At 37.7% G+C, this 72,089-nt stretch overlaps 1 protein-coding gene across 1 annotated transcript; it reads right to left on the reverse strand.

The window, feature by feature from the left end:
• Positions 1-13,595: 13,595 nt before the first annotated feature.
• On the reverse strand, positions 13,596-33,940 carry LOC124096334 (zinc finger MYND domain-containing protein 19-like). Its single transcript, XM_046450152.2, has 2 exons — positions 33,564-33,940; positions 13,596-13,649 (listed from the first exon to the last, which is right to left on the reverse strand). Exons 1-2 carry the CDS (start codon positions 33,927-33,929, stop codon positions 13,596-13,598), a joined length of 420 nt encoding a protein of 139 aa, XP_046306108.1. The 5' UTR covers positions 33,930-33,940.
• Between the last annotated feature and the right edge of the window lie 38,149 nt (positions 33,941-72,089).

The following is a 72,089-nucleotide window of genomic DNA, read 5'->3' on the forward strand; positions in this document are numbered from 1 at the left end:
TGCAGTTGGAGGATTTGGAAATTGGTATTACTTTGAGGGAGTAAACAAGGTCCAAGATTCAGACATAAATATCTACATGGAATTTTTCCACCTCTCTTTGCATGAGAGTCTGAGTTCTAATGGGAACGAGACCTGGGAGGATGGGCAAGATCTCCCTAAAAAGCAGTTGTCCTAAAAAATCTAAAGACTTCAGATAAGAAGGGCAGAGCCGGCCAGCATTAAGGTCCTTGGAAGAATTCTGATATTCATGGCTCTTCAGAACAAGGCAATAGACAGACAGTTTGACTCCTCTATATCCATAAAACTGGAAAAATGCAAGGATTTATAGGTGATGAGAACAGAAACAAGAGAGCCTGTTCAGATGCCTTGAGAAGAGAGTGACAGAATACCTGCTAGTATAGCTAGTGGAGCACACTGGACAGCTGCATAGAGATGTAGGCACTACTGGGCTTCACCAGCACCATCAGTGTTATCAACAGCATCATGTGCACTTGAGCTTCAGTGAGTTTCACAAAAGAAAATAACCCAACTATAGGGACAAGACAGAAGAATATAGAGACTCTCCAGAATATACTCCTGGGAAAATGTACCTGTTGAAATAGGTATCTAGCAATTGGTTAAAAAAATGAATTAACAAATGAAATTCAATCATAGCACAAATAATATTTTCTGAACCCACAAAACCTGATTTTTTTATGTTATGAAAGTCTTAGCAGATGACTTGAACAAATTGACTCATGGCATTTTCAGATAATAATGATGAGCCAGCATTTATTGTCTCATTTATATAAAATAAGAAAGAAAGAGAGCGGGGAGGGAGGGAGGTAGAGGAAAAGAGAAAGGAAGCAAGTACAAAGGAAAATACCCTCATCAAAGTTTTAATGATTGTTACCCAGTGATAACCTGAAAAGGAGATTTATGCTTCCCTTAAAATTTTGTGTACCATAGAATTTTATCACACTTACAATCCAAAAGTCTACATGATAAAAAATTTTAATTTTAATGAACAAAACTTCCAACAATATTAGCATTGCAACTGCTATAATAGCCTGCACAATGGAAGACATGAAATAATACATAGTAAGATGGCTTTGCTGCTGGTGACTATCCAAGAGGACTGAGCTGTAACATCAATCTTTTTACCAGAAGGATTGGATCTTATACCATGCACTGATAAGCAGTTGAGCATAGAGGCTGAGGGAGCAATACCTAAGGCGGTGATAGATGGGATTGTCCTGCACCACTTGTCTCCACTACAGAATACTGAGCAGGAACATGTTTCCTCTGATTCACATAAGTATTGTGAACGTATTTTTCCATCATAGTAAGAAGAAAGCACTGTGGTCTCGTTTCTAAATATGTTGAGTATTAAAAATAAATTATTGCATAAATTATTAAAGGAACTAAATAATATTTCATAGCCAATCAGAAGTTAGCAGTGTCCTCATTATGTACTGTTCAAGCAGAGAATTCTTTACAGCAACTCAGGAATAAGGAATCTAAACAATAGTAGTACTTAATGAGGCACTTTATAAGCAACAGAAACCAATTGAAAAAGTGAATTGCCAGTAATTACTGTGACTAATGCTAATTAAAAATGTGTCTAAATGGAGACATGAGAAGGGCACACAATTTGAATCAGATTATGCAAAAAGCTAAAGTCAGGCAATTTAAGCTTGCCTCAGGTCAGTTGTTGGGGAAAAGCCCACTGGTCCAAAAGTTGTATCTGCCTTAAATCAATCACCAGAGATTCCTTGACATAGAAAGCACCCAGCAAACTACAATACCCACAGATGGAGAAAGAGGTGTCATCCAGAGTATTTATCACCAGTTACCTCTGCAAAGTACCTTAGAGGAGAAATGTCCTTGAAAGGTTTGATACAATCAAGACATGTTTATCGAGCTAACACTATTGGAATAATGAAGACAGTACTGAGGAATACAGTATTTAAAATTTTAACCCAAATGTTGAAAACTCTTAAGTCTATTCCAGCACAGAAGAGTGGAGCATGGACAATCACATAGGTGACTTTTTCAACCATTTATTTTTAACCTAGGATGACTTTCTATGTTCTTCTTATAGAAGATCTCCAGATAGCTGTAGGGAACACCTTATTTGCCTCCTGCCTTCACACAGTGATGGTCATTAATCATGGGCTGGCTAAAAAGCACTTTCATTCATCTGAACACAATGATTAGATCACTGTGGCCCAGTAAGATCATCTCTAACACCTGACATGTGGATAATTGAAAAGCAGAGCATCACCCTTGATCTGGAGCCAAGAGCTATAAGTACCATCTAAATCTTGAGTTTCTGGAACTATCATTCCCTCCACAGGGCATGGAGTGGCAGAGAGTGCATGTGTGAAGTCCACACTGAAGAAAACAAGAGTCAATATATGACAGAGGGGAGAAAGAGTAAAAGAGTAGAGAGAAGAGCCGGGGAGAATGAGACAAGGGGGGGGGGGAGAGAAGGGGGTAGAGTGTCAAACAACATCCAGAGAGCTGAAAAGCAAAAACAGCTCTTTTTTGAAAATTAATCTAGTTTGAGATTCATTTATTTTGAAACAAAAACAATATATCATGAGGTAAAAAATATGAGCACCAAATTACACAGCAAAGTCTGAATAGCAACAGGAAACACACACACAACCACATCAGAAAAGAGAAAATTCATTTCCATTTTCCCACATTGCTCTGGTTTTGCCTATTTATTAACAGAAGGAACTTGAAGCCGCGTCTACAGTATAAGAGGACAGAACTACACTGCATTCTATTTATAGTGGCCATATCTTATTGTTTGTGCAATTATAGTTGATGAAACGGTATAGAGGGCTGAAGAAAACTCTGCAGCCTTTGTCATGAGAGAATAACATTAGATTAAATTTTCAATTTCTTTAGCCAATGATACAGAAACATATCTAATCCAGAGTGGCAACTCAGGAACGGAACATATTCAGGATTTTTAATCATGTATGGCCCTAGACCTCCCCAGGCACCCAGTTGCCAGTCCCATTGTCATTACAACGAGGATCTGGCCAAATGTAAGAAACTCCATCCTTACTATCTCGCTACCATCTTATCCTCTGGGCTTCATTTTCAGAAAGATTAACATAGAATGTCTAGTCGATTTGTTTCAGAGACTTATAGCAGGCTTTCATTGTTCTGAAAACTCAGCCTCATCAAGCTATGCCTTCCTCTGAACATAGAAATTAGAGTCATTCTCCAAATGTCACTGATTAATGTCTCAGCCCTCAGATCTCCACGGTTCTGGAAAGCGCATTTACTCGCAGCCCATGCTGTGGCTCTGATTTAATACCCTTTTAATACAGAGTTTGGTCTGAAGGTGAAGATCACAAATCGATTTCCACAAAATTTTAACTCTAAAATGCAGTTTCCATCATGCTAAATCAATCTTTTATTCTATGGCTTAAAAGTCGCAAATTAAGGGAGAAATTGGTACAGACCGTTTTGAAGATGAAGATCTTAAATGGCCACACCTGATATAATAGTTTCAATTAAGTTTTTGGTTCCCAAAGAAACCAGACATATTTTAAATTCTCCATAAAAAAATGTGGTCTTTTATGCAATTCCTGTCACAGTGTGACATATACCACCACTTCACAGAGTTGTGTATTTATACATTTGATATGGAAGCAGAGGAGATATGATTAATTCAGTTAGCTTGGAAAAATGGGTCAACACAATCATTATAACCATCATTATAGAATATCATTTTAGAACATCATTATAGAACATCATTATAGAACATCATTTTTACCATCATTGTAATACTTACTGGATGTTTTTAATCTAACGCAGAGACTATTACAGTGTTCACTTTCTAGATTTTAAAATGAACTGAGTTCTAAGCAATTTATTTTAGATTCTACCTCTGTCTGCTACCAACACCTAGAAACATTGGATAAGAACATAGGATTTGTCAGTCTGCCTAGATGCATCAGTTTACATTTAAAAAAAAATGACTATTTGGTATTCACAATGACAGAGAAATAGGACAGGAAAAACAGAGAGTTAAAGTAAAACTTCTGTAGGCATCAGGACCATAAAGGAAGGAGTGGCGAGAAGATTTTGTTTTTCTGGCCCCTGCATGATTTGGGGAAAAATAACGTTAAGCATGTGGTTTACAAATTCTCTGGGAGAATGCTTATTGTTCTAGTTTGTTTCTGCCATAACAATGGAAACCAACTTGATAGATTAAAACAACCCAAATTTATTCTCATAGAGTTCTACAGTGAGAGGTCCAAAATGAGTCTAGGAAACTAAAACCAAGACTAAGACCAGGACTGTGTACCTCTCAGATTCTCCAAGCAGAGATGAACTCCTAGCCTCTTCCTACTGCTAGACACTGCCCATGACCACTTTCTCTATATTAAAAGTGGTCATTAAAGGTTAGCCAAGGGTCTGGGAATGTAGCTCCCCATCTCTCTCTCACCTGGAAACCCCTGTTTCACTCGGTTTCTATGAGTTTGACTAGAAAGTTATATAAGTGCTATCATACAGTATTTGTCATTCTGTGATTGACCTATTTCACTTAGCATAATATTTACCCGCTTCAACTATGTTGTTGCATATGTCAAGATTTCCTTCCTTTTTTTTTTTTTTATGATGTTGGGGATTGGACCTTCTGCATGTGAGGCAAGCACTCTACCATCTGAGCTATATCCCAACCCAATTTCCTCCCTTTTTAAGGCTGAATAATATTCTTTCATATGCAAACACTACATTTTTTTATGAGCTTTGGGAAAGAGAAAATAAAAGAGTTTTCGACAGTTTTAGAGTTTCTAGAGATAAAATTAAAGTCTCTGGCACAACTATTTTCCTCTGAGGACAACTGTCAAATTCTGAAGGAAAGTAAACAGAGGAATTCATGGGAGAAAGTCCCCAAGGATAAACACAATTCTACCTGTTGGAAACACTGGAGGTTTGGATGGAGGGTTGAATAGAGGCAGATTGCTTGTTACCAAAGCTCCAATCCAGAGTTAACTCAGGCATTGATTGCATTAATTTGTTTCCATTCGATCTGTCTAGCAGAAGGAAGAACCCTTTTTTGCAGAACTTATCATCTAGAGTCACCACAATTTTTATACACAATGTCCTGCACACAGAAAAAAAAAAAAAAACTGAGTTGTAACAAGGCTCAGAATCATATAAGTGGAAGAAAAAAGTGCAAGCAGACCTAGAGGTAACTAATATATTGGCATTAGCAAACAAGATTTTTAAATAAGTAGGTTGATAGTCTTTTATTTTAAAAGGACACAAATAGAGAAATGGAAAAAAATAAGAATTTTAAAGAGAAGCTTGAAATTTATAAAATATAATGGAATGAAAATTACTTTACAGAAAGATAATAACACAATGATATGTTCATAGCTGATTATACAAAGCAGAGATAGGAGTAAAATGTAAAACCAGTTGAGATAAAATATTCAAACTGAAGTAGTGAAGGAAAAAATACAAAATAAGGAAAACAGAATAAAAGATATACAGGTCAAAGTGAAAAATTACACACACACACACACACACACACGGGAAATACCAGGAGAGAGAAAATATAACAAAAATATTTAAAAGAAAATGGTTACAATGGTCATATTTCAACAACAACAAAGCAACTCTGTGAATTCCAAGTAAAATAAAGAACCACCACACTTAGTCACCTCCTAGTATATTGTTGAAAACTAAAGATGTGCAGTAAGATCTTAAAAGCAATCAGATTAAAAATGACATATTATCTTTATAAGTAACTGTAAGATTTATAGGTGAATACTCAACAGAAACAATTTGAGCCAGACAATAATAAAATAGCACTTTAAAATTCTGGAAGAAAATATCTTTTAATCAATCAAGAGGGGCTGGGGATGTGGCTCAGCAGTAGAGTGCTCGCCTAGCACATGCAAGATGCTGTGTTTGATCCTCAGCACCACATAAAAATAAATAAAAATAAAGGCATTGTGTCCAATTGCAACTAAAAATATATTTTTTAAAAAAAATCAATCAAGAATTCTGTGTTGAACAAAATATCCTTCAACTACTCATCTTCACAAACTGAAGATGTGCAGTTGAAGGATATGTTGTTCAAAAACAGAAACAATTTGTCTTGAGAAGAATTGCTGTAGTACAAATACTACAGAGAGTTCTGCAGGGAGACAGAAAATGTCCAGAGGCAAATAGAATATAAGAAAGTATAGAGATCAATGGAAAGAATGAAAGTGTGAATAAGCATAATAAATACTGCTTATACATAATGTCTTGAGCGGTTTAAAATAAATTAAAATATAGACTTAAAATGCATAAGATAATTCTAAATGCTTATTCATCTACTGAGTAGTAGGAAGAATTGTCTCAAAGCAATAATGACATATTCACCTTTAATAAATGAGAATAAAGACAAAATTAAATCCAAAGAAAGAAAAAATAGAACTCAGAGCAGAACTCATTGAAATAGAAATCAGAAAAATGATAGAGATATGTCAATGAAGCCAAATGCTACTTCATTGTAAAGATCAAGAAAGTTGGTAAACCTCTAGACAGACTAATAAAGAAAAAGACAAAACATAAATATATCAGCATTGAGTAAGTGATATCACTATAGAAAAGAAAGGGTCATAAAGTAACATTATGAGTTAAGAGAATAAATTAGACAATTTACATAAAATGGATATATTTCTTAAAAGACATGAACAAAAACCATAACTGTTTTTAAGAAGATCATTTTTTCCTTCTCTGGTACCAATATCCCAACAGGGAATGTGGGTGATTATCTTCAAAGTCATTGATGATCTAGGAAGTATAGGATAGGACCAGGATAGATTAAAACCACATGAAGTTCAAGTTCACCAGAGTTTCTTTATTAAGTGTTCTCCTGGTACAAACTTTTGGTTAGCTTTCAGAGTTCAAAAAAGCTATGTTTCTGATCATTTTTGCCCCTGTTTTCCCCCCCCCCAAGTGTTTTTTTTTTCTTTTGAGGGATCTACTATTTCCATTGATAAAAATTTAATTTGTTACCAATCTAGAATTATCAGTGATGAGGAAGAAGACAAAAATGCCCATCATTATCTTTCTTTTCAATATTGTACTGGAGATCTTCACCAAGGAGATAGAATAAAAATAAACAAATAAAAGCATAAAGTTTAAAAAGGAAGAAATTGAACTATTTGCTGGATTCTCCCAGAGAATATACTGAGTCTAAAATAACTAAAAGCATGCACTGGAGAAAGGATAGCATCTTCAACAAATGGTGCTGGGAGGAACTGGAAATCCATATGCAACAAAATGAAATTGAATCCCTACCTCTCACCATGCACAAAAGTTAACTCAAAATGGATCAAGGATCTAGGAATTAAACCAGAGACTCTGCCTCTAATAGAAGAAAAAGTAGGCCCTAATCTCCATCACATGGGGTTAGGTCCCATTTTCCTTAATAAGACACCTATAGCACAAGAATTAAAACCAAGAATCAACAAATGGGATGAATTCAAATTAAGTTTTTTATCAGCAAGAGAAATAATATGTGAGGTGAATAGGGAGCCTATATCCTGGGAACAAATTTTTTACCCCTCACACATCAGATAGAACTCTAATCTCTAGGGTATACAAAGAACTCAAAAAGCTATACACCAAAAAAACAAATAACCCAATCAACAAATGGGCCAAGGATCTGAACAGACACTTTTCAGAAGAGGATATACAAGCAATCAACAAATATACAAAAAAAAAATGCTCATCATCTCTAGCAAACAGAGAAATGCAAATAAAAACTGCTCTAAGATATCATCTCACTCCAGTAAGAATGGCAGCCATGATGAAGACGAACAACAACAAGTGCTGGTGAGTATGTGGGTAAAAAATGGTACACTCATACACTGCTGGTGGGACTGCAAATTGGTGCAGCCAATTTGGAAAGCAGTATAGAGATTTCTTGGAAAGGTGGGAATGGAACCACCATTTGACCCAGCTATTCCTCTTCTTGGACTATACCCAAAGGATCTAAAAGCAGTATACTACAGAGACACAGCCACATCAGTGTTTATAGCAGCACAATTCACAATAGCTAGTCTGTGGAACCAACCTAGATGCCCTTCAATGGATGAATGGATAAAAAAAAAATGAGGTATATATACACAATGAAATATTACTCAGCACTAAAAAATAATAAGATCACGGCATTTGCAGGGAAATGGATGCCATTCGAGCAGATTATGCTAAGTGAAGTTAGCCAATCCCAAAAAACCAAATCCCAAATGTCTTCTCTGATATAAGGGGGGTGACTCAAAATGGGGAAGAGAGGAAGAGCATGGGAAGAAGATTACATAAGGAAGAGGGGTGGGCTGAAAGGCAGAAAGGGAATTGCATGGATGGTGGAAAGAGACCCTCATTGTTATACAAAATACATGTATGAAGATGTGAGAAAACAAAAAGAATAGCGTTACTCTAGATTAGGTAGAGAGAAGTGGTGGGAGGGGAGGGGAGGGGTTGGGGAGATAGGAAGGATAGTAGAATGAAACAGACATTATTATTACTGTGGGTATATACGTGACTGCATGACCAATGTGATTCTGCAACCTGTATACTCAGAAAAATGAGAAATTATATCCCATCTGATTCAAATGTATGATATGTCAAGATCATTGTACTGTCATGTGTAACTTAGTAAAACGAATAAAAAATAAATTTAAAAAAATGACTAAATGAGTTCAGTAAATCTTCAATGATACCCACTTACAAATCCATTTGCAATTGTATTTACTAGAACATATAAAAAAGTAATTTTTAAAAATTAAATTATTTACAAATAATTTGATGTACTTGATCTTCAATGATACATAATTTGTTGAAATATATAACATAAGTAACATATGAGGACCATTACCATATTTATGTATTATAGGACTAGGTATTAAAAATATGACAGTTCTGACCAATTTAATCTATAAATTTATTTCAGTTACAAAGAAATTTTCAATAGAGTTTTTATGGGCCCTGAAGTTTACTCCAAAAGACAAAGAATAAATAGAATAATTTTTAAGAGCAATATGGGAACATGTTTTTAAAAGCTACAGTAATTAATTTAAAAATCAGTGTGGCAGAACAAGAAGCTCCAAACTAGAAAATGCATACATGAAATTTTGATAACAAATCTAGCATTTCATCTAAGAATAATTAACAACCTGTGTTAGAAGAATTAGAATTAAATTAGGTCACTTCCTCACATAATACACAGTAATCAAATCCAGACGGATGAAAGATATAGATGTGTAAAGTAAACTTAAAAAATTTATAAACGCATAGGGGAATGATTTTATGTTCTTGAGTTAGAGAAGAACTTCTAAGTCAAGATTTTTTTAAAAAGTAGATCTATATATGCGTGTATATAGGTGTATACACAAAATTGAAAAATCTATGTGGCCTATCATATTTTCCAAAGACAGCAACAGTAAGTATTTCTTATACCCATATGCTCTTCTTACAGTATAACCTTGACACTCCTCCCATTAAGAGGCAAGGTCTAGGTTCCCTGTCTTTGAAAATGGGTCAGCCTTTGTGCCTTTGACCAAAGAATACAGCAGAATTGATACTTTAAAATTCCAAAGCTGGGTCATTCACAACAATACAGCTTACAACCTTGCTTGCTGGTCTAGCCACTCTGGAGACTTGACCTGCCAAGTAAGCAGTCCAGCTTCCTCCATGATGTCACGCTGCGATGAAACACAAACCAGCCCCTACAGAGACATTATGGAGGCACATTCTGAGAGTAAATGAAAAGAAAAGGAATGCCTGGTTGACTTCCTCTGTTCCAGTCCCTGTCATGCCACTGCAACCACATAAGACACTTAGAGCCACAGCACTCAGCGGAGCTTCTCCCAAATTCCTAATCCATAGAAGCTATGGAAGATGGTGAAATAATTGTGCTATTGTTTTAAGCCACTGTTATGGGTGCTCCTTACAGGACATCAGAGACCAGAAATATCTGACTCTAAAAAATTGAAAAACTTCCCTTCATCAAAAATACCACAAAGAGGGGTATTAGCTCAGTGGTAGAGTGCTTGCATGGCATTGTGAGGCCCTGGGTTCAATCCCCAATACAACAAAGAAAAAAAAAAGACCACAAAGAATGGAAATTGCAAGATGTTGCTTGCAACCATACAACCAACAACCCTAGATGCAGTGCATGCAGACAACTTCTCAATCAAAAAACAAGCAAATAAGCAAGTAGAGAAACAGGCAAAAAAATATGAGCAGCCCATTCAAGTGACTAATGCAACAAGAATGACAAACACTATATGAAAAAAAAAAATCTGCCTAATTTTATAGCAAATAGGAAAATATAAATCAAATACAGCAAGTTGGAAAATAAAATTGATATCATTTCAGTACATTATATTACAAAAATCTTTAACTCCAACAGTAACAAACATTGGCAGAATGTAGAGACTGGGGAACTTTCCTGCACGACTGGCAGAAAATCAGTTTAAAGCACTAAAGTTGAAAGACATATATTCTATGACTCAGAAATCTGACTCCTACGTATAAATCCTAGAGAATTTCAACCACCTGTACTGCAGGAGATGTGTATAAAAAAAATATTCATAGCAAAATGCTTTGCAACAACAAAAAACTCCTAACAATCCTGATGTACAACACACACACAAAAAAATCACATTCATATATATGCTTATATACATACACACGAAGTTAAAGTAAATGTATGAGAAAAGAACGCCGAATTCAAAATAATGTTTACCTCTGAGTAGCAGAGAGGCAAGGTGATCATGGAAGGAGAATCTGAGTTGTCTTATTTTTAAGTTGAGTAGTAGATGTGTTAATGTTTGTTTTTTAGCTTTTTGTGTGTGCCTTAAAATTACATAGTAAGTTTGATAGCTTGAAAGACATAAGCCCGACACAGAGAGAAAATGGTTAACACTAAAGATGAAGCTCCAGTGCACTAGCACAGCTGCCTGGAGACTTTGGGTTATCCACAGAAATCCAGACTTAGGCCACAAAGAAGTACTCAGGGCGGTGGGACACCAGAAGTCAGTGGACACAGAGGAGGAAGTGGTGGCTACCAGGATTCTTGCTGGGGACCCTCCAAGGTTGCAGCAAAGTCCATTCTGGGTGCAAAATTCAGACCTTACCTGGCTCCAATCGTCTCTAAGTAAAAGTCTCACCCAGAAGATTCTAGAAAGGTTACCATGGCTCTATGTGATTCCTACACAGAGGATTTGAAAAGGTCAACAACTACAGAAATACTTTTCAGATGATCTCTCATTTTTTTTTTGTTTCAGTGAAAGGTAAAAGAAAAAACAAAAACAGGCCTAGACATCTGGAAACAGTTGACACTTGTGACTAGGCCTCAATGATGTTTGAAGCTGGCCTGTAACTCACAGCTGACAATGTCATTCTCCTATTGGACATAATCTCACAGAACACCAGTATTGGACATGCACACTCAGAATACACAGTAAACTGGGAGAAAACAAGACCTCTTCATAAGTATGTCTAAGCCCAGATAAAACAAAATTACTGTGCAACCCACCAAATACCAAATGTGCCCCTCCCCTAGATAATCTGAGTGGTTGCTGCTGCTTTAACAATTATTGCCCTATTCCTGCTGGAGTCTACCTGCCTATATATAAGATTGAGATGCCCACTCATAAAACTCCTCTGATGCTTGATCAATATAAAGCAAACCTTCACTTTCTTAGACCCTTGTACCACTGTCACCATCAAGGAGTGCTGGGTTCATTATCTCCATTCAGCAAAAAATCGAAGAACAGGACACAGAGATAACAAGCAAGCAGCAGTTTTATTGCAAAAGGAATAAAGATAGGCTTCTCTAAAAAGAAGGCATCCCAGAGCTGAGAATCCAGTGGGAGAGTTTTGGCTTGTTCTTTTTATGGCTTCTAGAGTCTCCACCTTTCCTTATCTCCTCCCCTGTCCGTGCTCTCCTCACTATTATTGATTGGTGTGCATCTGTCCACACATCTCTTTTAGTTTTCCTATTAGAACCCCTGATTAGGAGCACAAGTATAGAGGTGTCTATCTGATTGAGTCCCTTTCTTGTGTCCACCAACACTTACGTCAAGCAGGAAGTTGACCTCATCAGAAAACCCTCTCCATGCTCCTTTGTTCTGACCCTGCCTCCAACCTCCTCACTTGCCCCCTTTCCTGGCTGCATAAGCCCTTCCATATCTCCTTCACATTTATCCAACCAAAACCCAAATCTCATGCTACAGTTGTTCTTACACCCACTTACTGAGAAGTCTCTCTTTCCTTTTAATGTGTGTTCTCCCTCACTGGGATGAGTAAATTACCCCAATTTTTCAACTATGGGTGACTTCCTAGCAGTGTTTGGCTCGATGGTATTGACATTTGCTATGCCTGTCTACAAGAGAAGCCAATTACTACTGACCTGTTAGAGTGAAATTGCAGTTCTCACATCCTTCGAATAGTTATATGACTGCCACTTTGCAGTATGGAAAAGTTTATAAGGACTCGAAATACTGAACACCATTTCACATCATTAGTGTAAGTAATAAACTCCAATTTCACTCAATTTTCTTCCCTTTGATCAAGACCTCAAACATATAATTGCTTCTATTTTCTTTTTCGTCTGAGCTGAATATAAAAATGAATGTGTTAGTGGAGTAGATAGAATTATGTAACTTGTACAAAGGCACATAGCTAGGAAATGTGCCTGACATTCATATCCAACACCACTGAGATGCAGAACCCATACTTTGTCCCTATGCCATCTTAAAGATGACAGAAAGAGATTGTGATGCAGAAAAAGAAAAGAAGGACAGTGCCACCAGAAAACAGCACATGTAGCAACCTGGAAGAGACTCCATCTCTGGGTTCATGACATAGCATGTGGTTGCGATCCAAAAGTATTCGTGGTGGAGGGAGATGCTGAGTGACAATACATCCTAGAGAAATGGTTTGGGAAGATTGGCAGGGTCATGTGTTCGCTAATAACTCTGGACCATAATTTTTAGCCAGCAGAAATTTTAAGCCATAGGTGGAGGCAAGGGTATGAGACAATCAGGGTCATATTTAAAAATGTTAATGAACAGACTGTGAAGTTCAAGGTCAAATAACATGCTGGGTGAGAGATTTCTTGCTGATGGAGACTCTGCAGAATCCTGAGATGATATAGCAAGTTCTCTTTTATAACAAAGTCACTCCCTCAATAAGAGTGGGATGATTGTTATCACCTCCCAACATCTTACCTCTTTATACCTCACAGTGGGGATTAAATTTCAACCTGAGTTTTGGTGGAAGTTGTAAAACTACAGCAAGAGGGGGGCAAACTTGTTAGCCTATAGAAAGCTCATTTTATGAAACCTGTCTTAAAATTACCACCAGATGTAGGAAATTTTTCTCTATCTGCCTCTTCACATATAGATGAAACAGCTTTGTTATTATCTTAATACCTGTGGGTTTTAAACAACCACAGTAAGCTTTTCATAGCTCTGAGAGTATTAATGCAGCTCAACTAAATTATGACTTCTAATTAGGGTTTAATTAAAAATAGAAAACAGCTTGGTTAGAACATGGCTTCCTATGGCTTCTTACAAAGCTTCATCTGCATCTTTGCTAAAGCCTTTCTTGAAGCTCCCTGTAAGCTGTTTAAAAAGACAGAGATTTAAAAAATATTCTTTAAAACCTATGGGTTCTGGAAATACTAGAGAGAAACATTGTAAGAGAATCCTTGAACTTGTATTCATACATTCCTCCCCAAGCCTTTATTAAAGACTACACTCAAAAGAGCAAGGCGACGGGTAATAGGTTTAGTCTACCATGTCAACACTGATCAGTCGGTAAAGACTGAGCAGAATGGGATTTTGAGAAGGCACATCTGGGTTCAGCAGGAAAGTGTCTAGGGAAAGGTTTTGCTAGATTAGCTACAAGAGGGAAGGAGAGTGGCAGACACATCCCAGGTAGTAACTGAACACCGTGAGGCAGTCTCTCCCATCAAAAACCACAATCAAAACAGGAATCACAACATAGCCTTATGAACACTTGGCTTATGTATGTGTCCCAATATTTTAAAATAATCATTCTTCCTGGTATGTGATTCATATTCTAGGGGGTAACATCCAAGTTGCCTTTAGGAGAATTGGATATTCCTATAGGAAGAAAAGCAAGAGAAAGAGTAACTGTGGAGGTTTTATTTTTAACTTCCAAAATAGGTTTCTAAAGCTATTAACAGAAGCAATAGTTCTGAAAGTGAAAAGGGATAGGCTTTGTTGAAAGAAGAAAAGGCTCTGGTGACTCAAAGAAAATTCTGAAAGAGGTAGGGTTTAACAATAGATTGAAAAGACAGTAAGAGATATAGACTGCCCTACGTGGAATTGACATTGGATGGGAAAGATGAGGTGAGATGGGGTTAGCTTGGAGGAAATTGATAGAAAAATAAAGATAGTGGCTTCATGGATAGGAACAAATTTGCTACCCTGTTGGTTTGGAAAGAAAAGTATTAAGTAATATAGGCATAAAATATTCTCATCAAGAAACTTATACTTAGTTTTGTTATTTTTGTACACTGAAAAATATATTGTATGCTGTGTTAATCAAACTAGGACTTACTAAGTATGTTTTAGAAGAACATGACAGAGTCCCCATGATTTGTGAGGACCTAGAAAAGTTAAGGCTGAAGGGTAGCTCAGCATTCAGTCGGAAAAGCCACCTGAGCATCCACATCCACTGGAATTTGGCCATGTGGAGGTCTACAATATCCTTCTAGCTTGCCCCCCTTACATGACACATTTTCCCCGCCCTAATGTTATACAGAGCTTTAGGAAGACAGGTATCTGGATAAAGGAAGGAGAATGAAGTCCTAGGAGAAGAGGATTAGCTGGTCACCATAAAGCAGCCTTGAGCCTCAGTGCTGAGATCATCTTGAACTCCTAGTTGCCTGTCATTACTTCCTCAGGCATGGTCACAACCAAGGTAAGTAAGTGTGTGATTATGATTCATGTTACATACCCTGACTGCTGTTGGCCTTACTGCCTGGAAAGAAATTCCAGAGCTGAGGTCATAAATTATAATTACCACCTATAATCACCATGAATTTGTTTTTTTAAAAAGGAACATTTAAACACACAACAAAATGAAAAAAATTAAAGGTGTCATTTAAATTAACATAACTTTATGAAAAGTTACTATGTATAATATTCTCATTGTCTGCCCTTTGCCTCTCATTAGTAAGAAGGTTGTCTTACATTTTATGCATAAATATTATGGGGAATGCTTTCAGAAGATAACAGCTATAATAAAGGGAGTAAAGCAAGACTGGACCAAAGGTGAAGCTGACCAGCAATAATATTACAGCCGAAACTCATTTGGTCCTTTAGGCAGCTGTGGATCTATCTGCATTCACCCCCCAGAGATATCCCAAATTGAGGCATGAGGTTGATTAACCTCAGGTAAAATGGTTCCCTGAACTGCAGGCAATGTCAGTGAAAGGTATAACTAGGAACCACTGGACACCAACATTTCTAGCACTAGGAATTATGTCAGCTTTGGTAAGAGGAGCTAGAAAGGACCTTAATATACATTATAAGCTTTAGTTCTGTGAAGTTGCCTTTAGGAGAATTGGATATTCCTATAGCTCCATCAATAGAAGCTACTCTCTAGGCAATTCTTCTCCTCTTTGCAAAGACCCAAGGCTAGGTAGGTCTCATCATTCCCCTCCAGTCGACCAGCTCTCAGACTGGAATTCTGGATATGAACTATCTGAGGATCTAGGTTTCACTCAATGTGATAGATGACTATGCTGGGGAGGACCGTATTGGTCTGAATAGCTAGCAGACCTTGAGACCATAAAGGTGTATTAGAGGAATGGGTGGGTTTCTTTTCTTTTTCCTGAGATAAGTGTAAGTCACCTCTGATATTGTAAGGCCAGCCTTGACAATTGTCACATATAATGCAGGCATTATTTGCTGACAAGTATCACCATGAATTTCAGATGCAGGAATATTGGAATCCAGCAGTGGTGGTATGTGCTAATGGGCACATCTGTTCTGTCTGGCACCCTTTCCATTGTCAAAATCAATCTGTCCTTTCCCAGTGTTTGATAGTGCAGCCTCTTTCCTCAATCCGATTACAAAGTCTAAAGGTGTAATCTGGAAGAAAGTTTATTTACATTTTACATAAAATATATAAATACATATGAATTTATTCCTTCACAGTTTTTTTTCTTGCCAGGGTCATGGTGCACATCTGTAATCCCAATGGCTTGGGAGACTGAGGCAGAAGGATCTCAAGTTCAGGGCCAGCCTCAGCAAATTAGCAAGGTTCTAAGCAACTTACCAAAAACCTGTCAAAAATAAAAAGTTCTGGGGATGTGGCTCAATGGTTATACACCCCTGGGTTTAATCCCTGGTACAAAAAAAAAATAGTTTTTTTCTTCATCCATTTTTTCTTAACTTTTAAGGACCTACGATGTCTTTTGCTGAGGAAGTTAATTTGAAATTTAGAAATTATTTTCATTTCACTATTTCTCCTTTGGTTTAGTTAAAGTAAAATCAATACTCTTTTTTTTTTGGGGGGGGGGTACTGGGGATTGAATCCAGGGGCACTTTCTATGGAGCTACCTTCCCCAGTCTTTTTTAATTTTTTTTTTTAACACAGGATTTTACTAAGTTCCTGAAGGTCTCACTAAATTGCCCATGCTGGCCTAGAACTTATGATTCTCCTGCCTCAGCTTCCCAGTCACTGGGTTTACAGGTATGTGTCACCACACCAAGCAATGAAATTGGACTTTTAAAAAATTAGTGAATATAAACTAATGCTGTTTTTCTTGAGTTACTTCCTGTTTTTGATCTAGTCATCTCTCTTGCTCTCTGAACACATATAGAGAGAGATCTTGAGTAATGTTCACCAATTGTTAACAATAGATAGATAATTCTGTGTTGGAATTTAATGTAATTTTTTTGCTTCTCTTATTGTATTTTTCTCTACTGCTTGCATTTTTAAATAATAAACATACATCATCTTGAACAAACAGTGGGAGATAAATGGATAATATTAAAACTCCCGAAGACAATAGAGGAGCAAGAACACAGAGCTCCTTCAAGCCTTACTTCAGTACAAGAAGTTCATCTCCTTATTTTCATTTAATCACTTCAGCCTCACGATATGATGGGGAAAACCACAGAGAGGCAGTCCAGCCTTTGCTGCAAGAAAAAAAGCTGAAAATTGGAATAGTTGTAAGCATGATACTATGAGCTAGGGCTTCTACTTCCATTTCTTGATTTAAATTCTTTATTTACATATTTCCTCAAAACAAGCCTCTTGAAATGAATCTACCCTATGGATAGGAAAATGATGTAATCCAGATGAGCCACCTGCAGGGGTCACACACGAGGCTACAGATTAACACGCTAGTGCAAAGAAGGAGTAAATTCTAATTTAATTAATAGGTCGAAGATTACATCCTTTCTTCGTGTTTCTTCCTCTACATTTGGACTTCTGTTTTTTTTAATTACAAGAAGAAAATAATTATTTTAGAAATCATGGGAAAAAAAGAAAAATGCATATCAAGGAGGAATAAATATCTTCTTCATCTTCCCAGAGGGATTTACCATCAACATTTTATTTTAATTCCAGAGCTTCTTTTTAAGCATTCTGGTTGGCACTTAAGATCAAATTACATAATAAATATGAAACTTCTTTCCCTGTGTGGTACATTTAAGTTTCTTATGAACATAACTCATTATATATATGTAAACACATAAGAGATTGGAAAACACAAATTTAAAAAATAATAAAATTGATCATCCTGCTACCTAGATAGAAACATCCTTGATATACATATTTCCAAACTTTTTTACAAGGATCATAGTATATAAAATCTCTGAACAGTTCTTATTTCATACGAGATCATAAATATCTTATGTATTTCTAAATTTCTGACATTAAAGAACTGAAGTGAAAAACATTTTAAGGAATATCTTTACTCATATTGAACACCTACAGTCCATTATTTCCTTAGGAGAAGTGTCTAGATATGAACTGCTAAGTAATACTGTAATAGCATCTTAAAGGCTATTTATCTATTTCTAAGTCATTTGGAAAGGTGGCACAAATGGATAGTTTTACAAAAAGTAAAAAATATCCATTTTTTTTAGTCTTTACCAATTCTAAATTATTACTATTTTTAGCTTTTTACTCAAATAAGAAGATAAATAATTGCTTGTTGTCTTGATTTGTATGCCTTTGGTTACTATCAAAGTTAAATAATTTTTCATAGAATCACTGATAATATTTTTCTTCTTCTAGCTTTTACTTATCTCTTAGCAAGATTACCCCTTTATATTAATTTGGTATTATTTTTAAAATATCACTACTCGTTTTGCATCCATTTTTCAAAAGTTTAGAAGTATTCATTTTCTTATACAATTTAATTTGCTGGCATTTCAGTGAAGCTATATGATAATTGATGACATAAAGAACTTCTTATCTTTGTTTTCATGAAAAGTGATCTAGCAAAAAAAAAAAAGTGATCTAGCCTTCCAACCTTAAATTCAGCATGCCTGTTAGTTTGGGATTCTTTGTATTATGTAAATTTTCCAATTCTAATCTTAAATTTCATATATATATATATTTGTAGCTGGACACAATACCTTCATTTTATTTATTTATTTTTTACTTGGTTCTGAGGATTGAACCCAGTGCCTTGCACATGCTAGGTGAGGGCTCTACTGCTGAGCCACAATCCCAGACCCTTAAATTTCATTTTTAATTTTCAAGTCATATGTATCTACAGAGTACAATGTGATGTTTTAATATCTATTTTCAATGTATAATAATTAAATTCAGATAATTAATAGATCAATCACCTAACATGCTTATTTTTTTATGATGAAAATATTTAAAATCTACTCTTTTAGCAATTCTAAAATATGCAATGAATTATTACTTATTGTAGTTACCATTCTGTGAAATACATCACTAAGTCTTTTTGCTCCTATAATTCTGCACCCTTTGATGAATATCCACTTCCTCCATCCACCTCATTCTTCAGTCTCTGGTAAGCATTATGCTACTCTCTACTTCTGTGAGTTCAACCTTTTCATATTCCACATGAAATAAGTAAGACCCTGCAGTATTTGTCTTTCTATACCTGGTTTCTTCTACCTAGCAAAATGTTCTCTGGGTTCATTCATATTGTTGCAAATGCTAAGACTCCTCCCACATTTTTTGTTTGCTTGTTTACGGGGATTCTTGTTCCACTGTGTATACATGCCATGTTTTCTTTATCCATTCATCTGATGATAAGCACCTCAGCTGCTTCCATCTTAGCCATTGTGAATAGTGCTGCAATGAACATGGGCATGAAGTTATCTATTCAACGTACTGATTTCCAATCTTTCAGGTAAGCACTCAGAGGTAGGATTGCTGAATCACAGGGTAATTATATTTTTTTAGTTTTGTGAGGAACCTCTGTGCTCTCTTCCACAATGACTATACTAATTTACATTCCCCTCAACAGAGCTCAAGGAACACTTGTTATGTTTTGTCTTTTGGGTAATAGGCATTCTAAAGATTATGAGGTGAACTCATTATGGTTTTATTTTGCATTTCCTGGTAGTCAGTGATAATGACCATATTTTTTCTTTTCATATATCCAGTGGTCATTTGCACATCTTCTTTCAAGAAGTGTCTATTTGGGCCCTTTACTCATTTTTTGTTCGGGTTATTTGTTTTCTTGCTATTGAGTTGTTTGGTCAGTGGGTGCTTGCTCCACTTGGCTAGAGGTCTGCACTATAAAAATTATCCTCTTTCATCTTGAATTCCATCAGAGTTGCATAACCTCCTGTTTGAATCCCAAGGTCCTTCACCATGGAATTTTGTGGAGGGATACAGAATTCTTGTTATGGGGGAATGCAAGCAGGTGACCTCCTATTCCACCATCTTGCTGACCTCCAACAAACTTTTTTTAAAAAAATAGATGTGTTTCAAATTTAATCAAATGCCATTTTAATATCTATCAAGACATTTATTTTTTCCTATATTTATTGATAACAAAATTAAATGTTTTTTTCTAATAGTCAATCTCTGCATTCTTGAAATATATCTACCTTGGCACTGACTATTTGAATCAATTCCATCCATCTATTCTCAATTCTAAAAATACCAATTATGCACATATTGGGCCTTCTTTATCTCTATGTCTGTTATTTTCAGTTGATTAACATGATTTTCCCAAACCACCACCCTTTCTTTGCCAGAGTTTCACTGTTTCTTCAACTTTTTGTTGCTTTCATTGTATAATGTTTTGTTTCACTTCTGTTTCTTTTCTGAGCTTTTCCAACTTGCATTACAGATTCTTCTATTCTCATATAATCTTTTCCCTGAGCTTTTCTTATTTAGAAATATCAAATTGCCCATAATTTCTTTGAAAATATGGAGAGCTTTTGAACTGAACCCTTCCTATGCTTCTTGGGTAATGTATTTAACAATGTGTACTGTTCATCTCCTTTTGTTTAATATTGTTATTCACCTGTGATTGATTCATATGTCAGATTCCAAATGAAGAACTGTAGTAAATCTTTGATTTTATGTTGTCTCGGTCTCCATTTTGAATTTAGATTTAACTTTCTCATGTCAAAAGCAAAGCTTAGTTATCTTTGACACAGAGTCAAGTTCTGTCTCCTCCAAGTTCCCCAATTTGGCCTTATACAACCAGGTTCTGGGAAACCACCTTCCTTGGAACACTACTTGACTCATGCCACTGACCCTACATCCCTCATTGATGATACAAATATGCAACAGTGGCCACTTTCAGTTTCAGTCTGGTCCTATGGAATTCATGCCTTCTTGCTCTACCTACTGATTAAAACTTCCTTGAAAAGCCTGGTTGGATAATGTTCTGGACTTCACATAAGACCTCAGGCCCTGGCTTCCCACGTACCTCTCCCACAATTCCTACCCAGTGGCTGAGAACACTGCTATATCTAGACTTTCTGTCTCATCAGCCCCATTCTCTTCTCATGGATCCGGGAGCAATGATCTACTTCTGATATTTCATGTGCTTTTTCTGTAGTGCCTCCCTGCTTCATCTGACCAATATACCCAGACCTGACATCCTCCCAATCAAGGCTTTTCCAGAAAGAGGTTATCTTGGCAGGAATAAACTAGACACACATGGGACAACAGCAGGCTTGCCAACATATCTGTCAACACAACCACATATCCTGTGAGACACATGGTCATGCATTGGCCCTTATTCTGATCTTTATCAGAATAAAGCCTTCCATGGAAGGCATGTTGTAAACATCCGTGCCAAAATTCCCTGGATCCTCATCAAGGCAGCACTGGGGTTTATTGCCACTTTCCAGAGGGACCTCAAAACCAAATTAAAGATAAATAAAAAAGAACTATTATGTGGAGGAAATGAGTCTGAGTTGGTGTAAAGGCTAATCTGAATTGGCAATTTGATTTGATTAAGAGATGCCTAAGATCAAGAGGCTTTGGTTGTGTCAATGAGGGTGTTTCTATGAATGATTGGCATGTGGGACAGCACACTGAAGCAGAGACCCACTTTAAAGTGTGGGCAGCACCATCCAAGAGATTAGAGGCTTAAATGGAATAAAAGTTGGAAGAACAAGGAAGCAGCAGCAGATGTGAGCTCAATTCTTCTTAAACAGGTTCTTGATTGCTGCTTCAATTACCTTAGGACTTTAGAATCCAGCTCCTTCACTCTTCCAAAGTGGACTCTGCCAGTGACTCTCCAGGGATTTTACAGAATCCTTCAGTCCTGGATTGGGGTAGAATCATTGATGCCTCTTGTTCTGAGGCTTCAGCATCTTGGACTACACAGACACTGGTTCCTCCAGCTCTCCACCCTGCAGACAGCCATTGTGGGACTACCCAGCTTCAAGCGGTGTATGCCAATCAAATAAATGCTTTTTTAAATAATCATACATACATTCTTCCACACCACAGTCCCCCTTACTGGATAACACCCTGGATGGTCATCTTATCTCATCTCCATGAGAAAAGAAGGGGAAAACATCTTCCTATTTCTCTCAATTATTCAAAAACTGAAAATGTGAGGGAAAACTGTGTGCAGCCCTATTAGCAAACCTGAAATTAATCTTAGTAATATTAAAGATTTTACAAAAATTCCAAAGTAGGATTTAGAGAGTAGCTCCTAACCAGTAGTACAGATTGTAGATTTCCACACTGTGTCCAATTAAACTATATTTAGACATATCTGAAGATGAAACTCCCTTGACAAGGTCATTCAAAATGGAAGAAGGTGGGTGAGTTTTAATGGATTAAGCTATTTCCAATTTTTAATTAGGCATGCCATATGTAGTAAAAGGAAAAATCTTAATAAAAGGATCTCAATTTTCAACATCATCTCTAAAACATATGATGTTGAATACAAATGAGCTGAGCAACAGATCTTTAATTTAGTGAATGTTACATGTGTATTTGAAATCTCAATAACAGAAGTAATTATTTTTAAAATAGGACATATTTTCTTTAACAGCTTGTTAACCATGTCTAAAAATAATTCTCAAAGTAAGGGACCAGTGAGAATATAAATTGAAATAAAAATTTGACCTTCCACAGGGAAGGCTTTCAAGGACAATATATGTTTATTGTCCTTCATATATATATGAAGTGGGTAAAAAGCATTGAAAGCTATTTCTACATTTGCTCATATCAATTAGAAAATGTTTTAGTATTCCCTGGTACAAAAGTTTATCAGAAGAGTGCCAGAAAATTGCTGTTCTGAAATCATTAATATTTTATTTCCTCAATTAACAATAGATACTAATTAGTGACCACAGAATAGTCAAAGGACGTAAAGAGGTTTTTCAGTCTAGTTATTAGCTAAAATTATTTTCATGTACTTATGAAAGTTTACCTTCCCATAAATGGGAGGTGGATAGTATATAGCTGGAGCTAAAAGGGCTGAGTTCAAATCCTTCCCACCCCATCTTCATGAATTTACTTGAGTCTCTGTTCTTTCATGTGGACAAACAAGAAAACAGGATCAGGAACATAGTAGATGCTCACATTTGGGAGTATCTTTATCTCTGATTAAGTTGTGCCATCACTGAAACTTGCTACATCACCAAGTAAAACTGATACAAAAAGACTCATTATGATCCAGAATTTTCCACCTATACCCCCTGCAGTCACTTCCCCTAAAAAAAAGACCCTAACTTTCACTCCCATGGAGATGTGTTCTGGCCATCATGGTCATGATATTTAATATCATGTCATGAGATAGATGTGACCCAGCAACCAAAAGAAAATTTTCGTACAAATGAGATGGGAATGGATAGGGATAGGATGTCAATTTATTCTATTCCATTTTATGACTTGGGCTGATGAGACCCTCCTAGGAAAGGAGCCCAGAGGTTAGACCAGTCCAGGCTGTGAGATTCATTATAATACTAGGATGGGGAGTTCCTCAACTTTTGGCAAATGCTTCTTCCGAAACAAATCTAACCTTTATATAACCACAGTTGCCTATCTTGTCTATTATGAAATGAACTGGCACAGGATAAGAAAGCTAATACTTGCCTTGTTCACCCCTTCCCGTGCCAGACACAGACTTCCACTTGCTGTAATAGATCTCCAGTCTCCAAGAACTTCAGTTGATTCAACATGAAGTTATTGAGCACTTGCTATACTATAATAACAGGTCCTATATACTGAGTACTCACTGTGAACTAGGCAAGAACTAAGTGCTTTCATAAACATATTGGGTTGCTCACGATTCCCAACCACCTTGTGTCATAAGCATGTTTTCCATTTCACATCAAAGGAACTAGACAAGAGTTCTTAAGCAACTTGACTAAGATTCAAATTGAAGCATGGCCTGACTCCAGAATGATAACCACTATTCTAAGTCTAAGAAGAAAAAAGAGTAAAATATATTCTTTGACCCAAAGGAGCTTAGAGTTCAGCCAGGGAGACACATAGAAAACTTAACACAATTAGTTGACAAGTGCTTCACAGAAGGTCCACGCAAATTGCTCCTTTTCCAAAAATAAGTTTCCCTTAGCACATTGGTTAATGACACTTGATAATGCAGAAGCTCATCCATGCTGTGCATCATGCATGGATATTGTCAACACATCTACAGGAATGATGCATGAGAATCTATTTGAGCCTTGACAGCACTTAGGACCTCAGGGCTTTTGTATTGAAAGTTACAAAGGAATGCTTCCTCAAGCCCAAAGAAACAATGGGCCAAGAGAGCATGGCAGGATATAAGCAAGCATTCACAGAACTTGCCTCAGTCCACAAGGATCAACAACCAGAAACAATCTTCATAGCAGGATAAAAATCTATATTGCAGCTCATTTGGCAAGGTTAACAAAGCCTGCTGAAGGGCCCAAGACCTAAACTTCCTAGGTGAAGCGATTCTGCAAGGATCACGTTGTAGAGTCCTTGACAAGCTGTCTCACTCTGCTGGATTTGATGGGTCAGTAGCAATAAAGGTTTACTCTGAGATCTGATGATTATGGCCACAGGATAAAAGAACAGCCCATAGTGCTCTGTCCTAATTTGGCATGCAGTCTGAGTCACTGAAATGAATTCCCATTTCTTCCACCCCCACCTCTCAACTGAAAAAGAAGGATTACTCATCTACAGAACAATAAATAAAGCCAGCTGATATCCACAGGAAGAGAAAGGGCAAGAGCAAGAAATTAAGAAGCTGAGCATGAACAGACATGGACTTGAGATTGGAGAGTCTCTTTTAAAGCTCTGATCCCCTATCACTACCCCTAGGAAACCATATATTTAGTCTTCTGACTCAAGTTAGAATCCTTCCCTCAATTCTTGGTTCTGTGAGAGCATTCTTTACCTCTAGTATAGCATTTCTTTCACTGTATCTTGTACTATAGTATCTTTTGTTGCTGGTTAAGACCTCCATAAATGGGTGAGATGTATCTTAGTAGGCCCAGTGGCCCACGTGGAGGAGGCAGCAATGTGTAAGAAAGGCATGGTGTCAGAGTGGCACACAGCTGGGGGCTACGTCTGGAAGCTACACTTCTCAAGAGTGAAAGGATCTCATAGCCCAAGAAGAAGGCAGCATGAGGTTGAGTGTGTGTGTGTGTGTGTAACCTCAGGTTTAGCTCTTGAGTCAGGTGACCCAGGGTCACGGCCGCCAGACATAAGTAAGCAGGTGAGAGTAAATTAATCTCAGTAGCACCCCATGCCTGTTTACACACAAATGCTCCCTGGTCATTTTAACTAACAATACATTTTGAATTCAGCACTTCTTACCCACCAAGTCCATCATGCCTAACCTGGTCTTTTGTGGTAACCTCCTAAGTGGTCTATCTGCCTCCCTCCCCACAGTGGCATCAATTTGGATTCCAGAGAGGTCTTTGTAAACACAGTGTATATCACATCTGGGCTGAAAACCCTCCTGTGGTCTCCCATCATATTTAATATAAAATCTAAAGTGCTCAGCCTAGTCTAAAATGTGTTATATCGGTATGTTAACTTGTTCCGAAGATCACATCTATCTCATTTGCTTCCAATCCTCCCTTCACTCACCCCAGCCAACCAGAATGGTCTTCCTACCATTCCTTGAGCACATCTCATATTTTTTTTTACCTTGGGGCCTTTGTAGTACTTGCTTGCTCCAACATAGTCACTCCAGATATCCATAAGACTCACTGCTCATATTATTCAAACGTAGGCTTAACTGTTACCTCTTATGAGGTCTCCCTAATGCTCACCTTCTAAAACCCATAATCCTATCACTCTATCACCCTCACATCCTGCTTTGTTTACCCTCAGAGGGATTATCCCTGTCTATGCAGTGTTTCTTTGATAATTCCTTATTTCCTAGACTAGTAAAAGTGCCATGAGAAGAGGGACATTGTCTTTTGTTCATTGCTGTATTGTCAGTGCTCAGTATAAAGCTTGGTACTAGTAGGTATGCGATAGATTTCTGTTAAATGATTTGTTAACATAATAGCATGTTGAATGGCCATAATATAAAGGCTCTAGGACCTGATGATCTCCAGGGCACCTTGAAGTCAAAAGGATCTCTGACTTTCTCATGGTTCCTGACAAAAATAAAAGTCAGATTTCAAACTCTGATGCTTTGTCCTGTGAAAACACAGGGAAACAATGGACGTCCCAGGCAGGATTTCTAAATCCCCTCTACTCTGGACATCTCTTCCATCCCTGTAAGCTAGGTCTGGGGAAAGAACAGCAAATGCATGGTCAGTGAGGCCACTTTGCCTTACAAGCCTGTAAGAGACACGACAGGCTCACGTGGCCTGTCTCCAGGGAGCCCGGACACGACCTGGACAAAGTGTTCCTGGAAACACTGGCAATAAATTTGAGTTTGAAACATAAGAAAAAAAATCAATTTCCTGTCCCTGCAGAGCGTAGAGAAAGGAGAACAAGGATCTGCAGATGAGACACTCACTCTTATCAGGTCTGTATCAATCCTAACCTAAAGCCTACCCCACGGCTTTGACCCTTCCTGGGTTCCTTGCTATTTGGAAATAGTGTATTCCAGTGGCAACAACTGGCTATTTAGATAGAAAAGTCTGTTTCTTTAGGATCCTCTTTGAGAGTATTAATGAAAATGTTCTGTTTTGTGTCCTATAAGAAAGCACAAATAATAATTCCCTTACAATAGAGAGATGCTGCACAATTCAGAATGACTGTTCACAAAGCAAAGCAGTTATCTCATTTTATAGATGAAAAGACTTGGGTTCAGGGATGTTAAGTGATTTGTTATATATCAAACAGATAAATGGCCCAGCTGGGCCTAAAAACCATCTTCTGAATTTCAATTCAGGATATTTTCCATTTCATCAATAAGACTACCTGAGCAACTAAGATGGCTTCAATTCAGAACAATTAATATCTTCCGAGGTGGTTTGTCTCACTAAAGATTGAAATCAAGACAAATTGAGCATTGTATCACATTCTGAACAACAACAAGAAGAATATGTGGATACAGATTTCAGACATTAGCAAATATGAGTTTGTTTGGTTGTGGTTGTTGCTGCAACAACCAATTTACAGCATCCCATGAGTAAGGAAAAGACGCAGAGAAAAGCAGGAAATACTGCAGTAAAAACGGGAAAAAGAGGGCTGGGGTTGTGGCTCAGCAGTAGGGTGCTTGCCTCAATTATGTGAGGCACTGGGTTCGATCCTCACCACCACATAAAAATAAATAATCAAATGAAGAGGAAAAAGGGAACTAAAAAAGAAAGAGAATGAACAACAAAAAGGATATATATTTTTTTAATTGGAGATCTAATTCTTTGCATGACAGAAATCATGCCTTGGAAGTTGGGAGCTCCTATAAACAGAGAACAAATTGCAAGTTCTTAGGAATGGAGACCTGGTGGCAGGATGCCTGGGTTTTATCAATGTATCTACTAATTATCAAAGGTTATGGTTATTTAACCTCCCTAAGGGCTCAGCTTCTCTCTCTACAAAGAAATGGTTACTAAAGAAAAGATAGTAACCATACTATCTCATATGGCTTTATGATACATATGAATTATATATGTGTAAAAATATATATATACATAATATTAGAAGTCCTGAGCACACCACCAAATGTATTTCAAACACCTTGAGCTATAATTATCACTACTATTATTATTTGTACTAGATAGAATTTTTATAATGAGGGCTCTTTCCCTTTTATGTCCCATGTTTGTCTAACCTTGTACAAATCTCTTAACTTCATGTAAAGAGCTCCAGTAAACAAAGACAATAATAGCATCCCTACCTATTTCACAAAGTCCTTAAAAGGATCAAGTGGGATAAAACAGAAGAGAGTGTTTGACACACAGTAAATCACCATTCTTTGATCATGACTTTTCTCACATTCTGACTAGGTATATTAAAATGCAAATTGAGCAACCTAAGATTTCAAGGAGCACCATGCTGAAGTCAACTTTAGTCCTTAGCTGGATGAAATGTGCATATATTTACATAAGAGTAGGAAGTGTGCCTGTTATGGTTTGTATGTGAGGTATCCCCCAAAAGCTCCTGTTGATGCAGGAGGATTCAGAGGTAAAATGATTAGCTTATGCAGACTGTAATCTAATCAGTCCATTCTAGGTTGAAAGGCCTGACTAGGTGGTATGCAGACAGGACATGGCTGAAAGAGGTGGGTCACTGGGGATATCAAGGGTGTATCTTTCCTAAAGCCCCTTCCCTCTTCCTCTCTCCTCCGGTTTCCTGACCCCATCATGAGCTGAGCACTTTTCCTCCACTGAGCCCTGCCCTCAAGGCCTCACCTTGGACCCAGAGCAATGGAGTCAACCATCTAGGAATGGAGACCACTGAAACCAAGAGTCCCAAATAAACTTTCTCTTCTCTAGGTTCTTCTTTTCAGGTTTGGTCACAGCAACCCAAAAGCTGACTAAGAGTCTTTAATGTTCATCATTGATTATATCTTTATTTCTTCACTTACAAATGTTGAAACCTGAGTTACCGTGTGCTGCAGTCTGGCTGGGCACAATCAGGAGCCACTTGTCAAAAGAAACTAACTTTATTTTTAGAACAACACATGCCAAACAAAACAGCCTCTCAGGAAAAACCCTCAGAGCCTTAACTGCCACCACCGGCTTTCCACAAGCCTCTCTCTCCCACACAAGCTTCTCCCCACCTCCCACAATCCTCCTGCTCTTGAGGCCAATTGGCTGGGTCACGTGGGCGGAGCCAAAAAAGTCCCCCAATGAGCAGCTCCGTGGTCTGAAAGGGCAGGGAAACAGCCCAATGAGCATCACCGCAGAGGAGCCAATCAGCTAGATGTTGCTGGGGCCGCTGTGAGCCAATCATCAGCCGGCAGCTGGAAGTTTGCTGGCAGCTGGAAGTTTGCTGGGGCCCCTTCCGCTGTGGCTCTCAACATCTCCCCCTCTCTGTTTAAACAACAAGCATGTGGCTTAGGGACCGTGCCTGCCTTAGGTTGTCCAATAGTACATATGGTCCTTAGGTTGGTACCATTGCAATTGGATCTTACCCGTCACTGACTACCGGTCCAGTATACAGCCACACCTGTGGAGAGGTCTTTGTACCAGCGGGGGGGTGAGGTTCTTTGCCTCACCTCTGTTGGCCCCCAAATTTTAGCTGGACGATCATGACAAGCAGAAGGGAGGAAGATACACCAAGCCAATTGACGGCTCCTTTTGGAAAAATTGTACCACCAATGACATCATCAGCAAAAATACCCCAACACTACCACAAGTCGCTGCACCAACAGATAGTTCACAATGCATACAGGTGAGCTCACAATGTGTCCAGGCAAGTTCTGCAAGCAGTTCAGTGATGGCTATTGTAGAAGCTGTAGATTGGTTTTATCTTTGACTTCACCAGCACTGGGATGAAGATAGGAATTCTGGCAATAATGGCTAAAGAAAAAATTATGTAACATTCCAGAAGGCACTAAAAGAAAACAATTTTCTTAACAATTTACATTGTCTTCACCGGCACTGGGATGAAGATAGGAATTCTGGCAATAATGGCTAAAGAAAAAATTATGTAACGTTACAGAAGGCACTAAAAGAAAACAATTTTCTTAACAATTTACATTATCTTTAAGAGAATTATTAAATATAATGAAAAGGAAAGGTGAAAGTAAACAAACAGATCTGTTAACCTTCTTTTTTGTTTACATATTAAAACAATCCTCAACAGTTGTTTACCCAATTTAAATTAAACCATATAAATCGCGTGAGAAAAAAAAAATATTTGGATCCATTTTATCATGAGCGCTCATCATATATGATATATGGACATACATACATTCAAACATATAACACAAAACACAAGTGTGCACACATAATAGAATACATACAACACATAACATTATAGTAAAGGCCTTATAACTTTTTACAGGTGAAATCTCCATTGCAATGTTTAAAAACTCTATAGTCAAAAAATAGAACTGATCAGCAAAACATTAACCTAGGTCTGTATGAGCTCAAAAAACAAAATAGAACTTCATGATATGGCAAAGGGCAATAATAAAATAGATATTGAAAAAAGCATCCTGGTTCTGTTGCAGATGTAAGAATAGCCAAACTGGAGTTTTGGATATCAGTTGTTATGGATTTGAGCCAAATCATCTTCTTTTTGGTCTGTAGAAATCGCTTTAGTTAATCTTTCTGGAATCCAAATCGGCTGCTGTTCTCCCTGTGGAAACACATAAACAGACCCCCGACTCCAGACAATCACTGGGTCAGGACCTTGGTTAATCTCTCTGGAATCCAAATCGGCTGCTGTTCTCCCTGTGGAAACACACAAACAGACCCTCGACTCCAGACAATTACTGGGTCAGGACCTTTCCATTGTCCTGTTAGAATATCCTTCCAAAGTACCTTGGGCTTATGCACATTTTTTGGACACATATGCCTTTCCGCAGCACTAAGTCCTGATGAATCCAAATTTAAAAAGTTTAGAGTAAAAAGGGTTATTTTAAGTTTATCTTTGGGGAATATATACCCCTTCCCAATTCCATCTTTTTGCTTTAATAAGTACATTTTAATAGTTTGATGAGCTCTTTCAACTATGCCTTGTCCCTGTGGATTGTATGGGATTCCTGTTATATGAGTAATGCCAAATGTTGAGCAAAATTGTTTAAAAGAGGTAGAAGTATAACCAGGGGCATTATCTGTTTTTAACTGTTTTGGAACAACCACAGTGGCAAAATTTTGTAAGCAATGAGCTATAACATCTTTAGTTTTTTCTCCGGCATGAAGGGAGCCCATCAAAAATCCAGAAGAAGTATCAACTGTACCATGCAAATATTTTAATTTTCCAAATTCTGGCAAGTGTGTGCTGTCCATCTGCCAAATATGGTTAGGTATCAATCCTCTAGAATTGACTCCAAGATTAACTTGTGGTAAAAAGGTCACACAATTTTGACATTGTTTTATTATTTGTCTAGCTTGTTCCTTAGTTATTTTAAAACGCTTTTGTAATGTATTAGCATTGACATGGAACTTTTTATGAAAATTTATAGCTTCTTCTAGTGTAGAGAAAATATGTATGTCATGTGTAGTTTTATCTGCTAAATCATTGCCCAAACTAAGGGCTCCAGGCAATCCTGTATGTGCCCTGATATGTCCTATAAAGAATGGATCTTTTCTGTCCCATATTAGACTTTGTATAGTGGAAAGCAAAGAGAAAACAGTAGAAGAAGGGGAAATCCTACCAGCATCTTCAAGAGATACTATAGCATTAACTACATACTGACTATCAGAAAATAAATTAAATACAGAATCTTTAAACATCACAAAAGCTTGTAAAACTGCATTAAGCTCTACCTTTTGAGCTGATTGTTTGGGTACTAAAAATGTAAAAGTTTGATCAGTGGTAACTACTGCAGCTGTACCATTATTTGACCCATCAGTGAATATATTTGGAGCATTCATGATAGGTGTTTTTCTTGTCATTTTTGGAAAAATTACAGGATGCAATGACCAAAAAGACAATAAAGGATTAGATGGTAAGTGGTTATCAAATGAAACATTAGATTTGCACATGATTATTGCCCAAGTATTTAACTCATTAGCTAACTCATCAATTTGATTCATAGTATATGGAGTAATAATTTTATTGGGAGAAATTCCAAACACTCCCTTTGCTGCTTTTATTCCTTTGAGTATTAATTGTCCTACAGCCTCAGGATACCTAGTAAGAATAGTGTTAGGAGAATAAGATAAATGTATCCATAATAATGGACCTTCTTGCCAAAATACTCCTGTAGGAATATTTTTTGTTGGTAGTACAATAAATAATAAAGGCAAACTTATATCAATTCTATCCAAATGCATATTTTCCATATATGTTTCAATGATTTTAATGCCTTTCTTGCTTTAGGCGTTAACATTCGGGGTGAATTTGGATCTGATGGACCTTTTAGGATATCAAATAAAGGTCCCAACTCTCCTGTTGGTATACCTAAATAAGGCCTTATCCAATTTATGTCTCCTAATAACTTTTGAAAGTCATTAAGTGATTTGAGTTGATCTACTCGTATTTGAATTTTTGGTGGATGGACCATGGTTGAGGATAATAGAACTCCTAAATAATTAATTGGAAAATGTAATTGTACTTTATCTATTGCTATCTCTAGGTTATAATTTTTTAATAAGTTTTTAAGTGTGGCATAACATTCTAGCAATGTGTTTTTATCTTTGTGTGCTAATAATACATCATCCATATAGTGAAATATTTGTAGTTCAGGATTTTGATTTCTAAGTGGCTGGATTACTTTGTTAACATAAATTTGACACATAGTTGGGCTGTTAGCCATCCCTTGAGGGAGTACTTTCCATTCATATCTCTGATCAGGACCTTCATGATTCAGTGCAGGGATAGTAAATGCAAAACGTGGACTATCCTCAGGATGAATTGGAATTGAAAAAAAAAACAATCTTTAATATCTATAACTAAAACATACCAGGTTTTTGGCAAAGCAGACAACTGAGGAATACCTGATTGAGCAGGTCCCATAATAACCATCTCATTATTAATGGCTCTTAAATCTTGCAATAATCTCCATTTACCAGATTTCTTTTTGATGACAAAAATGGGAGTATTATGGGGAGATACAGAAGGTTGTATATGTCCTTCTGCTAATTGTTGTTTGACCAGGTCATGGGCTGCTTGTATCTTTTCTTTAGTCAGGGGCCACTGAGGAACCCATACTGGTCTTTCTGATTTCCAAGTAATTTTTATTGTCTCAGTGGCCCTTTCTGAAAATCCAACCCATGTCTGTCTGTTCCTTGATCTATTTGTATTGGTGCTGCTATACCTTGTTCTTGTTTTTCTAATCTTTTTCCTTTCCTAAAACCTTGTCTAGTCATAATAGTGGGTGCATTTTGGTTGATGGTATTTGTTAATGTCAAACCTAATTGATCTAGGACATCTCGTCCCCATAAATTTATAGGAAGATGATCCAATACATATGGCTGTATAGTTCCTTCACATCCTTCAGGATCCTTCCAATCTAATACCATTGCACTTCTATGGGGATTAGTTGCCACTCCTAGGCCTCGAAGCGTTTGAGTGGCTTGTTGTAATGGCCAATGTTTTGGCCATTCTTGACGAGAGATGATGCTAAGGTCTGCACCTGTATCCAGTAGCCCATTAAATTCATGTCCTTGAATATTTAGTTTTAACATGGGGTGAGAATCTAAATTTAAAGACAGCATAGCCCAATCTACACCTGTGGAGCCTAATCCCTTGGAACCTCTTTCTACAGCACGACTGGAAAATTTATCATGTAGGCTGGGTATTATTAGTAACTGTGCTATTCTATCTCCTGGTGAAATTACTGATATACCCTTTGGAGAACTGGCTATAATTTTTATTTCACCTTCATAATCGGGATCAATTACCCCAGGACTTATCATAAGTCCTTTTAGAGTAGAAGAGCTGCGTCCCAATAATAAGCCTACTGTTCCTTTGGGAAGAGGTCCTTTCACCCCTGTGGGAATGATTTGAACTCCCATCTCTGGAGTTAGTACTGCTCTGGCGGAGGCGCAGATGTCCAACCCTGCGCTCCCTCTGGTTTGTCTGGAGGTCTCTTCAGCTTTGGGCCGCCAGCCCCGAGGCACCAGCTGCAGGTTGTCCAGGCGGTTGTCCACAGTCACAGCATTGAGGTGCACTACCTGGAAGCCGGGAGCAACGCTGCCCCTGTGCCTCTCCCACAACAGTTCATGAAGGAGCCTGCCTGATCCCCTTCCTCGGTTTTTGTCAAAGGCATATGCAGATATCTTAGCACCATTTCCATCTGCTTCTACTTCCATTCGGGCCTCAAAGGAGTAGCTCTCCACCAATGGGATGTCTTGTTCATCTATCAAAGTGTATTTGGTCTTCCCGGCCACCCGGCAGAGCCGCACGATGCCCAATTTGAAGTCGGTCATGGCCGGGCCTGCGCTCTTCTTTCTCTTCTCTAGGTTCTTTTTTTCAGGTTTGGTCACAGCAACCCAAAAGCTGACTAAGAGTCTTTAATGTTCATCATTGATTATATCTTTATTTCTTCACTTAGAAATGTTGAAACCTGAGTTACCGTGGGGATATACGTGAACAGAAGAGACTCGTGACCCTGCTTGTTACATACTTGTGTAAGCAGGTGAGACTCTTCTTCAGGACGCCAGAATGTGCTGCTGGCTCATCAGAGTACAGTCAAGTTCATTTGTGAGGGACAGGAAAGGAGGCCTGTGGAAATGACATTTGAGTAGAGAGCTGAAATTTGAGGCAGCGGCAATCTCCAGCAGTGAGAAGAACTGTTGCAAAGGCTCTACAGGAAGAAAAATTGGGAAACATTCAATGGATCAAAGGAGAGCAGTATAAATAGGATTTAGAGGGCAATGGGGAAGAGCTTGGCATTATAGCTGGAGAGGTAGACAAGGGTCAAGTCTGAAAGCCAAATCAGAGGTCTGGATCTTTATTCTAAAAATAACAACAACAACCAGAAAACATCTGCAGGTTTTAAATTAAAATTAGCATTTTGAAATATCACTATCTGACACATAGAGAGAAATGGATGGAAAGGCCATGCATGGATGCAGGAAAAGCAGTAAGAGGGTGTCCTGTGGTTCTGGACTAAGCAGGTCACAATGGCCATTCACGCAAGCACGTTGACAGTGAGGATAGAGAGAGGCAGACAGATGGAAGAAATGCCTGGGAGGAAAGAACCACCAAATATGTTGCTGGATTAATCATTGGATGGCAGAGTGAGATGCTCCATTCCTATTTGAAGCAATTGAGGAGACATGGAGTTAGTCTCTGAGGTTGAGAACATGAATTCTAGACAATGAACATGCTTAGTCGACCCCAGGCCCCTGAGTGTAAGTCTCAAGCAGACAGCAGAATGGGCAGGTCCAGAATGTAGAGAGCCTTGAACAAGGTGGTACTATACTTGGTTTAAGTTACTGTGTGTGTCTGTAACTTAGGGACCATGATTTCTCTGATAAAAAGAAGAGAAAAGAGATGACTAACAGGAAATGGGCTTCTCCACCCACAGAAGTCAGACACATCTAACACAAGATCACTCCCTTAATTTACGACTCTTCTCCATTCGGAAACTGTCACTCTCTGAGGTGGTACCCATCTGGTGGCATGTGCAAGTCACAAATGATGTTTATGAAGCTTTCAAATTCTTTTTTACCGGTAGAGAATGATTTTTCCTTATGGGACAACAAGGATCAACATTTGACAGACAGTAGGAAAAACAAGAATTAAAGCAGGGAGGCTTTTCAATTTGCTCTGAAATTTGCTTTTTCTTCCAAGAAAAATGGTTGGCCTTACAATTGTTCAGAATCTGCAGTGCTGGAAAAACTTCTGACCACAGGGTCATGCCAGACCCTTTCCTTGCCAGGCCAGCCTGTGACTACAGCTGTGTCTTTCTCTGATTCTCAGCCCACCTCTTACACTCATCCCCTGTGAGTCAGGAGCTAATGACCCTTGCAGGTCAGCTAGTAGGTCCGCAGGAAGCACAGAAAGCTAAGGACAAAGGATTTGTGGTTAAAACTCTTTGTCCCTAGTCCTTCAACTAAATACTTATGTGTGATGTAGACTTTGCTTTGGCTAGCTTTGTGTTATTTAATCTCCTTTAAGGATTTCCATAAATGTAAACTGGTATAAGAATGCTCTCCTCATAGGAGGCTTAAACAAAATAGAATGATCATCATAAATAATAGTGGCATAAAAAGGAGATGCCTTTTTCTCTTCATCAAAGAGTATTTTTTTCAAAGCCCATGAACCATCTGTCTTAGTCCATTTTCTGTTGCTATAACTGCACACCACAGACTGGATAATTTATAAAGAATAAGATTTATTTAGCACACAGTTCTGGCAGCTGGAAAGTCCAAGAGCATGGTGCCAGCATCTGCTCAGACTTGATGAGGGCCCCTTGCTGCATCAAAAGATAGTGGAGGGCATCACACAGCAAGACCACATGGCAGGCTAGCTTAGGGTTCTCCTCTTCTTACAAAGTCACTAATGGCATCATGAAGCCCCACCCTCATGAGCTCCTCCTTAGGCCATCCTAAGTTCCTCCAAAACTGCCTGCCCCCTTTCAAATACCTTTAACATATGGATTTTGGGATTAAGATTAAATTAAAATTTCAGGGCACATCTTTAAACCACAGCATCATCTGATTTAGCATCACCTGAGAGGCTTATACAAACTAGATTCTAAAACACCACTCAACTCACATGGGGAGTCCAGATTTGTATAGTGAAAGACAGGATCTGACTTCCTCTCTATCTGAAGAGCCTTTCTACCTATGTCCTAAAAATACTAAAATAAATAAATAAATAAATAAATAATCTGAAAATACTAAGCCTTAGATCAGCATTTCTAAAATTAAGCTGCATGCTACATTCACTGGAGGAGATTTTTTTAATAACAATGATGTTCAGACCCTTTTCCAAATAATTTCACCAGAACCTCTGTGCATGGACTCATGCATCGGTATTTCAAAAAGTACCAGATCGGGGCTGGTCTTGTAGCTCAGTATTAGAGCGCTTGCCTAGCATGTGTGAGGCACTGGGTTTGATCCTCAGCACCACAAAAAATAAATAAATAAAATGAAGGTATGTGTTCATCTACAACTAAAATAATATTTTACAAAAAGTACCAGGTAGATTCTTTAGTACAGTCAGAGATGAGAAGCACTGGTTTTTATTTTACTTATGAATGTACCAGAGAATTCTATTATTGCTTCAAAATTTCATAGCTCTCTAATTACTTCCCCCTTTTCTCTCCTTAGCAGTCAGCCACCTTCCATCTTGAACATCTGTCTCCTTCTTGGTATTAATACCTTTACAACAGGGAACCATCTAATGGCTTCTGTGAGAGTGAATCATTCAGTATTTACCAATAAATAGCACTGACTGCTACATTCTGCTATCAGAAACCCAAAATGTATTGAGGGCCACAGAGAGATAGGGCTGGATTTAGGAGATGGCTTTTAGCCCATGGCCACAGGAACTGATGAGTGACTTCCAGGTCAAGCAGATAGAGATGGGGACATTAAAAGAGATTTAGGTAGAAGAAAACTCATTACCCTTGGGGTAGCAGCTTTGGAAAAATGTCAAATGTGATAAAAATAAGGTAAACCAACCAAAGCTAATTGCTATGGAGGAACGAGCTAAAACATTAGAGAGCAAACATGATTGACACATGGAAAACAAAAAGGCAAACAACCAAAGCAAACTTGAAATATGAAAACTCTAATGTTGTATGGTTCTTTTGCTCAAAATCTTTTGCTCATTAAATAGCAGATAATGTGGGATGAGGATGAGGGTAAAGTAAGACTTCTGTATAATCAAGTTTGCCAGCTCCTTTCTTAAAAGTAAATTTTTATATGGATGGTCAAAAGCACCGACCTCCATGAACTTCAAAGAACAGGTGTAAAATGGAAGTGACACTAAGGAAGCACAAAGTGATATTTTTGGACGGGGAGCTTTTCTGTGGTGCATGCTCACCTTAGCATACACACAGAGCTGGCCTCCTCTGCCCCAGATCTATGCAGGAAGACCAGCTCCTGGCATCAACAAAGGAACATAATCAGAAATCTGAGAAGAGGGCTTCTCCATGATCTTGAGACCTTTCCTTCTTTAGAACTTCCTGATTTACAGTTTTGCCTCCTGTTGCCTCCCACACCTCTTCTTCCCTTGGGATATGTCCTGTTTGGGAGAACATGTTTGCTTATAGCACAAACATCTCTGTTACATCTTTCTTTCTTAAGATGCCAAAATACGTTGCAACTATAAATAATTTTCCATTTCTGACATCTATGTTCCAAGGTTTTTATCCAGTAAGGGGCTTCAAAAACTTCATAACTTCCAAAAACCATAGAACAGTGTCCCCCAAATTTCTCAGGTGAAATCCATGGTTGGGGAACTGTTGCATTCACTTTGCCCTGCAGGGATTTAATCTTTCTAAGAAACAGCCTCTCTGTCAAAAACCAGCCTCCCTGGAAGGCCTGGACAAAGACCAGATGAATTAAAATGTCATGATTTGTTTAATTTCTTTTTTATATCTCTTTTAATATTTTTATAATAAAATCCCCTTTCTCTTATCAAAGAAGGTAGGGAAATCAAATTCAGAAGGCTTAAGAAGAAGAAATTAAATCACATAGAGGTTCTTTATTCCTGTTGGAAAAAAAAAAACATACTAGGGAAATCTGAACCCCTGTAAATAGCTAAGCAACTCTAATGGTCATCTATCTATTTCCCCATTTCCTTAGGTTCTAGGGAACAAATCCCAGAGGAACCCAACACTAAATTAGAGAAAAAGAAAATGGTGTTTGGGAAATGTGAGTATGAGAGGAATGGAGATTACCCTGGGGAGGCATGAATAATACCTCTCTGAATTTAATGTGTGATGTCCAGAGGGACCCAAATGACAGACAAAGAGTTTAAAACAAATTGTTGAAAGGCACTTCAGAAACATGGAGGTGATGGGAAAGAAGAACATTTTAAGATTCACCAACCTGGATTCAGCAAAGAAATGCTGCTCTTAATACCTGCTGCAGGCTTTGAAGCAGTCTTTTTATTCACATGACAATGAATCAGTGAAGGCATTACACTCATATTTTTAAAAAACCTTTTTGACACAGTTTAACTTCTGGAGATAATAGCCAAAGCAAATGTCACAGGATAAAGGATAAAATCAAGTTTTATGTAGAAAAGTTCCAGGGCCGGGAGATTAAAGAGAGGCCCAGGTAATTCCAGGGTCCACCTCACGTGGATGGCTGAGCCTGTTTCAAATGAGACTGGGAGAAAGATCGTGTTTGAGCCCCTGAAGGAGCAATTACTATCCCTGGGAAGATACATTAATTTCACCCAAACTGTCTTCAAATTTGTTCCTCTGGTCATAGAATTTAGAGCAGGATGAAAGAAGGTACACAGAGCCATTCAAGACCACATCTTCCCTGAACCAGCAAATTAATCCCTGTCAGACACTGCTGTAAGATCTTCATGCTAAATTTTTCACTCTGGCCAGCCATTTCCAGTTGCTTCCTTGCTGTGAATCTCTAGGAAAGTCTGATTCAAAAGGCCCTCATAAAAATAGGCCATGAACAAAAGCAGCTAGAGGTTGAAGAGTGTACCAGATCATCCATCAGGTCCCCTCTAGTCCTCCCCCACTTCCCTGTTCCCTCTTCTGCAGAAGTCTTTCTAACCTTTGACCTGATATGATGCCTCTGGAGGTGGATGACAGTCCTTGATATGATCTGACCCTCTTTCCCCTTACTGCTACCCACAGGTATGGGCATCTAGGAATTGTTTACTATATGATGCACATTTTCAACCTTTCATATTGGTCCGAAGTTAAGACTCCTGACCCAAGCTGGACAAATCACATGTCTTTCCAAAGAAATTTAGAAGTACAAGCCAAAGATGGCTGAATGGCTTCTTCTGTGGCTTGAAGCACTAACTTAAGAATTAGGTCAACAAGGGCAAACAACACTCTTCCAAGAGAGTAGGAAGCATTGAACGCTGAAGGACAGAGAGGAGAATGGGAAGAAAAAAAAAAAGTTCATAGACATACAGATATACAGACGGAGAGAATTCTAATTAAATTACTAATTTCTATTTTCTGTTCATTGCTAACCACAAACCACTCCTATATCTTTGTATCTAAACCTCATCTTGCTGTAGGTTGATTAGACTCATCTCCCTGAGCTACCACTCCCCTTGACTAAATGTACATCTCTTTCTGCTTCTCCCTTCCCTCACTGTGGACACTTTTATCTCTCAAGTCTTTCAAAGTCCATCATTTTCTACTTTCTATTCCCCAAAAATGCTGGTTTGGCAGTGTCCTGTCATTGGCTCTGGAAGACTCTGATGTTTTATTGGCATTAAGAAACTGAACTAAGGGTGAAAGCAACCCATTAATTTCCAAATGTCCAGTGATCCATAAGGTTATTAATGAGATGAGCCATAGAATAAGAAGAATTTTTGAGGTGCCCTTGGGCAAAGCATAATTCACCTACCAAATCAGCTACTTCTGAGAGTTTCTGAAGGACATATGGATTGCAAAGTCTTAACAGACAACATGCAGAAACTAAATGACATCTACTGATCACCACAAGTTCCTAAAAAAAACTATGAAATGTCATGGATGTTAAGGCTATATGCCATAAACAAGTGCCTCCAAATATAAATTAGGATATCGGATATTTACTTATTACAAGATAGTGGAGAAGAATGTTTTTTGGCATCTGAATAGTTCCAAACCCAAAATTCCATGTAACCTCCAGTTTCTCTTATTGTTTTATTAATTCTTTCCTTTACATATTGAAATATTTATTATCTACCATGTCCCAGTCGTTAACTCATCGTATGATTCAATGAGCATAATTTTTTCAACAGGGATCCTGATAACCAGCAAAGTCAATGGATTTTGCTTCCTTAGCAGAAGGAGTTGCTCCTGAACTTCACTCTGTATCAAAATTTGATTTGAATTTAAAATAATGTAATATTAGCACTATTTTAGAAAATGGACATATTAAACATTGCTGGTAGAACTGCAATTATATCATTTCTATTTTTAGTTAGAGCTTTAGAGTTGTACATACTAGTTGGGTTCATCCCAACAAACTCATACATGCGTGGAATTCTATTTCATTTCATGATTCCCACCATTCTGTCCCCTTTCCCCTCCTGTTCTCCTGCCCCTCCCCATTCTCCTTCCTCTATTCTGCTAAACTTCTTTTTGCTTGTTTATTTGTATTTGATTGGTTCTTTCTACCTATGTATAAAGGTGAACTTCCACGTGGTATATTTATACATGCACATACTTGATTTTTTAAGAATACATTTCACAATGACTCCCCTTTCCTAACCCTTCAGTCTGCTTCTCAATCTCCTTCTCCTACACTACTGATATTAGCTATATCTTTATGATACCCTACCCTTCCCTACTTCTTTCTTTTATTTTACTCTAGCTTCCACATATGAGAGAAAACATTCAACCTTTGAGTCTCTGAGTCTGGGCTTTCACTTCTCATGATGTTCTCATTTCCATTGACTTACTGGCAAATGCCATAGTTTCATTCTTCTTTATGGCTAAGTAGAACTCCATTGTGTATACATGCCACAATTTCTTAATCCATTAGTCTATTAATGGACACCTGGTTTGATTCCATTATTTAGCAGTTGTGAACTGTGATTCTATAAACATTGAGATGGTTATATCACTATAACATATTGATTTTAGTTCTTTTGGGGAAATAACAAGGAGTGAGATGTCTGGAACATATGCTGATCCCATCCCTAGTTTTCTAAGAAATCTCCATACTGCTTTCCAAAATGGTACTAGTCTGCAGTCATGACAACAATGTACAAGTGTACCTTTTGCCTCATAACCTTACCAGCATTTATTATTGTTCATATTCTCGATCATTGACATTTTGACTGGAGGAAGATGCAATCTTGGTGTAGTTTGGATTTGCATTTCCCTGATCAGGACAGATGTTGAACATTTCTACATATTTTTATTGGCCATTTGTGTTTCTTCTTGAGAAATTTGTTTACTTTTTGGCTATTTATTAATTGGGTAATTTTCCTTTTCTGAGGGGGTATATTAATTTTTTTTGGCTCCTTATATATCTGGATATTAATCCCCTATCAGAGGAGTAGCTGAAAAAGATTTTTTCTCATTCTCATTAAGAGTATTTCCACACTCTTATTAATCATTTTCTTCGCGAGGCAGAATTTTTTTTTTTTTACTTTAATGGCATCTCACTGATTGATTCTTGGTTTTATTTCTTGTGCTTTTGGGTCCTGTTCAGGAAGTCAGTGCCAGCACTTATATGATGAAGTTTTGAACCTATTTTTTTTTTTTTTTGGTAGAAGTTGCAAAGTTTCTGGTCTAATTCCTAAGTGTTTGATCCATTTCACTTTGACTTTTGCACAGGGCAAGAAAAAAAGGATCTAGTTTCATTTTTCTACCTATAGCTATCCAATTTTCTCAGCACCATTTGTTAAAAAAGCTGTCTTCTCCAACATCTATTTTGGCACCTTTGTCAAGTATCAGATGGCTGTAGGTATGTGGGTTTGTCTCTGTGTCTCCTACTCTGTTCCATTGGTCTTCATGTCTATTCACTCAAAGCTTTCTTAAACTGATTGTTTATTTGTTTGATTGATTGATATACTTCTTTATGGAAACAGGAGCCTACTTTCCAAGCAGAGAATACTCTAACCTCCCATAGTTATCACAGGGCCCAGGAACTGGTCACCTGGCTTCTCTAGACAACTCCTTTAAATAGTAGGTGCTCAAATCCAGACTGGCAGGTGGCTAAATAACCTAATTATACTCCCATTGAGGAAGATCCTCTCATTTTTGTCCTCCTAGAAAAAGGAAGTGATAATGAAAATGACTCCTCTCCTGGAACATGGCCTGCAGACCCCCTGGCCCCACCACCTTTGTGGGAAGAACTTGTACCTTTCTCTTTCCTTGCTGCATCCCAGCCTTGAAGTTTTCTCCACCCACAATAAAGATTATTCCTTAATCCATGTCATATGCTATACCTGAATCCCTGCCAAACACTGGTACCCATCACATGAAGACTCAGAAGGAACCCACGTTGGCAACAGTTGGTGAGTGGCCAGCTATGCAATATAAATGTTTGATTTCAAATTGAGAAAAGTACCAAAAAGGTGGTAGAGACCAACTTAAGCTATATTTTTAAGAAAGACCTAGCTGATGAGGGAAAGGTAAATGGGCCCTGGATAGATGTAAAATGTCATCCAGACGAGTGAAGAGCTGGAGGAAGAAGAGTTTAGATGGAAGCGCAGTAACAGGAAACATGAATTGCAGAATAAAGCAGCTCAAAGGAACTCAGTATGGCTGAAGCAGGATAAAGAGAAAGAATGTGGTTTGAGATGAGACTAGAAGTACAAACCACAACCTGATTACCATCCAAAATTCATGCCATCCTAATTTCTCCAAAACTCTGGTTTGGCCCCTGTCATGGATGATAATCTATTTTTCATTAACAATTGTAAGGCTGTCGTCAAAGGCAGAGCTATCAGAGATTTTCAGCATGCCAGTTCCAGTGGTATGGTCACTGAGCAATCTCCCAAGATATAAGCATCACCCTCCCTCTCAGTATATTTCCTACCATGTAGAAAGCATGGGTTCAAGAAATCAGCCTCCCACTGTCATGTCACTTGCATTCTAGACTTGAAGCCAGAATGATGGTTATAACAATGCTGATGCTGGTGATTACAACCATTGATAAATAAATTTGATGATCTATATGCCGGGATTTAGGGAAAATACTTTACATATATAATTTAATCCTTAAAATCATAGATACTTGTCAAGAGCCAGAGTTAGATCTATGAGAGGGCATCTCAGAGACAAAGAGGCTAATATAAGGTCATGTTTTCTTTTCACTACATTTGTCACAGCGACATGATAAATTGGGTTCCAAAACATGTTTGCATTACAGAATGATTGTTTTAGAAATAAATACAGGAATGTTTGGGCATGTACTTGGACTAGGCTTTGGAATACATGGTTCCAAATAAAACACATCGCTTCCTAGCATTCTCCAAAAAAGAATCCCAGGTTCTGGCAACCAATGAGACTTGATAATAAAATAACTGGAACTCTCTGAAAGGAAAGATCTTATGGTCTTCACGTCTGGAGGGCAGAGCAAATTTGATTATATTTTCTTTCTTGTAATGATAATGCAGGGCAAAGGGCCATTTCTTTAAAAACTTCTAGACTTACTCTAGTTAAAAGCATTTTCTAAAACAGGGCATTTTTCAGAAACAAATGCAGTTTCTTCAAATTATCTTACTAAGTTTCTTTAAAAAAAAAAACCCTTTCACCCAGCTTCTGATACTTTTCTTATTTCCAGGCACTAAATTGGAAAATCTACTTGGAAATACTGGGGGATGCTCTTCTGGAAGCACACCCCAGGCCTTCTCTAGTGCCCACATGGCCCTTTAGAACTTCACTATCTGCCCCAGCTGTTCTACAGACTGGTCTTAGAATGTTCTTGAACCTCAACTCCCTTTTCTCTTTAGCCTTGGGCTTGCCTCATGCTTTCTTTTTTCCAACACAAGTCTGAGTCGGTCCCTCATGTTACTTTACACTCAACCAGTTGAATTTATCCTTAGTGCTTCTTCATGAATAGTGACTCCACATTTCCACACAGTTGGCCTTGAATTTTAAGTGGGATGTGATCCTGGAAAATATCCCCTAATTTTGTTCAAATATAACCCTTTAGAACATCACATTTAATAATTATTTTCAGTGTAAAAGTCACTTGGTAGAAATTTGGTCTGATCTCTTTAGAAGTGACTGCAATAGTAATGTACAATAAAGATCCCAAATTCAGCTGCTTCCAACGTCAGATACCTTCTCTTACCTGGATGTAAGACATCCTTAACTTCTGACTTCAAAGTTATTTTCTAAGTCCTTGAGCTTTTGAAGAAGACAATCATTTAAGTATGTTTACTGAATTTGATTATGCCTTGAGAAGTAGGAGCAATGTCATCAATCCTCCATAAGATCATTTTTTCTGATAATTCAGGGCTTGTCTCTTAGTCTGGGAATGACAAATACCAGAAAATTTTGGGGAAAAAAAATTAAAAAGGAAAGGAGCTAACATTTATTGTGTAATTCTTCCAGACATAGACATACTATGATATATAGCTTCACTTCTAATTTGAAACTGCATAGGCATCAGATGTTCCGCAGTAAAGCATAAACTCTCCAGTTTAAATAAGTTTCCTTTAACAAAGTCTTCTCCATAAATTCTTTGGGGTGGGTATGTCTGTCTTATTTACCGTTATATTTTAATGTTAGATATCTAAGTACATGCTGACTATTAATATGTTTTTCTGATTGCAAAAATATATAAACATAGTAGAAAATACAAATTCCATAGAATCATGAGGTTCAATACTGATAGTTACCTCAAAATTACCCTATATACCACAAAATAAGCTTTGGTAGAGTAGGATAAATTAATTCTTAATTGCACATTGGTATCCTTCAAATGTTTACTCTAATAGAAATCCTGTTTTCTCATTCTAGAACTAATGAATAAACTCAGAAAAGTAGCAGTATATAAAATCAACACCCATAAATCAAAGAATTTCTCTACATAAGTGATGAATCCTCTGAAAGAAAAATTGAGGAAATCGCCCCATTCACAATAGCCTCAAAAAAAAAAAATATAAAACACTTGCAAATCAGCCTAACAAAAGAAGTGAAAGACATCTATAACGAAAACTACAGAACACTAAAGAAAGAAATTGAAGAAGATCTTACAAGATGGAAAGTTCTCTCTTATTCTTGGATAGGTAGAATTAATATTGTCAAAATGGCCATAGTACCAAAAACGATTTGCATTTTTAATACAATTCCCATTAAAATCCCAATTACATCCCTCATACAAATAGAAAAAGCAATCATGAAATTCATTTGGAAAAATAAGAAAGACAGAACAGTCAAACCAATTCTTAGCAAGAAAAGTGAAGCAGGAGGCATGACAATACCAGACCTTAAACTATATTACACAGATATAGTAACAAAAATAGTATGGTATATTGGCACCAAAATAGACTGGTAGAAAAATGGTACCACGGGGACCAAAAACATACATTGGAGAAATGATAGCCTCTTCAACAAATGGTGCTGGGAGAATTAGAAATCCATATGCAGCAAAATGAAATTAAGCCCCTATCTCTCACACTGCACAAAACTCAACTCAGACCCTGCGCCTAGAAGAAAAAGGCTCAAACCTTCATCATGTTGGCTAGGACCTAATTTCCTTAACAAGACTTCTAAAATTCAAAAAATAAAATCAAGAATTAATAAATGGTTTGGATTCAATCTAAAAAGCTTCTCAACAAAAGAAACAATCAATAACATGATGAGAGACCCTACAGAATAGGAGAAAGCTTTCCCCATGCACCTCAGATACAGCACTAATCTCCAAGATATATAAAGAACTCAAAAAACTTAACACCAAAAAAAAACAAATAACCCAATCAATAAATGGGCTAACTGAGTAAACACTCCACAGAAGATATTCAATCAATTGACAAGTATATGAAAAACTGAACAACATCTCTAGCAATTAGAGAAATGCAAATCAAAACTACTCTAAGATTTCATCTCACTCTAGTCAGAATGGCAAGAATTATCAAGAATACAGGGATTGCAACATGGCGGCAGGTGCTGAGATCAATTTTGTGACCTCTTCAGCTGCGTGGGCAAAGGGAGTCTTAAACTGACTAAATGCTGTTTGCTCAGGATCACTTGGCAATGCTGGGCTGAAGTAGACCTGGGGCAAGCAGTTTGCGCCCCCACAGAGCCCACACAGAGCCCGGAGCAGGTGAATTCAGGCTGCCCGTGAGCAGTCTCTGGCTGATTGTGTCTCGTCTCCAAACTGCTGTGACTCAGCCCCACAGATGCTCCAGCAGAATAGAGAAACAATTCTTCTGTTCCTCTGTGAACCTTTTGAGGTGATGCCAACCGAACCCCCATACGCAGCGGGCTCAGAATTGAGGCGGGACCTGGGAGAGTCGGACCAGACCCACCCTTCGCATTGGACACCCCAGCAAAGAGAACGAACGGCCGTCCTTCCTATTGGACACTATCATGGCAGAGAACTGACTTCACCAGAATTCGGTGGAGGGGATAGCTTCATCGAAACCGGCGTCTGCAGGTGTGTGACCCCCGGGCCCCTCATCCCTGCACAGCAGGGAAATCTCAAGGGCCTCCCCGCACCCACGCTCTCCTGTGATCGTGATTGTCAGATGGAGGGAGTCAGGAGCGGTGCCTGACCCCCGGCAACCGCTCCCATCAGTACTGACAACTGAGAAATCTTGCGCCACCTCCTGGGGGCGTGGCTACCGGAGGCAAGCAGGCAAAATAAGCTGACGGTTCCCAGCCCCGCACTCCACAACCTTAGGGTCTGGGGGAAAGGCAAACAGAGAGAGTGTGCCCAGTCGTTCAAGAAAATAGGGCTCCTGGGAGTCGCAGACCCGACATGTAGCCAGTTTTGTGGTGAACGCCACCGGTGAAGTGAGGCCTGGCTGGAGGAAAAGTGGGGAAGTTACTGGAGACCAGGAAAGGCCCTGGGCGCCCAATATTGAGAGCCGCCCAGTGGGGGAGGAGGAGCCGATCACAGGGATTGGTTGCGGCATAAGGAGAGGAGAAGCTTGGACAGGTGGGCACAGTTCCACCTACTGGAAGAGAAGTTAATCGAACTCTAAGACTGCATTTTTTTTTCTTTTTCTATTTTTTTTTTTTTGTTTTATAATTTCTTTTCAATTTCCTTATTCCACTTTTCTTGAATTCTACCTATTCACTCTCATTCTCTTTAGCGACTTCTTCCCTCCCCTTCTAATACCTTTCCTCCCAAGCATTATGACGCTGTTTATGTGTAATTTACTAAATGTGTATAGGTAAATGTTCTGAGGAGTTATGTAGTGCTACCAATTCTATAGCTACCCCAAATACTCCGGACCATTTTGCTGTTAATATCCCTTGTCAGTAGAGCAATTTTCCAAGGTTGCCAAGATATACCAACCTCTATACCATCGCATCACTCGACCTAAACATAAGTCCCAAGACAAAACCGCAGATCGCTATATGCCATAAGAATCCATATGCATTTTACGAAATGAATGAATGTGCTTTAAAGTGCAATAAAATTCATCATCTCTAGTCATAGTCTCCCATCACAAAGGAGAGACCCCGGAGATACACAAAACCAAAATAAATCTATAGGAGTAAACCAAAATAAATCTATAAGCCAGAAGTAATATGAGCATCATTGAAAAGCAAGGAAGAAAAGGTATACAAACAATGCAGGACAGATGAAATCTACAGGAGAACCTGGAGACATCAGAAAAATGGTCAAGTAAAGAACTCAAGGAATACCTTACACAGATGGAATGGAATATTAAAGAGGACATGAGACAGCAAATTCAAACAATGAAAGAACACATAGAAAATGAATTACATAAACAGATAAAAGAAGCAAATAAGCAAGTTTAACAGGAGATAGAGATTATTAAAAAAAATCAAACAATAATCCTAGAAATGAAGGAAACTATAAACCAAATTAAAAACTCATACGAGAGTATCACTAGCAGAGTGGAGCAAGTAGAAGTCAGAACGTCGGACAATGAAGACAAAATATATCATCTTGAAAAGAGTCTAGCCAACTCAGAAAGACTGGTAAGAAACCACGAGAAAAACATCCAAGAGATATGGGATAACATAAAACAACCAAACTTAAGAGTCATCGGGATAGAGGAAGGTATAGTGGTCCCAACCAAGGGAATGAGCAATCTGTTGAATGAAATAATTTTAGAAAACTTTCCAGATATAAAAAAGGAAACGGAAGTACAAATTCTAGATGCATACAGGACACCGAGCATACAATATCACAGTAGACCAACTCCAAGACACATTGTTATGAAGATATCCAATATACAGAACAAAGAGAGAATATTAAAAGCTACAAGAGAAAGGAGGCAGAATACATTCAGGGGTAAACCAATAAGGTTAACGGCTAATTTTTCATCACAGACACTGAAAGCGAGAAGATCCTGGAACAACGTATTTCAAACACTGAAAGACAATGGATGCCAACCAAGAATTTTGTATCCAGCAAAATTAAACTTCAGGTACGACAACGAAATAAAAATCTTTCATGATAAACAAAAGTTAAAGGCATTCGCAGCCAGAAAACCAGCATTGCAAAGCATCTTGAGCAAAACACTACACGAGGAAGAAATGAAAAACAACCAAAACCAACAGTGGGAAGTACCTCAGTAAAGCAAGAGTGGGGGAAAAAAAAAGCTAATCCTGGAGAGAAATTTGCAGTCACAAAACCAGCATTGCAAAGCATCTTGAAGAAGAAATGAAAAACAACAACCAAAACCAACAGTGAGAAGTACCTCAGTAAAGCGAGAGTGGGGGGGGCGGTGGGCTGGAAGCTAATAATGGAGAAAGAAACCAAATTAAAAAAAAAAAAAGATAAACAATCAAACATGACCTGAAGTGCAAACCATATATCAATAGTAATCCTAAACGTTAATGGCTTAAACTCACCAACAAAGCGACATAGGCTGGTAACCTGGATTAAAAAAAAACAGATCCATCAATATGCTGCCTTCAGGAGACTCATCTGATTGGAAAAGACATACACAGGCTTAAGGTGAAAGGTTGGGAAAAATCATACCATGCACACAGTTCTCAGAAGCAAGCAGAGGTGGCCATCCTCATATCGAATAAAATTGACTTCAAGACTAAGTTACTCAAAAGGGATAAGGAAGGACATTATATACTGTTAAAAGGAACTATTCACCAACAAGACATAACAATTATCAATATTTATGCACCATATAATGTTGCTGCAACGTGCATAAAACAAACTCTCCTCAAGTTCAAGAATCAAATAGACCACAACACAATAATTAGGGGTGACTTCAACACACCTCTCTCACCATTGGACAGATCCTCCAAACAAAAGTTAAATAAAGAAACTAGAATTCAATAACACAATCAATAACCTAGACTTAACTGACATATATAGAATATATCAACCATCATCAAGTGGGTATACCTTTTTCTCAGCAGCACATGGATCCTTCTCAAAAATAGACCATAAATTATGCCATAGGGCAATCCTTAGTAAATATAAAGGTGTGGAGATAATACCATGCATCTTATCTGATCATAATGGAATGAAACTGGAAATTAATGATAAAAGAAGGAAGGAAAAATCCTACATCACTTGGAAAATGAACAATATGTTACTGAATGATCAATGGGTTACAGAAGACATAAAGGAGGAAATCAAAAAATTCTTAGAGATAAATGAAAATACAGACACAACATATACAGTAACAATTCCCACAAACTAGGGAGTTGCCTATTCATGAGAACAGCCTTGTTCTAAATAAAGGTCAAACTTAACTTGCCTCAAACTCCCTGTTTTGGTGAAAACTCAAGAGATAAAAGTAATTGGAATGAACCCATGCAATAGCATTTCCAGTGGTATATTTTACTCTTAATGACTTTGAGATATATTTTCCATGTAAGAAACATTTTCCTTTCCACAATTTTGCAAAACAATTGTCACTTATCAAATGAAGCTAGGCTATCATAAAATTAGCATTTCCAGGTAGATGAAATCTTAAGAGATAATCTGCCTCAGAGTCCTGTCTATAAAGAGCCTTGTCTATAAAAGGCCAAGATAGCATTGTTCATTGAAGGTCTCGCCTTCCTGAGAAGCAGATTCATGTGTGATTTCTTAGGACTAAGATATGGCTGTATAATAGAAGGTATACAGACTTTTTTCTTTCCCTTGGGACTGTGTTCCCAAATTTCACAGCTGTTAATATTCTCAGTTTATTTGACAAGATCAGAGAAAAGGAAAGAAACACTCTACAATGATAGCAAATACTGAAACTTTTACTTCAACTCATCAAGACTGGTTTAATCAAAAACAGAAAAAAAAATGGGAGAAAAAAATCAAAGGCTTTCAAAATATCATCAAAGCATTGCTATGTGTCTGGCATCTAGCAAGTGCTCAGTAAACAGTAACTGTTCTGAGGTTTCACTAATACAACAAGTAAAAGGTTTGGACACATGTGCAGTCCCCCATTCCCCATCACCACTCTTCCATCTCTGCTCCTGTCACTTCTCCCACATGAGATTCGGATTTCCCTATGATTTCTGCTAATCCAACTCCTAGTGCTCATCAAGGATTAGTTTAGCTATGACTTCCTTCAAGATCACCCTCCCAAACAGACAACTCTATATTTTTTCTTCTTCCCTGCTCCTACATCTCTGTTTACTCTTTTATGAAGTAACTCTGTCTTCCCCACTTGATTAGAAGTTTATCGGGAATAAGAAAGAAAATTTTACTCCTCCCCATTCAATACAGTGCCTGAAGTTGTCTTTAACACTGACACAGGTGGCAATATCAGATTTACCAAAAAATAACCTCAACTGGGGATTGCTGCTTGACTTATCTCAGAAAAGAATCTTAAAAGAAAGGAAGTGATTGTATATCGAGTGGCTACGTAGGCCATTCAAACTAGGTATTTTACATATACTATCTCATGTCAATTCAAATAAAATAAATGAAGTTATCATCAACAGCATTCTCTATATACAGACAGATCTCAGTTTACAGACATTTTCAAGAGAGCTAACAGCTAATATGTGCTGGAGTCAGAGTTCAGAGTTGGTGTCTAATTCCACTTGAATGTTCTTCTGCCATATTATACCATCCCCATATTATGAGACTCTCACTGTGATAGTCATTTTTTGGTCTCTGTGACCAAAATGCCTGACCAGACCAACTCAGAGGAAGAAAAGTTTATTTTAGGCTCATGGTTTCAGAGATGCAGTCCATGATCAGTTGACTCTATTGCTCTGGGGCCATGTAAGGCAGAACATCATGGAGGAATCACATGGGACCGAAAAGCTTCTCAGCTCCTGACATACAGGAAGCAAAGAGTAAAAGCATTAGGCGACAAAATATAAACCCCAGTGGTATGCCTTCCTGTGACTACTTTTTCTAGCCACTGCCTACCTGTCTATAGTTACCATCCAGTTAGTCCATTTAAATCATTAATCTCTTAAATGGATTAATCCACTGATTTGGTTGTAGCTCTAATACACTACTCATTTCACCTCTCAACATTCCTACATTATCTCCTGAGCTTTTGGGGGGCACCTCATATTTAAACCATTGCAGTGACTTAAAGAAAAGAGTAGACTACGTCAGTTTCCCTATCCTGACCTCCAACTTCAGTGTGGAAAAGAAACCCCACCTCACATGTCTCCCAGTGTCCCATCCTCGGTTCCCTTCTGAGATACTAAGAGAAAGTCACCTATGGAGTCTGAAAGTCAAGTACCTGTTTGACTTTTTTTCCTGTCTTTGTCCTATTTCCTTCTTTGACAGTGAGGGACATTTTGTCAATAAGTCACAGAGCAGACAGATTCCTGAGGTCAAGGATGCAATGCTTATTTTTAATCAGGAGAAGAAGAACTAGGTATATTAGTGGGCAAGCGGACATTTTAGTATGTTATGTTGAAGCATTTCAAATAAAACACACTGGTTAATGGGAGCTGCAGTAACATTTTAATTCATGTTTTATACAAAATAGTCTGCCCACCTCCTTCCAGTGATGTAGAAAATATGACTCTCTAGTCATAAATGAGTGAAATAGATCAATCCATTCCTAGATTCTGGTAGAGAAAGCTGTGAGATGTACCTATGAAAGTTTAATTATTAGACAATATGGAGGATAATAATAACCAAATCTAGGAAGATGGTGATTTTACTGTACCCTGCCTGGGACAAAGCCCATGTATAAGGTGTTCTGTAAATCAGATTTAAAAAGAGATCTAGGGGAAAAAAAACCTGAAAAATTCCAGAAGGAAGCACTAAAGATAATGAGAGTTTCTTAAATCATACAAGTGGTAACGAATCAAGGGGAAACTAGGGAAGAAAAGGAGAAATCCCAGAAAGAATATATCTCTTATTCCCAAATATCTGATGGATCCTCACGGAGAAGAGACCAAAAGATGGAGCTAAACCAAAGTCAGAGGGTTAAAAAATATTCAGGGAAGCAGATCCCATAAAATGTCATCTCAGAGTAAGAATTTCCTCTGCAGCTCCTGGAGGAATTCTAACCATCAGATCCAACCCAAATGTAAGAGACTACAACAAGCAGTGAGCATCTCTCCCTCTGGCACCCAGAAAAGTCCCTGAATCAACTGTCCTCCAAGGTCCTTCCAATTTGCACCTTGTCTGATACTGGGCTCCGTCGAGGCTCCAGTTTACGGCCCCATGTCCAGCTCAGCTTCTAAAATGGCCACAGAAGGAGTGACAGAAGCTAATAGAGCAGTAAGCAGAGGCAAGCTGAGGTAGAGCCTTTCCACACACTTCAATGGGAGACAAAAGTTCCCTGGGCCTTTGTCCTTTTCAAATGCTGTTGCCAAGGTAACTGCTTGCTTGTGACTGTGAAAGCAGACAGCTCTTACATGAAATTATGGCCACTTTGTTCCAAGAACAAAATGATTTCGATGATCAGAGCTCAGAGCTTGTTTTACACAGAGTAAGAGCTCAGAGCTTGTGTTGCAAAGTGAGAGGCACCGGCTAAGTGGTTCCTCTCCAGGAAAAAAAACAGTGTGTGTTTGCCTGTTAAATCCCCCATCTCAAGTTCCACCATTAGAAGTTTATTCCATCAGGTTCTGTTTGTGTTTCTTTATTTTTTTTCTGCAATTTATATTTTAATCTATGTTTAATATATATATTAACTCTTATTTGTCTATGCATTATTTTTATTGTTCTATTTAGTTCTGCGTCGCAGTAGAATTCATTTTGACACATTATACACATATGGAATATAACTTCTCATTATTCTGGTTGTACATGATGTAGAATCACACTGGTCATGTAGTCATATATGTGCATAAGGTAATAATATCAGATTCATTCTACTATCCTTCCTACCCCAAAGCCCCTCCCCTCCCTTCACTCTTCTCTACCTAATACAAAGTACCTCTGTTCTTCCTAGCCTCTGCCCTTTATTGTGAATTACCATTCACATGAGAGAAAACACTCTGTCTGTGGTTTTATGGGATTGGCTTCTTTATCTTAGCACAACATCCTCCAGCTCCATCCATTTACCAGCAAATGCCATAATTTCATTCTTCTTTATAGCTGAGTAATATTCTGTTGTGTATACATACTACATTTTCTTTATCCATTTATCTCTTAAAGGGCACCTAGGTTGGTTCCAAGGTTTAGATATTGTGAGTGAAGCTGCTATAAACATTGATGTGGCCGTGTCACTATAGTATGCTGATTTTAAATCCTATGGGTATAAACTGAGGAGTAAGAGACCCAGAATAGACAAAGAAATCCTCACCAAGAAGAGTCAAGCAGGAGGCATCACAATACCAGATCTTAAACTATACTACAGAGCTATAATAACAAAAATGGCACGGTATTGGCTCCAAAACAGACACGTAGACCAATGGTACGGAATAGAAGACACAGAGACAAATCCACATAAATACAGTTATGTAGTACTAGACAAAGGTGCCAAAAACATTCACTGGAGAAAAGATAGCCTATTCAACAAATTGTGCTGGGAAAATTGGAAATCCACAAGTAACAAAATGAAAATAGAACCCTATCTCTCACTCTGCATGAAACTCAACTCAAAGTGGATCAAAGACTTAGGCGCTCGAACAGAGAACCTACACTTAATAGAAGAAACAGTAGGACCAAATCTTCAGCATGTTGTCCTAGGATCTGACTTCCTTAACAAAACCCTAAAGCACAAGAAATAAAATCAAGAATCAATAAATGGGATGGATTCCAACTACAAAGCTTCTTCTCAGCAAAGGAAACAATGAATAATGGAAAGAGAGAGCCTACAGAATGGGAGAAAATTTTTACCACACGCACCTCTGATAGAGCATTAATCTGCTGTGTTTCTATGATGATGAATAAGACTACTAGCAAGGGTAAGAAAGGAAGTTGTCTGACTTCCAAAAAGACATGATGGAAAAGTGGTCATGAGCATCTCAAACATAGGACAAAAGTGTCTGCTCTCAGGCTAACAGAAAAGAAATACGAGAGCTCCTTCCCTCAAACAAGTTTTGCTATTTCTTCCCTCTCCTCCCAATTTACTATCCCCTTTTCACACAATGGGAGGTGGAATGGGTGCTGCTAAGAGAAGCAGGGGTAGTCAGCCTCCTACATTGATATCCCCTTTTACCCATACTTTCCATGTATACTTTCACCATTTGCTGCTTCCAAAGAATCAGGTCTTTCTAAGCATCTTGGTGCTTGTAGAAAATTAGATCAGACGAATATAAGCAATTAAAAGCTTCTAACTCTGTATCAATATTTATCAGCACATGGAGTGTCACTAACCATCAGTTGATTGTGTTCAGTAGACAAAGAAATGTGGGATGGAGGCTGTTTCTCCACCTAGTTCTAGAAGCTTGGATTTTCTAACCCAGTTGCTTATTAAAGTGGCCTTCACATTCTGACTTCTTACATTTAGAAGATCCTCTTTCCTCTTTTCTGCCATCATCAGTTCACTTCTAGACTGAAGGTCACCAAATTCCCTAATGTCAATCAGCTTACCAACTGCCTCCAAACTGGAGGACAATTATGGTTTCTGTAACTCACTACAAAGACAGTGACGTGTGTCTGAACACCATTCTTCCAAAAAAGATGGGCATGTATCTAGTGCTATACCCTCAAGTACTCAGTCCAGCAGTTTGACAGCTTCTGAGTTGTCTGTGTCCTTGATGGAGCATGAGGGAGACAAAGTGAACACCGAGGTTTCACCTTGTCCAAGAAGGCTCCCTCAGGACTCTCCCAGTGGAAAAACTCCTCTCTTCTGTTACCCCAATTGTATATGTTGCCATTAAAATATCTATAACTTTTTGTACTTTTATGAATTTTATTTATCTCCATCTATAAGGCAATGAACCTTTGAGGAGGGAGCACATACAATTCATCTTATTTATCCATTACCCAAAATATTTACCTCAATGTGAATCACTATGATCAAAAGACCTGACAAGAACAACATAGAGAAGGAAAAGCTTATTTGGAGTTAACAGTTTTGGAAGTCTCAGTCCATAGATGGCCAACTCGGTTACTCTGGGCTCAAGATGATGCAGATCATCGTGGCAAAAAAGGAAAGAAAAAGAGCTCAGGACATGGCAATTGGGAAGCAGAGAAAGCTCTGCTCACCAAGAACAAAATATAAACCCCAAAGGCATGTAGCCACTGACTTATCTCCTCCTGCTATACCCTATCTGCCTCAGTTAATCCCTAGCAGGGGATTGATCCACTAATTGGGTTACAACTCTCATCATTTAATACTTTGACCTCTGAACCTTCTTGAATTTTCTCATATATGAGCTTTTGGGGTACACCTCATATCAGTGTGGTAATAATTAGTCCTCAATAAGTATTTATTGGATTGTATATATTTATAGCAGGAGATGCATTCTAGAAAAGATTGTAGAAAATGTAGAAAAATGTAGAAGTGACCAGTTATTCTAGAAGTTAGCATTGATATGGAAAAAAAAAAAAAGACGTCTTGGTTTTTCATACACAAAAAGGGAAAATTGAGTAGCTAAAACTCTAATGTAAATAGAATGCAAGAATCTTCTTGCATTCAGTCTACAAACATGTAATAAGACCTACTGTGTACTAGATATGGTAGGACTCTGTCACCTCCATTTCTTGCCTCTTAGGGGCTCATGAGACTTCCTGACAAGGTGGTGAAACCTTTGTGATAGAAGGGCCATTGGAGTGAGGCTACACAGACACAATCTGGAAGTAAGCAGAATGAAAATATCCCAGTCCCATCTCAAGGTAGGAATCTCCATTGAGATTTTCATTTCTAGGCCACACTGCCAGGGAGAAACTCTTTCCCCATGGAGAAATCAATGCAAAGCCTGCTTGGGATGATTCATATAAAGGTTCTCAAATTGGACATATTTTAAAAATCAGCTGGGAAGCTTTCAAAATCTACCTATATCTGGACTCCAAATAAATCAGAACATCTTGGGGTGGAGCCAAGGCATTCATAGTTTTTTAAAGCTCCGAAGGTGACTATAATATGTAACCAGTGTTGAGAGTCACGAATTTACCCAATCCTGCCTCTTCAGTATGCAAGTTAGATTCCTGATTATGAGTCTTCCAGCTGATCATCTGTCTGAACTTGTGTGTATAATGTGTGTGCGCACACACATATTTTGTTACTGGAACAGAAACATGGCAGGAATGAAAACAGTTTTGTTAGTGAACACCTGGTTTTATTTATTAAGTCCTGTCAGTCCATGGAAAATCAGCCCAGCATAGATATTGACTATTAGCTTTGGTTTAAGATTCAGTGGCTTATGTATTTGTGTTATCCTCTGGCTAGAACTATTCCCTCTTGATCTATTCTTCTTTGACCTTGGAGCTGCTGCTTCTTGTCAGTAACACAGCTGTCATATCTATTGTCACTAGGACTAGGAAAGGGCATTTGACAGTAGGAGACAACCAAGCCCCAAAGCCTTCCTCTCCCCATACCCCCACCCTAGTTACTGTCTATCACAATTAATTGGGTCAGTTCTGAGAATCTAGGACTTGTAGAGGTAATAAACTGGTATAAGAATGCAGGTCATGGAGGTGAAACAACTTGGGTTGAATCCTGACTTGGCCTCCTATGACTGTGTGATTTTGAGCAAGTTCTTTTTTAAGCTCTATGTAATTTATTCTCCTCAAAATTAAGAAAGGTGGGAATGATTATGTTTATCAGTTAAAGTTCTAATATTATGACATAAAACACACGATGATAAAACTCAGACAAGAACCCAGTCCTGTTAATTCTGATCCACTGCTGTTCTGTAATTCCACTAGAGTTATGGCAACATAAAAAAGCAACATAATGAGATTTAGCATGCTCAAACATCCTAGTCAGAACAACACCCACTTAAAGATTGAGAGACTCATATGGTGCAGCATTTTAAAAATGATCTCCTTCTTTTCTGTGAATCTTCTAGTTGTCTGTGAACACTTATGCCTTCATTGCATAAATGAGAGCAATAGATGAATTTATTATAGGCTAGTAAATGTTTTGCCTCTTTATTTCACATGAGATAAAACATAAAAAATGCTCTTGAAATTAGGCAGTGATCTTCAGTTGCTCAGTTGGCAAATTGCATAATTACATCTAACATTGTCACATCTTTTTGCATCAACAAATTTCTAGTCATTCAGTTTTTTTTTTAAGATGAACTCAGACAGAATGCTATCTTTTTCTAGGAGATTAATATAAGCATAAAAACCAACTCCCACACAGTAAGCACACCCAGCATACTGTGGAGTGGCTTTTGTCACTTGTAGAACATAGCTGGATACACTTCGTTCCTAGGATAACACTGGGATTTCAAGTGAGAATAAGCACCACTTAGATACCTTTTCTCTGAACCTTTATGTTTATGCCTTTTAACTGATTGATTGATCAACCTCAGATTTCTTATTACCTATATTACCTGGGATTATACATGACAGTATGTCAGAGGTTATCATGATGAACAAACTTCAGAGTACCATCTCCAAGTCTAATGCAATCGTAACCAACCAACAAATACCATTTACTGAGTAGGCTGCACTTACTACATAGTGAAAATTATGCTAAGTGCTTGCATTTATTTTCATTTAAGATAATTTTCATAATACCTTGTGATCCTTGTTTATATATAAGAAATCCAAATCTTAGAAAAATCCATATGTACAGTTAAAAATAAAAAAGTGACAGAACTAGGATTTGCATATACACCTGACTACCTAAAGCAAATGGGAACACAAAAGCCACTGAAAAACTGCCATGCAAATGTCAAGCTCTGCTCCAGATGCAGAAGGGGAGCATGGTTAACTCAGACCAAATCATAATCTAATCATTGCCCTTAAACATCCATCGGGTTGATGATGGTGTCACTTAGGGTATGAAACACTGAAGATCATTTTAAGGGAAATAAAACTGATTATTTTGAACGAGCAGTATACATAATACAGTCACTTTTAATTTAAAAAAGCAATAGTATAAAATTGTAGAATAAATAATAAAATATTAGAAAAATGCTAAATAACTTATAAAAATACTCTTACCTCTGTAAAAATATTGCCACACACTTAACAACTTAAAACAACACAAACTTCTTATTTTACAGTGCTGGAGGTCATACCGTAAAATTAATCTCAGTGGGCTAAAGTTTAGGTGTCAGCAAGGCTGGTTCCCTCTGAAGACAACAATAGGGCATCTATTTCCCTGCCTTTTCAGCTTCCAAAGTCCTCCTGCATTTTTTGTCTAGTAGCTCCTTCTTTATATCACTCCTAACTGTTGTTTCTGTCTTTAGGTCTGCTACTGTTGGTCCTCTTGCCTCACTCTTATAAGGGCCTTTGTGATTACCTTGGACCTACTTGGATAATCCAGAACCATCTCCCATCTCAGTAGAGTCTCTCTTGCCCTGCAAGGTAATACATTCACAGGCTCCAGGGGTTAGGGCATGAACACCCTTGTGGAGGGCATTATTCCATTGATCACAATTACCAACAGTTACATTTTTTAAGTGAAGAAAAAAATTAAATGAATTAGAAAGGAATCTACTTTCTATTATAAATAACCTCTATTTATATAAACTCAATTCCCAATTAATTTGTGGTTGAGAAGTTATATTTCTCTTCTGGTGGGTGCAGTGACTGAGTTGCAGAGCAGCTTGGATGAGCTTCTGCATAGGAACCACTGTGGAAGGTTAGATTTAAAAGCTGTTTCCTCCAAATGTTCAGAACAGAGTGAGGTCTCTACTAAGCAACAGTGTTGAAACTACTGCAGAAAGAAGATTACAACATACAGGGGGTGGTTAAATCAATCCATGTAATATTTGTTGTTCACTAAAAATGAGTGAGGAAGCAAAGAGGATGAGAGGAGAGAGGAAAAACTGTAGCTTCTTGAATAATAATTGAACCAGTTCATCATATTCTGATTTGAAGAGTGTGCAGCAGGAAAACATGTGCTCCATCTTCCTGTGGATTTTCTGATCTAAGCATGAAGGAAAAAAAAAGACAGCTGAAGTGCCAAGATGCTTTTTGAATGGAGCAGGATAATTAAAAAAAAAATCCTTCAGCTATATCTGAGTGGAGCAAGTCCATGCAAAAATATGTTTTCTTTTGTTTTAATTTTCTCTGGATTTGATAATTGGAGATCTCACTTAATGCCCAGGAAAGAGATATACTGTCTTCTGCTATCACAAAGAGAGAGGTGTGTTTTGAATGACCAAGTTGCTTCTAAAAGAATCAAGTGAAATTCAAAGTCCCTTTCAAAAACAGATTAATATAGTTCTCATGCTAGAAAACTATGTTTTTCTAATTGTTTCTTTTTTTATTAACCAGGTTTGTGTCTAGCAGCATTTAAATGTATATATTTACCTCTTACAAGGATCTTAACTAGTACATAAAGTTACTTCATTTAAAAAAAGCTATATTTTAAAACATAATCAAACAAAAATATGTATAAAATACTTTGAAACAACAAGCAATACCAAATCAAAGATTCATATTACACTAATATTAGAAATCCTTTACATCACTGAGAATTAAGAAAAAGACAAAACTTTGAGGCTCACAATTCACTGAATTACTTCTCAAGCTTTAGTGAAACTGCTGCAGAAACATTAGTGAACATACAAAGCACCTAGTAATCATGTCAAAATGTAGATTCTGAGTCAGTAGGTCTGAGTTTAGGGGTGATTCACAGATTTTGTATTTCTAACAAGTTCCTGAGTGATGTTAATGTCCCTATTCTTTCCTCTTTGAGTAGTACATCACAGAAAGTTTGTAAAATTATAGATTCCAAAGTACCACCCCAGACTTTCTCACAGCTCTGTAATTTTAATAAGGCTTTTCTGATGTATTTCTATACAATTCAATGTATTTCTATACCGATTCAATGAACTGAGTTGGCACAATTCAGTTCCAATTTAAATGCCTGCTGTGGGCATGTGGTTTCATAAATGCTGAAATTGAATTTAGTTTTTAAAAGGTACTAAACTTCTTGGACTGCCACCAAGCACCAGCCCAACCTTAATCACATGCCTTTTAACACACTAATGCTACCTTCATGCACATAAGCCACCTCTTAGCCTAGAATTGGAAGTCTTAGTATGGAGATTTTGACTACTGTGAAAATTTTATCTAAGTTATTGAAAATCAACTCCTAGAAAATTTTACAAACACACTTGCACATGTTTTGTAAACAGTTTCAGGAACTTGCATATTGTCTAGTTTACCCATAGATGCCTATTTCTGAACCTCTAAGAATCCATGGTCTAGTTACTGTGCCTGACAAATAATATTTACTTCAATGATGGAAAAGATTGGTTTTGACTCCTCTGAGCCAGCCCTAACACCACTCCCTGAAACTGATCCATAGCATTTGGCTTAGGTTTCTCCCAACCTCTCCCAGGTACTAGACTGACTTCAGGCTGCACTGCCTGCCTCTATTTCTCATCCTCCTTGGCTTGCTTCTAAGAAACGAACAAACATATAAATAAAGTCTCTTTCTAATTGCAATTTTTCCTTCTGAGGTCCAGACTGTTTTTCAAGTCCCCTCTGCTAATCTCTCAACTTTGAGACTGCTCCTCATAATCAGAAGTTATTACTAAAAGACCCCCTCTCCATGAATAATCTTTTTTTTTTTAATTTTTTATTGTGGGTTGTTCAAAACATTACAAATTTCTTGACATATCATATTCCACACTTTGATTCTAGTGGGTTATGAACTCCCACCTTCACCCCATACACACCATGAATAATCTTTAACATACACAAAAGTTCTTATGCTTCTTTTCCTCACAGTTTTACCAGCATTGGAAGCCCTCTGCTTAAAAGACCTTTCATTTTACTCTTTTTGAAAAACAAAACAAGTTTAAAGATGCAAATACATTTTGAAAAGAACACAATTAAAATTCAGAGATTATACAAAGAAATATAAGAATCTAGCATTAAAAGGAAGCAATTGAGTCTACTTTGGGACACTAATGAACACACACACAGTATATATACACAAACTACAGAGCTTTGGCATTGTCAGTATAATTATTTTATCAGGCATTTCTGTAAATTTTCTAAGGAGTTTGTGTTTAATAACATTTTTAGCACTCCATTGTACAACAACAGAAAGTTATGGGATTGAACACATAACATTATATGCTTCAATTTTTTGTTGTAAATTCTCCTCATTTAAGGTACAGAAAATGATAACTATGTAGATATGTGAATTAGCTGGAATGCAGTGATAATTTCACAATGTATAACCAAACCTCAAATTTTAACCTTACATATATATACACATACATTTTTACATGTCAAAAAATTAAATTATCACAAAAATAGGAATCATGTCACAATTATAAAGGCAACACTAAGGAGCAATAGAAAATTTTTGTTTTATCTTTATTGTAAAATTTATTACATTGTAACAGTAAAAATAAGAAAAAAGGGATATTCATATTTAATCAAATAAATGTTTATTGCTACCTTATCTGCATAAATATTACCTAGACAGCTATTAGGGACCAAGTTTTCTATTTTACCTGATGAATAAGATATTTTGCAGTTCAATAAATGTTTTCTGTGTTTGAATATAAACATCTGGCTTGTAAAGTAGCCTTGGTGTTTGGAGTCCAGAATAAGGGCCTACCAAATCACTTGGAAAGAATGGGAATTAGTTTGACCTCAGAGAGTGAAATTTTAAATCAAAATAAAATCGATCAAAATTAAATTATGCAAAATCAAACCCACAAAGATAGAATTGTTATCATAAAAGTACAACTTACTTGAGACCTATATGAATAGAGTAGACATTTAAGGAAAGATCATGACAATTAGGAATGGACAAATCTGCTAAAGTAGAATTTAAAAGAACTTCACAAAGTCAGGTGAAAATAGTGTATTCACATTTTATGTGGTTGTATCCAGTGGACTTTAATTGTACATCCCTATTATTATGTGGATGAATCAAACTATCAAGGACCAATTTCATTGACTATTTTACTTCTATTTCTTTTCTTGATCTCAAATGTATGATCTTCAATTAGTATAAATTTCCATAAATTAGAGGTTTCTAACACAAATAGATTATGTTATAGTTCTGGAAATCAGAATAAAATTAAAACAGCAGCAGGCTGGGTTTTTTTTTTTTTTTGTTTTGTTTTGTTTTCCTGGTGGTTCCATGGGAAAATCCCTTCTTTGCCTCTTCTGGATTCTGTTGGCTGCCAGCATTTCTTGGGTCGTGGTCACTGCACCCCAATCTTTGCTTTTGTTTCACATTGCCTTCTTCTAATTTGATCTCCTGTCCCTCTTACAAGAACCCCTGTGATTACAACAAACCCACCTAAATAAATTAGGTAGAAATCTCCCAATCTCAAGATCTTAATCACATCTGAAAAATCTCTTTTAACAAGTAAAGAAACACAGGTTCAGGAATGAGGAGATGGACATGTTTGGAACTTACTCAGTTGACCACATCATGCTATGCAATCTTCCAATTATATCTTGGTTTTACCTATAGATTTTACTGAAGAGAAATAAGGAGATATCCATGGTGGCTTAAATTTTTCAATTCTTACAGATTATATTTCTTCAAATAAATTAATAAAATGAGAGTTTGATCTTATATAGCAAGGTTATGAGTTTAGAAATCTGACGCTCAGCAGTGGATTAATTTTCAATGTGTCCTTAAGGTTAAGTTTCTGAAACTTACAGAAACAAAACCAGAACCTGATAAATGGCTCTCTAAGTTTACAAACAATACCTTTTCACTACATGCTTTGCATTAATTAACAACTCCAGAATCTCAGTGGGTTTGGCTCTTTTCCTTCTGGATATACATTAGACTAAGTAGACTTTATCTGGAACATATGATTCTTTGGACAAAGAAAAAAAGCCAACCACATGATTTGCCTGAATATGGCATACATGATATATGCTCACATCCCATTGGCAAAAGCAACCCACATGATCAAGTTCCACATTAATGAGAAACAGGTATAGTCCTCCAAAGGGAAGAATTGCAATCCTCTTGGCAAATGACATGGATATATAATCATCTTTTATGGAAAAAGAAGCAAACATTTTGGAACAATAATACAATCTACCAGAGATTTCTAAGTAGACAATTCAGAATACTTGGCATCATAACCTGACAACTTCATTCATTCGAAAATATATGTAGACTAAGTAACAATAATGCAAAAGGTGAGGGGATAGAGCTAAAGAATCCAAGGTTCTGTCAATTTTTGTCAGACTAATTAAAGTCAAAAATTATACTGCATTAAATCAAAGATGAATATTGTAATCTCTAGAGTAACCTCTAAAAGATATAATATAGAGAACCAAACAATGCAAGCTGGTATAACTATACAAATAATAAATAGGTTTTTAAGGCAGGAAGTATTAAGAGGTAAAGAGAGGCATTTCATAATGATAAAGGAGCTAATCCAATATATCCATCACTAATAGTGACTCAAAATGTATAAAGCAAAGCATAATGAAAGACAAATTTATAATCATAATTTGAGAATTTAGCACAGCTTTTGTTATAGATGTATGGGAAACAAACAAACAAAATTATAAAAGAATAGAAGATCGAAAATAAAATTAATAAAATTGACTAAGTGGATGTGGATGTGTGTGTTGTATGCACACCCAACAAAGGCATTATTAACATTAATTTCAAATGAAAATGGAACATTTTCCCAAATTAACTCATATGCTGGGCCATAGAAAAGCCTCAATAAAATTCAAAAAAATTAAAATTACTTTTAGTATGTTCTCTGATCAAAACGGAGTGAAGCTAGTGGTCAGTAACAACAACAAAACAGTTAACCAGAAAATCCCTCAAGTGCCTAGAAACTAAGCAATGTGTGTGTAAATAATAATCCATGGGTTAAGAAAGAAATTTAAATTAACATAATAGAATTATGACTTCATTAGCATACTGTGAGCCCTTCTGAGTCTACTTCTTTTGTTCATTAAAATTAACAAACATACAAAAAGTAAAAGCAACTACTTTAGAACCCTAGAAAAGTAAACAAAATCAGATACATTGTTGACAGGAAGCAGATCCAGAAGAAGTGACCAGTTTGGGGTTGAGTTTCCTCAATGCAGACCCAAATTACTGAGCTCCTCTGCTGATCAGTGGCATCAGTGGCAAAAACTCTGATAGAAATCTTGTCTTTCACCAGAGAACAAAGCTGGGAAGTATAGGAGAGGTCCTACAGAAGAGACCTGGTAGAGGGATTCCCTTTTTTGAGTATGAATCTGCCTTTTGGGCTCACCCCTAAACAATGCATTTTTAACACAAAGCAGCATCACAAAATTTCATACAAATGAACTGAAATTAGAAATACTATTGATAGAAGGAAAGATGGGACTTCTAATCTAAAATCAAATGTTCCCACATTGGTGAATAGGTATAGAACAATAAAAAATTTGACTAATAATCACTGTAAAAGATAGTTAATAATAGCCAAGCTCAAGATGATATAGACGTTGGAAATATCTAAAAATTCAACAGTTCATACAGTAGCTGGAGATGAAAGAAAATTGGTAAGCTTGAGTAATAAAGAAATAGAATTTACTGAATGAGTCATAGAAAAATCAATAATGAAAAAAATTATCAGTCTCAGAAGTACCATGGGACAATGTCTAAAGTTCTAACAATGCTGCCACTAGAGTCCTAGAAAGAGAAGAGCAAAAGATTCAAGCAGAAAAAAATATATTTGAATAAATTGTGCTCCCAAATTTTCAAAATTTTATAAAAAGAAATAAAAGGTATAGATTTAAAAAGTTCAATGAACTCCATATAGCATAAAGTCAAAGATAATCACTCTAAAGTGAAAAAAGAAACAGATAAAGGAAAAAAATTCTCTTGTAATAGCTAAAGGAGAGCATGCATTGTATGCAGAGGAAGGATAATTTGAATGACTGCAGAATTCTTAGCAGAGACCAGAGAATAGCAGAACTACATCTCTAAAGTGCCAAAAGAAAAGAACTGTCAATCCAGATTATTATATATAGTGAAAATGTCTTTTAGGAATTTAAGACACAAGTAAACATTATCAAGCAAGGAAATATTTAGAATTGGTCACCAACAAATCTAGTCTAAAAGAATTGCTTTCCAGCTTGAAAGGAAAGGATGCCTGAGAAAAGCTTAAATCTTCAGTGATGAAGAATGAGCAATACAAGTGATAAATATCTGCATAGATATAAACACCTGTTTTTCCTCCTAAGTTCTTTAAAACATGTGTTACTATTCAGTAACATATATTATCTCATGGGATAATCATGAAAGTCACATAGCAACCAGGACATAAAGGTTGGTGATTGATGGTAAATAGACCTGTATGAGTACAAGGAATCTATATTTTACTTAAAGTGGTATGGTACTAAATCTAAAAAAAAAAAGTGAGAAATTGGATGTCTAGTGCATTCTTTAGGGAAAATACTAAAATAATATAAATTAATATAACCCAACATCTAATAGATAAATGAAAATTGAATACTAGAATATATCCAAATAATCAAAAAAGGGCAGGGAAGAAAGAAAAGGGAACAAAAGTCAAAGTTAACAACAACAACAAAAACCATAATCAGACTTAAATGCAACCATATCACTAGCTACATTAAAAGTTAAGAAGCTGGGGGTGTGGAGATGGCTCACTAACTGCTGCCTATCGTCCTCCATTTGCCTGTTTGCCCGCCTCTTGCCTGCCCATTGCTGGCCATCTGATGTCCACCAGCATATTGCCTGCCATTAGCTGCAGATTGCCTGCAGACCGCCAGCAGATCACTCGTGGCTTGCTGACCACTGCTGCCTGGAAGTCCATTGTCACAACACCCACAGGTTTAGTTACACATGACCACTGCCATCTTGGGACACCAGCCAGGGCCTGCACAATTGCCACTGCCACTGCTGCCATTTCAGGGCATGGGCCCCTCAGTCTGGGGACACCAGCAAGGGCCTGGAGATCTATTGTCTGAATACCTGCAGGTCTGGTTGTACCTGAGGTCTTTCTGCTGGGTGTGCTAGTGGCTGCCATCTGGCTGCCTCTTTGCAGGGTTGCTCATTTGTGTGAACGCCTACCTGGTCATCTCCCTGCAAGTGGAAACAGCATTGAAATCTTGGCACTAGAGCAAGGCAGAGCCTGGGGAAGCTGAAGCCAGGGTCTGTCATATTGCTTGTGTGGGTCACTCTGGGTCTAGCAAGCCCTTAGATCAACAGAGACTAAGGGCAATTCCCTGGGGGGATCTCAGGTTGGAGAAACTGGAAAAAAAAAATAACAGGTTCTTTCCAGCTCACTGAGTCCTGAAGTGCACTGAGATAGAAGGGGCCAGCTACAGTGGGTGGGAAGACCAGAAGAGGGTCACCCATCCAAACTGCCCAGCATCCACCAGGCTGGAGCTACCATCAAATTTCAGACAACCCCATCTATCAGCAGAGAAGGGAAGCTGGAAAAATTTTTGAAAGCTAATGGAAGCTATTGTTCAATTTTCCATTGAGACTTTCCTTGTTTTTTTTTTCTTTTGCCCTATTTCTCACATCTCTACGATCTTCGAATCCAAGTATGTTCATGCATCAATTTATTGAGGAATGGGATGTCTGAATAGTATATTACCATTTTGTTGTGTATCCTTATATTTTAACTTTTAAAAAAAACTGTATATATATTTTTTCTCTCACCTATCTCCCTGAATTCTCATTCTCACTTCTCTCATACTAACTGCAGACCACTATTAATTCCTCCCTTGCTCTTACTATAAATTTTTACCTCTATCTCCTCTCCTTCTCCCTCATAAACATTATATCTTACACTACTTCTGTTCCCTCATTGTCCTTACTTAGAAATGGTAAACCCTTTTAGCAAACTTACTCTTTATATTGTAGACAATAATTGAACACATCATTTCTATTTTATGTATGTAGACACCTTAATAGGAGCTATTTAGTTTAAGGCTATATATTGTTTGCATTGGTTGCTGTTAATATATGTCTCCCCTTTAAAGGTGAGGTACTGGAAGCCTTTAGGGACACTATAAAACTACAGGGTAGAAAATGTACTGCCTCAGATTCATACTGCTATATGGGAAGACAAAAAAAAACAAGGGAACAAAACACCTCAACAAACCAAAATGTTTCAGCAGTAGAATCCACAGACAACACAGTAGAAGAAATGTCAAAGAAGGAGTTTATAAGATACATAATTTGGCTGTGTATTATTAGAATACAAGCAATAATAATTGTTGGTGAGGATGTGGGGAAAAAGTTATACAATGCAGGTGGGACTGCAAGTTGGTGCAAACACTTTAGAAAGCAGTATGGATATTCCTCAGAAAACTTGGAATGGTACCACCATTTGACCCAGCTATCCCTCTCCTCAGTTCATACCCAAAGGACTTAAAATCAGCATACTAGAGGGACACAGCCCCATCAATGTTTGTAGCAGCTCAATTCACAATAGCCAAACCATGGAACCAAACTAGATGTCCTCTAACAGATGAATGGATAAAGAAAATGTGGTACATATACACAATGGAATATTAATCAGCCTTAAAGAAAAATGAAATCATGGCATTTGCAGGTAAATGGATGGAACTAGAGAACATAACGCTAAATGAAATAAGCCAAGCCTAGAAAACCAAAGGCCAAATGCTTTCTCTGATAAGCGAATGCTGATCCAGTGTGGGGGCAGGGTCAGAGAAGAAGGAAGAAGGTTTATATTGTGCAGAGGGGAGTGAAGGGAATGGTGGGACTCAGTGGATGGGTAGGATGGTAGAATGAGACAGATATTGTGATAGTAGGAGCAAATGTGACTCCATTTTGTTTTATGACTTCATCCTGTAAAACAACCATGCCAAGTAGAAGAGTCATGACTGGGACAAGATGTTCTTTTCCTTTGCTATAGAAACCTTTAAGAACACAAAACTACCTAATGGGGTATTGTTTCTGTAACTAGGGTAACAGGGCTCTGTTTCTGTAACTGGGGTGACTGGGCTAACTGTGATTGGTTAGGCTTCCCTCCGCTTGACTGCACTGTCCCGCTTCTGTAACCTGGCTTGCTTGCATTGGCTAGACCCCCCGAAACATCCCTTTTGCGGTTTTCAGGCTTATAAGGAGTGCCCTTGCAATTGTTCGGGGCTGATCAGGGGAACAACTTTATGTTCTGGTCAGCCGCCACCGGTGTGCTTCAATAAAGGCTTGATTAGATTATACGTGAGTGGTCTGGAAGTCAATTTATGAAACCCTGGGACGAAGCTTTAACTATAACATTATTACCCTATATTACATGAATTATTACACTACTGATGTGACTCTGCACCATACACAGCCAGAGGAGTGAGAAGTTGTGTTCCATTTGTATACAATGTGTCAAAATGTATTCTACTGTCATGTGCAACTAACTAGAACAAATTTAAAAAATAGAAACCAAAAAGAGGCTGGGGATGTGGCTTGATGGTTAAGTGCCCCTACATTCAATCCCTGGTATCAAAACAAAAACAAAAACAAAAACAAGCCAGAATGGCTATTTTTCTATCACAAGAAAAATCTTAAAATACCAGAAGACTAACTTCATTACAAAGAGTATTTCCTGAGAAAATTTCATAATGATAAGACAATCATATGGATGTTGTTTTCACTTAATAACAGAACGTCAAATACATGTGCCAAAAATTGAAGAATAAAAGGGAGAGTTAGATCACTGTACAATTACAGTTAGGAGGTAATTTTTTTCATTATTTTTTTTTCAATAATTGACAGTGAACTGACATTAAAATATCAGGAAAGACATAGCTATCTGAACACCTTCAAACACCACAACCTAATTGACATTCACACAATGCAACATCTAACAAAGGCAGAATACATAATTTTTCAAGTTCTCATGGTGCCTTCTCCAAGATCAACCATATGTTAAACCATAAAATAAATCATAATAATGTTAAACCACTGAAATATGACCAAGTACATCCTCTGAATACAATAGAATTCAACTTAAAAATTTGCTGGGAGCCATTAGCCAAGTAGGTATGACAATTTCCTTGCCAGCATACCCCATGTTGCTTAGTGGAAGGACTCGTGGAAATAGGACATTTTGCAGTGATATTGCATGTAGGTGACCTTGCTCAAGGACCAGGGCGGATCCGGGTTTAGGGTGTTCCCGGTTTAGTGCATTCCCGGTTTAGGACATTCCAGGTTTAAGGTTATTTCTGCTGGGAATAGGGCGTATCCTGCTGCCTGAGTTCCCCTTGAGTTCTCACGGGATTCAGACAGTATTTTTTGGGAGACAGAAGCCCGGTGGGGGTGGATTTGGGCAGAGAACGTGGATTTCCCCAGAACGTGACTGTAGACAGCTGGTGTGAGTTCGGGAATAAAGAGTTGCTGTTTGAATCTACAAGCTGTGTGGTGGCTCGTGATTTTGTGCCCAGCCAGACTGCGGCATTTGGCGTCCCGTGCGGGGAACTTCTGAAGCTTGGAGGTAAGTAAAATTGCTCGTCCCTGAGGAAGAGCAAAAGAATGGGTGACCATTTCAAAAAAAAACAGTGCGTTCTTGTTTTGATTCATTTTGTTTTTGTTTCAAGCTGCCTATCCCTAGAAATTTCTCAGGCAAACTAGAAAAAATGGTTGACTAAAGGTTTGAAGTTTGTCGGCCCTGAGGAAGAGAAAATTGATACAACGATTTTTTATTCCGTTTTTGTTTCATTCAGTTTCGGTTTTGTTTTGTGTTATCTTATTGGGTTGCATTATCTTTATAGTAGATTAGAAATTAGTAAAAAACAAACTGAAAGAGTGTTAAGTAAATTGTTAGAGGTTCAGACCATGGAGAAAGACACTTTAGATCAAGCAAAAGAGAAGGTCTCTCGAGCTAGTCAGACAGAGGAAGAAAATTTAAAGGAAAAGGGGTTGTTAGGAAAAAGGCCACAACAGGAGGCTGTTACTAACTCTGTTTTATCACAAGAGGGCATAATTCAACCAACAGCCCCACGGATGGAGACAGCTGAGTGGCCCTCAAACCACGTAGTTGATAAATGGGATCCTGAGACAGGACCTCAAAGGTTAGCATGCCCTGTACTTGAACAGGTAGGAGGACAGCGAATTCACCGTGCTTTAGATTTTAAAACAGTGAAGCAGTTAAAGGAGGCTGTAACAACCTATGGTCCCCAAGCTCCCTTCACGGTAAGCATGGTCGAGTCCATTACTAACTTGGACATGACGCCAAAATATTGGGCTAGCATGTGTAAATCTGTACTAAATGGAGGACAATATTTGTTATGGAAGGTTGCCAATAAGGAATTTTGCGCAGAGACAGCTAGGCGAAATGCAGCAGCCGGTTACCCTCAAAGAAATCTAGATATGTTGTTAGAAAAAGGACCTTATGAGGGTCAACGGCAACAAATTGAATATGATCCTGCTATATATGCACAAATTGCTGCAGACGCAGTTAGGGCATGGAAGACTTTACAAGGACATGGAGATTTACAAGGTCAGCTATCTAAGGTAATACAGAGAGCTAATGAACCTTACGCTGATTTTGTAGATAGGCTAATTCAAACGGCTGCCAAAATTTTGGGGGATACAGAACAAGCAATGCCATTAATAAAACAACTGGCTTATGACCAAGCAAATCGTTGCTGCAGAGAGGTTATTAGACCATGGAGACATGAAGATTTAAACACATATATTAAATTATGTGGAGATATTAATGAACAAGGGCAAGTCTTGGCAGCTGCAGTACAACAGGCTTTAGATGCCAGGCCAAAAACATGGTACAATTGTGAACAAACAGGACATTTTAAAAGGAATTGCCCCATAGGAGGAGTGTTTAACAAAAGTAGGTATCAAAGGAATAGAATACCGGGTATTTGCCCACGATGCCGTAGAGGGAGACATTGGGCTAATGAATGCCGTTCTCAAACCACCATAGAGGGTACTCCCTTATCAAAAAACGGATATCGTGGAGAAAGGCATCAGGCTCCATTGCCAAAAAACGGACGGGGGGGCCCAATGCTCCGGGGCCCACAACCACAAATCTACGGGGCAGTGGAGGAACCCAGCAACACCATCAGGGTAGTGCCCAGGACACATTGTCTATTAAATCCCTCATCAGACAAACCAGAGGGAGCGCAGGGTTGGACATCTGCACCTCTGCCAGAGCAGTATTAACTCCAGAGATGGGAGTTCAAATCATTCCCACAGGAGTAAAAGGACCTCTTCCCCAAGGAACAGTAGACTTATTATTGGGACGTAGTTCATCTACATTAAAAGGACTTATGATAAGTCCTGGGGTAATTGATCCTGATTATGTAGGTGAAATAAAAATTATAGCTAGTTCTCCAAGAGGTATATCAGTAATTTCACCTGGAGATAGGATAGCACAGTTGTTAAAAATACCCAGCCTACATAATAAATTTCCTAGTCGTAGT

The sequence above is a fragment of the Marmota monax genome, unplaced genomic scaffold, assembly GCF_021218885.2.
Source record: "Marmota monax isolate L192 unplaced genomic scaffold, Marmota_monax_Labrador192_F-V1.1 WCK01_AAM20220418_F8-fsc00004, whole genome shotgun sequence".
NCBI classification, from domain to species: Eukaryota; Metazoa; Chordata; class Mammalia; order Rodentia; family Sciuridae; genus Marmota; species Marmota monax.

Bases quoted from the DNA above. Each gene is read 5' to 3' on its own strand.
- LOC124096334 (XM_046450152.2), bottom strand. From the start codon at position 33,929: ATGACCGACTTCAAATTGGGCATCGTGCGGCTCTGCCGGGTGGCCGGG. The intron at 13,650-33,563 runs GCAGGGTTGGAC...CTTTTTAAACAG, and splicing joins CCAGACAAACCAGAGGGAGC to CTTACAGGGAGCTTCAAGAA.